Here is a 72089-nt window from a genome sequence, read left to right as displayed (position 1 = left end):
GATTTACATCCAAATGTAAATGAGCTCCAAAGCAGTCAATAAGATCTCCTTGTTGATGAAAACACACTGATAATTTTCAGAAAAATTACATGTAGCCATTGGGATCATTGTGCCTTATAACCAATACAGGGAAATTATACTAATGATCCCATTTGAATGTATTAATCTCTGGGTTTTTTTTTTTTTAAATAACAGCTTCATAATGTGGGTAAGGTGCAATCAGGGAGATTGCTAGACTCTTCAGGGAGACGGCGAAACTGCTGCTATTTCAGGGAGTCTCCCTGACAATGAGGGAGAGTTTGCAAGTATGGTCCAGCCAGGACCCCTTATATGCGTCCAACCAGCCCTTCTGTGTCCATCCAGCCCTCCTTCTGTGTATGTCCAGCAAGCCCCCCTTATGCTCCATGTAGCGTCTCAAGTCTTTTTTTAAAAAAATTGCCAAAAATGTGAGGCAACTAGGATGCACCAAGAGACTGTACTGATTAATTTGACACTGAAAGTGGCACTTGTTTATCTATGTGAGACTGAATCTGTATACAAAGCTCAAAAGAACTTGACATGGAAAAAAGCAACAGTCACTGCATTATAGCACAGTGTACAGATTCAGAGACTCGGTCCCACACAGCTTTACAAATCAAAATGATCAGCGCAGTCTCCTGGTGCATCTTAGTCAAAATTCATTGTGACTAAGGTGCTTTTTTTGGCAAAAAAGACACCCAGTGCTAGAAGAGTTGCACTGGACCTGGAATGCCAAGAAGGGCTGTTTGGTGAAACTGCTTCAATGATGTTTGAGGACACATCTGTACATCACTTGTAGCTAGGATGAACCTAGAATGTAAGTATATTTCCATTTAAATTAACTAATAATTTGTAGAATTTGCATGGTGCTTTTCAGTCTATAGAAGAATAGAAGCATCCCAGTACTAGTGCTGGCAGTCATGTTATAGATGTGTCCACATACATTTTACTTCCTTGCACATTAAACAGCACTTCTAGTTGTGACACTATAAATAGTATTTCACATGCAGATACACCTGCAGTTGCACACAGAATATAGACATGGTGCGACTCATTAATATCAGTAGAAGCTTTTTGTAAATCCTATGTACATACTATGCATTTGACAGTAAAAAGTCACATGAAAATACACTTGGCGCTACCAAGTCGCACAGTGCTCACGCATTATGTTTAAAGTGACTTGTAGTACACAGAGGTAAGATGTATGTGGACATATCTGGGCATCCACATCTACTTTTTTAAAGAAGGACAAAGGGTAAGAAAAAAGGTTTAAGAAAGGGTATTTCAGATCAACACAATCTTTAAGAAAACATCAAATCTAAAGCACACTATACAATTATTGGGCCAATTTGTGAATAATCGGTTGATCGGCCTGATTTATTGTATAGTGTGCACAAATGGTCGTTTCAGTGTTTCACTGATAAATTGGTAAGAAAACATCCACAAACACATTTCTTTGATTATCTACTCTGTCGGTGAAGAATAAAAATATCGGCCTCAAATTCCCAATATTGAGCAGTATGTGCGCATTCTCAATAATCTGCCCATGTTTCCTATGTTCTCCTGTCACTATGTCATCATCCTTGTGAGTGGACATATGCATATGTGTGGTGTCGTGAAAAATCGCTAGCTTCTATGGAAAAATCATATTTGTAGCACAGATATTGGGGCAGGCAATTTGCTGAACAATTGCCCCATTTCTCATCCAGATCAAAAAAATCTGACAGTGTGTAGCTAGATTAACTATAAAGGGGAAAGTTGCTGCCAAAAAAATATTAAATTGCCAACATGTTATACCCCACATACAGTGGCAAAGAATGACTGAGACCATGGTCTTTATTTGCAAGTGGTGGTCCTGCTAGTTCTCTTTCATGCACTAAATTTCCTATTTCAAAAGAGGAGAGTCTAAGGGTCCACACGAGTGGTATGTCTGAGTCTCACTTATTTGTTTTTGACACTGTCATCCTACAGATGCCTCCTTCCACCATTTATGAATTTTCTGCAAATATTAGAATGAGTAGTAGTAAACATAACGAAGATGATGGTTGAGACATAGAAATTTAGGATACTACTTTGGAAATGCAACAAGATGAGGGAGGTGCTTGTGTATGTGACACTAATGAAAATTGTGATGATAAATGTTATGGACAAGAACAAGTTGATAAAACACAGGAGGGGGATGTTGCTTGTGTAAAAGTAAGTCTGCCACCAGTGCAGCAGTTCTTGCCAGTGATAAGAAATGTATTGTGACGCCTGGGAAAAAAATATAAAAAATCCACCTTTTCCATTTAATTTTTCCCAACTCTTGAAATTATTTGACAAGGCATCTGTAGCATTTTAGTGCCAAAAAAAGTAGAGGTAGGGAAATTACCCATCTAGGTACCTCCTCCCTGTTACATCAATTGCAACAAGTTCATTCAAATTATCAAAATATGGAAAATCATAAAAAAATACAAAGCAGCCCAGCATCAGCTGCATGGATAGATAGTAGACCATGCAATCTTCATCACCAACACATTCATGTGTTTTGCTGTTTTGAAAAATCTGTGAATAAATTATTTACTAATTCATTATCAATTTCTACTTTCTACAGTTAAAAAAACTATTATTTTTTTCCTGAGACCTGTGTTGCTGGTTAGAGAATTCTGTGATTAACTTATTTATTAATGGATGATCAATTTTTACTTCTTACTTTCTACAATTATCAATGTATTTTTCTATTGCTGTCCTCAGGCCTGTGACTTGCTGATTTAATTTAGTATGTGAAAACTCACATTTGGATTCTTGATTTTTAATGTTTTTGCATGTTTGCAAATTACTACAAATTAATGTTATTTACTGTAAATTACATACAGTAAACATCTGTTTTTAGTAAATTTTGAAAGAAATTCAAAACCAGAACATTTGAGGGTGTTTTTGCCAAATCCAAAACACGACAATGATTTAAGTATCAAAACGAGGGGTCTGTGCACATCTCTACTTTTAATGCATGCATTCTGGCAGAGAAGCACATTTGGACGATAGATAATTCAATGTACAACAAATAAATAATTTAAATTTGTTTCCTTTCTACAAATAGTCATACATTACTAATTTGAGGTCAAGAAAAACTAAAATGATATCTGAATGTCTTTACTAGTTCTATTTTTTGAGCTACTCTACTTGCACTATACTGTATGTACATTAGTAATATAGTCATAGTGAAAATCTATTTTAAAATAATCTGTAATTTTCTTGATTGAATTAAATCAACTGTTATTTATTTTCTATCAATCACAAATAAGAACACAAAACGAAACAAACATACAGCATATGAAACAAACATACAGGATATAAAAATACTATGTAATATAGTGGCCTATTCATGGGGTGCTTTCTATTTGCTTGTAGCTTGTACTCCTCTTCTGGGGTATCTCTTGTCACTGTCCAACAGTAGTGATCACCTACCCTGATATCTTTGTTCCATTGCTGAAATGTCTTGGTGGAATCGCTCACTATGCTGTGCACCACAGTTATCTTGTGGGGGTAATCCCGTGAATCGCATATATTTGAATAGGGGAGGGGACAAATAACTGATTCATTTAATTAGGTCATTAGGCTCCGCCCCCTCTGCGCAGAACACAGATTGCTGGTAAGATTCTCTCCATTCTGCCCACTTCACTAGGAATACCCATACATCGTCATAATGGGCTATATCTCGGAACTCAGAGCTAGCTGAGAGTTTTGAATGTCATATTCATTCTTTGCATGCTGAAATCAATTAGAAGTAACTATTTTCACATCGGAAACATTTTCATTGTTGTGCAGTGTAATCTGTGAGCAATCTAATCAAAAGCTTCACATGCACAATATTTGTAATATAGACAAACACTTAAAATATTTTATATATTTTATTCAGCTCTGTAACACAGTGTTTGACATAGAGAAATATATGTAAATGCTAACTTGGCATCTTACTTGTTTTCTTATTTACTACTAAAAGTGAACTATAGCAAACTCTCATTTTATTGTTATACTTATTACATTATATTTTTTGTGCAATTCTTCAGCAGATTTTTTCACATTTATTTTTATAAATATCTTATTTCAATGATTATCCTAACTTTAGGACAAGTTGATACAATATGATTAATTTAGTAATGAATTTCTTACTTAAGAGCAAACAAACAACATTAAAACAGGATTGATGTAAACACATCTCTATCTCTATCTAATCTATTCAGCTAATTGAATCACTTTTCATAAATAATAAATTGAACACGTGCTGGTGTTGGATGCTGATATAAAGCTGGATTATGAACACTGAGAACACAATAAAGCTGGAATTGTTAAGAAGATAGAAGTTCTCAACAACTATATAATACTGGTAATATCTGATTTTATTATTATTATTATTATTATTATTATTATTATTATTATTATTATTATTACTATTTTCCTTAGAATGTAAGTATTAGCTAGCATTTACTTGGTAACTACAGTATCTAATTGACTGCAATTAAATATACTTCTCTGTATTTGTGTGTGTTTGTTTTGTATTCCTTACTTGAAACAGCTGATTTTCACTGGAACAAAATCTCATTACATCTACACTATCAAATATACTTGAACAGAAGTTGTGAAATGTCCATTCTAATGTGATAAATCAAGGAGAATACAAAAAGACATGATCAAAAGAAAATATTAGTACAGTATGTATCATTGGTAATGTAGTAAATTGTGCACATAAACTTAAATACAGTGATCTGAAAGTACAATAGCATGAATATATTAAATCACAGCCATTTACAATAAATTAATCTAATTAGAAAAAACAGTGTCAGCGGTTAATAAATTCTGCATATACAATAATGTATGGATTTCAATTTAATCTATTGTGCTATTAAATAAATGAATGTAATATTAATGAGTATAGAAAAGGAATACATTTTTAAAATTGTATTTAAAACTAACAAAAATAATATAATGTTTTGCAATCACTGCCAAAAATGGAAGGAAAATAAATGTTATCTTGTTTATTTAACTTTCTGCATTTGTAAATTATATTGTGTGGAAATTATGTATTATAATCCTACCATTTATTACTGTTTTTCTGGATTTAATGGGGTTCTACCACTGTTAATTATGGCATTATCTACTACAAACAAAGAAAATAATCAGTTATCTAATAGCAGTTCACATGGATATCACAACATTTTTTTTTAAATTACAGTCTTTATTGTATTTGAAGTAACGAGGTGAATGCAGTTATGATTAAAATAGTGAAATATTAAAATGTTAAAAGAATTGAGTATTTTAAAATAAAAATAGTGAATGAAAAATTTAGAGATGGTATTGGTTGTTCTACCCTTTATTTTGTATACCTCAGATCTCCTTAGTCTTTATTTATTTATTATCTTGGTATATTGTATTAAACATTTAGGATTTTATATATAAGAAATAAAGTTGAAATTATTTTTGATGCTGCCATGTGCACTGCTAATGGATAATATGTAGTAGGTAGGTAAATGTAATGTAGAAATGAGGTACTAAATACTGTATTCAGATATTCCTAGTAGCTAATACTTAGAATAAAGTCATTCTAATACATTGCAATATTTGAATCAGCTGTTTCTTGAACCATGTGGTAAAGTTATAACTTCTAAAGATTGCAATTACCATAACCTGAGCATTAGGAAAGTACAGTATATAGTTAATTAGCAACATTTAAGGAGCCTCTAAAGTGGGCTACACACGGTACGATGTGTAGTTGGCGATGCGACGGCAGATCTGACAGCCGACATATTTGGCGGTCCCCAGCTACCTGACTGCTCGATATGCTGGCTCCCCCCTCTGCATAGCGCTGCATGGTATCGCACATCGCTTCTCCAGATCTCTTGTGCAACATGAAAGATCTGGAGGAGCAATGAATGATCCCATGGGAGTGCGCACTAGCTGATATCATACCTACACACAGAATGATATAGCAGCGATATTGTTCCAATCCATTGGATCGGCAATTATATTGCTCTGTGTGTGGGGCCCTTAAGTGTCTAGGTACCCATTTGAGACATTTTGTGTCTTCCAATATCTTAAACCTCCTGGGCTAGTCTGGGTATTTTGCTTAGTAGAGTATATCGTGGTGCAGTATTTGAGTGCTCAAATAAGGGTCACCATACAGCTTTTTTGAGTTTTGTAAACAATGCTTTAATGTTGCCAGTATAAAGTAACATAAAATAATCAACAGCTTAGCCCTCTTCTAGGGCAATAACTCCCTTCATCAGCTCTAGCTAACAAGGGGCAGTTAATCTGCAAACATTTCACAAATGTCTTAAACTCCTGTCTGCTTCTTGCAGGTATGGACACTGGCCTTCTGGTCTGGCTGCTTCAGCCCCACCTGGGCTCTGTCCTCAGATCAGCCCAAAGGTGTTGTTACACCCCTTTTTAAAAATGTGTTTGGCCCATGAGATCATACTTGTAAAGTACTGTACCATATACAGTATGTACCCCAAAACACTGAATCCTCCATAGAATCACTGTGGTACCATATGCTTCACCCATGACCGCTATGGATGACTGGAAGAACACAGTAAGCAATCAATATTTTTTCAAGTGCAGGCAGGTGGAAAGGTGCCACTTTCACCTTCTGAGTCCCTCTTCTACATGTTCCTGCATTTGAATGGACAAAAACATTGAAAAGAAGGGAGTGATAGATCAGCAGAGGTGCCTCTCCTATAAATGTTTGGTGAGCTTCACAATAGGGATTCATGGCATATGTTCTGACATCAGTAATGATGGTGCTAAAGAACTTTGATTGTAATTTTTTTTCTACAGTATTTCATGTATTTTTATCATGTACTGAACTTGTATTTATTGGATTTTTATTTTGATGTTTTATTTTCCTCACTTATATACAGCTTTTATGAAGTAGTATACACGGTGTAAATAGTTTTTATAGTTTTTTAAAGTACTGATTTTGTAATTCCCTGCTTGTGGTTTGGAGGACTGAATACTAAAATTAGTTTTCTATAACAAAACTTGTTTAAAAGAAATACTGTCATTATTAAACCTAATGATATTTTATGAAGTAGAAAACAGTGCGAGATCCTCTTGAATAACATCACATGCCTTGATTTTCACTGATTACCAAAACACATTAATGTTACTCTTGTGTTAATGACATATGCCAAGGGTCAAAAGTTTGTACAGGCCTACAGGAGGCATTGTAATGAGGACTTTTCTTGCTATGTATATTGTAGGTGTGCCTTAAAAAACTACAGTACAGTAGGTTTGTGGAGTAGTTTAAAAAAAAGTAAAAAAATTATATTTTATTTTATGGTACTAAATTATTAAATTGAGAAATAGAGGTGGAGATAGTTGGGTTTTAGGGATCACTTCTTGATTTGTTATTTTCAAACAACTTCAGTTAGGAGTTGGTGAATATCAAGTATTTTCCATTACTATTAATGGGGCTAATTTTTCATGTTTCACATTCCTAAATGCACTTTCTATTATTTTAAAGAAGTACAGTGCATCCGGAAAGTATTCACAACGCTTCACTTTTTCCACATTTTGTTATGTTACAGCCATATTCCAAAATGGAATAAATTCATTTTTGTCCTCAAAATTCTACACACAATACCCCATAATGACAATGTGCAAAAAGTTTTTTTTAGATTTTTGCAAATTTAATTAAAAAAAAAACTAAGAAATGACATATACATAAGTATTCACAACATTTGCTCAATACTTTGTTGATGCACCTTTGGCAGTAATTACAGCCTCAAGTCTTTTTGAATATGATGCCACAAGCTTGGCACACCTATCTTTGGGCAGTTTTGCCCATTCCTCTTTGCACCACCTCTCAAGCTCCATTAGGTTGGATGGGAAGCTTCGGTGCACAGCCATTTTCAGATATCTCCAGAGATGTTCAATCAGATTCAAGTCTGGGCTTTGGCTGGGTCACTCAAGGACATTCACAGAGTTGTCCTGAAGCCACTCAATCACCATCAACAGCTCGCCCCCTTTGGTGCGAGACCCGGAGCAACAGAGCGGCCATCGCTAGCCGGGTCTCATGCATGCACACGTCAGAGCCGGCTCCGACGTGCACATGCCCAGTAGGCAAACATTGACCCAGTTGCGAGCACTCAGCGCTTGCGACCGGGTCTGAATGAGGCCCATTGTGTGTAGAATTTTGAGGATAAAATGAATTTATTCCATTTTGGAATAAGGCTGTAACATAACAAAATGTGGAAAAAGTGAAGCATTGTGAATACTTTCCAGATGCACTGTATTAAGAACACAATGTTTTACTTTGAACTGAATTTGGGGTTTTCAAGTGGAATCGAGTCCCAGCTCTGGTCCTCCCACTGAATTTGGTTCTCAAAATGAGGCAAAATGTAAGTTACTTGGAAATCTTTTTTCTTGATTGTTTTGGATTACTTATAAGAAACTCCTTTTTTTATGTTAGGCACCATTTTAAACAGTACATGGAGACAGTTGTGGATTGTAGCTTTGCTGCAATAGTTGCAATTAGTAAGCGTTATAGGTGGTTGGAGTGTGTGGAAAAAGGATATAAAAGATGGCACCTGTAACCTGTGTGCCTTTTAGGGTCAGACACTAGTAAGCAATCTGCAATACAGGCTCATGTGTCCTGTTTATGTTTGCAGAAATGAGCTACACTTATTGTACAATTATTTTTCACAAAGGTATCTCTACACTGTATGTATATATATATATACATATATATATATATATATATATATATATATGCACAGTATATATTGTGTATGAGGGCATAGACAGTACTGTGATAAGATTTAAAGATTAGCTGACCAAAGATCTATAGTAATTTGTTCAATGTTTTATATTGATGGACATAAAAGCACAGTCTTTAAACTGTACAAGGGAGATACAGGTTCAGACACTAGAGCTAGCAAACTGTAAAGGATTCTGCTTCTATGTGAAAGTCTGAGCTGCACTTATTGTGTACACATTTAATGACATATATATAATATATATATATATATATATATATATATATATATATATATATGTATATGTATACAAAAAAGTTTGCACTCACATCAAACATAGTCCAAAGCAGTTACTGGGGTGTCCACCACACAGAGGGCCTGATTCTGAGCTGGACGCTCTTAACGAGCGCCTGCTCTAAATCAGGGCATTTTTTTTTTGGTGTGTCCTCCTGGACGCTCGCATAGCTGTGGGTTACCACCCACAACTTATGCGAGCGTCCATGATGATGGTCGCGATGGTCAAGACCATTGCGACCATCGGGCTTGCGACGAGACCCTGCGGTAGGGTCTCGCTGCCGCAAGCCCTGGAGTGATTTTGGCTCTATCAGAGCCAAAATCACTCCCACTGACTCCCACTGACTCCCACTCCCACGGACCCAGACTGTAGGCGTTCCCATGGGAACGCCTCCGTCTGGGCAGCCATGCCCCGGCACGCCCACCTTTGGTGCCAGACCACAAGCGACGGCTTCCTCATCGCTCGCCGGGTCTCGCGCATGCGCACGACGGAGCAGCCTCCATCGTGCGCTTGTGCAGTTGGGTACCCTCGACCCACTCGCGAGCGTCCTGCGCTCGCGAGCGGGTCTGAATGAGACCCAGAGTCCAAAAACTCCTCCAAATGACTAGTACAAAAAAAGAGGGGCACACACCAGGCTTAAAAAGATAAATTAATCCACCTTTATTCAAGTGATGACACAGTGCGAGACCTTCCTCAAGAGTCACAACATAACACAAGTAAGTAGAATAACCACAACCACCCTGTAGGATACAGGCTATATATATATACCCCATGGCAGGGGAAATTATTGTGCAGTCTGACTGCACAATAAATTCCCCTGCCATGGTGTTCTTTGCTTGAATTTTAAAAAGTCTCAGAGTGCCATCCATGCTTGTTACATGACTGTATTGTAGGGGTGCCGACCCTCGGGGAGGGTGGGATATCGCAGTGGATCAGAGTGGGATATTGCAGTGGAGGACTGGAGTGCCGGGGCATATGCTGTACAAATATATATATATATATATATATATATATATATATAGATAGATAGATAGATAGATAGATAGATAGATATATAATCTGAAAAACATAATACAATTGGTGAGTTGCACCCCACAGAAGGCATCTTTTTTTTCAATAAAAAATCTTTTATAATTCATATTAGATATGTCAGGGGAAGATTGTGTGCTTTTGGTTGGTGGCATATGGCATATGTTACTGTACTTGCTGGGTATTGTGTCCCCATAAGCTGCACCCAAAAAAAATAAAAGTTGAAGAATTTTTTTTTCTGGTTTAAAAAAAACAATCACATTTATTTTAAATCAAGTTAGATATGTCAAGGAAGGTTTGTGTGTTTTGAGAGGTAGCATATAATACTGTACCAGCTGAGTGTTGTCTCCCCATCATACACTTCAAAATAATGAAAGTTGAATAAAGATTTTATTTTTCGCTTTTAAATTTTTTTTTTAAATTCAATATAGATATTTCAAGGGAAGATTATGTGTATTTGAGAGGCAGCAAATATTACCCTACTTATTTGGTGTTGTGTACCCATCACCTGTACTATAAAATATTAGTAGCTGGAAAAATATTTTTTTCTGATTTAAAAAACTCTCTAACGTCTTTTAATAAAACTGCATGGTAAAGGTAACTGCATGGTAAAAGTAACATTTCACTACTTCATTGTACAGTAGTGAAGTTGTGGCAGTTACATGTTCAACTACAGTATCTTATGTTAATGATTGTCCTAGCTTTAGGACAAGTTGATCCAATTTTATTAATTTAAAAAGCAAACAAACTGCATTAAGGAAGGAGTGATGTAAACACATCTCTACCTTTATCTAGTCTATTTGGCTAATTGAACCACTTTTCATAAATAATAAATAGAGCACGTGAGCTGGTTGATGATACTGATATAAAGCAGGATTATGACCATTGAGAACACAATAAATCTGGAATTATTAAGAAGACAGAAGCTCTCAACAACTTTATGATTCTGGTAATATCTGATTTAAGTATTAGCTAGCAATTACTTGGTAACTACAGTATTTAACAAACGGCAATTTAACATATATTTCTGTATGTGTGTGTTTTGTTTTCCTTTCCTTGCAGTGCTCGGGAACCACTAATAAATACCTCTAAACTAACAAAGATATTTAAACAGAAGTTGTGGAATTTTCATTATAAGGCGAAATATCAAGAAAAATAAAGAGGACCCAATCAAGGAAAATAATAAGTATGCACTCTTGGTAATGTAGTGTTGTATGCAGATGGAATTAAATACACTGAATGTGGTCTAACAGGAGCAAAAATATATAAAATGACAACCATTTTCATAATTTACAATAATTTTATCTATCTTGAAAAAAATACAGTACTGTATCTGTTGTTAAGAAATGGTGCATATACAATAATGTCTCAATGTCAATTTAATCTATGCAGCTATTAACCACTTAACCACTTGCCTAGTGTGGTCACATAATTTATGTCATGCAAGGCTGTGCTTTAACTGACATGGACACAAATGATGTGACCCCTTTTCATCCCTGCACCCTCACCCAGTGACTGACATGCTGTTGATCACTGCTGAAATGTAAATTAACACACAATGGTTACTTTGGATGTTATGCTCTGATCAACAACAGTATGATATATTGATGAATGATATAATACAAATTGATGTTAATGTTATGTGTTTCAAAAATATATATTTTTTTCAATAAAATCATGTTAGATAAGTTATAAATAGATGTTTTTGACCTAATTCGACAATACAAAAAAATCTCACAATTTGAGTGTTTTTAAAAAAAAATAAAAATTGTCATTTAAGTGGTTAAAACAATCACTGTAATATTAATGAGTACCAAAAAAATGTAATACATTTTCATAATTTAAATCTAACCAAAATAATATAGTATTTTCTGATCACAGCCAAATACTAAAGGAAAGGAAATATTAGCTTGTTTATTTCACTTTCTACATATGTATATTATATTGTGTATAAATAATATATTATAATCTTACCATTTATTATTGGTTTCCTGATTTATCAGATGTGCTACCACTGATAATTATGACATTATCTACTACAGAAAAATGTATTAATTAGTTTTGTTACAACAGTTTACATGGAAACCACTAAAATATTTTTAAATGATAGTCTATTTTATTTAAAATAATGATGTGATTGCAGTTATGATTAAAATAGTTAAATATAAAAATATTCGAAGATTCATGTCATTGAAAATAAAAATAGTAAATTAAAAATGAATAAAGTTAGGGAGGGATGTTATTTGTTCTTGTACTTATTTTGTAATGCCTATTTATTTTTATTTTCTTTATTTAGCTGTGCTTAATATTTATCTTGGTAAAATTTTAAGGAGAGATTATATTTGAATTTTTCATATATAAAAATGTATCCAGGTATTTCTAGTAGCTAATACTTAAATTAAATTGATTGTTAACCAATAATAAAGTGTACAATTTATTAAACTTATTTTTAAGATTCATCTATTTCTAACATTTTCACTTTCTATATTTAATATTTTGCTTTATTGCATATTGCATTAAGTATATCTGAATGTTTTATTTATAATAAATAAAAGTTATATTTTAATTACTGTATATTATAGGAAACAATTCCCCCTATCCAGAAACATAAATTATATTATTTAAAATAATTTTAATAAGGGTTCTTGTGCACTGAGTAAGTTTTCATCCTTCTTTTAGTGTCCTTTCAAAAGCAGTCAATGTACCTGTCCCTTTAATTATATTTTCAAAAGTTATCTTGCTCTGAACCACACCCAACTCTGATGAGACAATTTGGAGCACTTGTTTTCTTCAGCAGAAATATTGTACACTTGTGTTCTATTCTATTAACCCCATTTACGACTGCACACTGCTGCTTCACTTCACAAGCCCTTGCTGTAAAGCACACTTTGCATCACCTTTTTGCATTTTCACAAAATAATCCTCTATAGATTCCCTGTGGTACCACATGCTATGCTTTAACTCCATGACCACTAATGGTGATTGCCAAAACACAGACAGCAATACATATTTTCTCCAGTGCAGGCAGGTGGGAAGGTGAGACCTTGTCGATATATGTGTACTATTTGTGGTGTACCTAAGATGGTTAATTTAATAGTAGACTACAGTGGAATCAGCAAATGAAGAGGGTCACTCAGTGAGACTTAACCAGAGTTGCTGTTTTTTTGTAGTCTAACAGTTGTATAACCATACTAATAGTATTAATAATAATAGCGGAGGTAGTGGAAGATCAACTGGACATGTACTGCAGGGTATTGGTATGGGTAATTAGTCTTTCTCTGGAGCTAAGTACCATGCAGCCATGCAGTACTGTGATGCTTAACACAGTAAACAAAGTGGTGCTTGGGTTAAACAAATAATAAACACATCAATATGTCAAGTATTCCAGGCTACATTTCCCTAGAAAGAAGACTAGTAACTGTGATGTACAGTAAGAACCTTTTTGAGCACCTCTGCAGGATTCTTCTCACTTGCTACAAAGGTCACACCAATAGATCCACTCTCCACATGCTCACAGATAAAGTGGTGTCTTATTGCAATGTGCTTGGATATTCCATGGTTCTTGGTGCTATAAGACATGTCAATTGCACGTTTGTTGTCACACTCCTTGTTGATGATGTCATCCTTACTTAAAACACTTAGGGGGTCATTCAGACCCGGTTGCAAGCACCGATGTGCTCGCAACCGGGTCGATGGGTAGCCCTGCGCACGCACAGCGGGAGTGCAAGCCCTGTAGCGAGAGAGAAACTCTCTCGCTCCAGAGCTCGCTACAAAAGGGGCGGCTGTCGATGTTGATCGACAGCTCGCCCCTTTTTGTAGGAAGGCCGGGGGGTGGTTTCCAAAATGGAGGCGTTCCTTAAGGAACGCCTACCATTTTGTGGGCAGACACACTGACATCATCAATGATGTCAGTGGGGAGCTTCCTGCTCCATCAGAGCAGAAAGCTCCCTGGGGCTTGCAAGTGCCCAGACCCATCCTTACGGTCTGGTTGCAAGCCCCAATGGTCGCGATGGTGATCACTATCACGACCATCACCCTGGTCGCTAGCTAAGCTGTGGGTGGTAACCCACAGCTTTGCTTGCGAAGAGAAGGCTGCACCAAAAAAAAAGAAGTGCTCGCCCTCATTCAGAGAGAGTGATCGCTTCTTGCAACCACCTCTGAATGAGGTCCTTAGTTTGTACAAAGTATCTTAGAGGTGTAATGTTTCTTTGGCTGATTTTGTTAGTGCCACATATTGCACCTTGGTGGTGCATAGGAATACAATGTGTTGCTTCCTACATTACCACTTACAGCTGCGCATGCCAATAGAAATACTTATCCTCTATACAAATTACGTTTGTCCTCATCTGTTTTCTAGTCTGCATCATAGAATGATTTCAGTGTGGAATTTCCAAAATTGGTAAATTCCAACTTCAAGGAAGATGAACCTTTCAGATAGCTGAGGATTCCTGCAAAATAGGTTTGCTGATCAATAAATATGACTCCTTTCTCTAGATCGTGTTAGATTTTTAGGCCTAACAGGTAGATTCTGTGCAACTCTGCTAACATCTGGCATCTTTTTTGCCAAACCAGGACACACCAGGAGACTGTGTTGATTCATTTTATATGTAACACTTGTATATCTGTGTGTGACTGAGACTGAAAATAGAACTTGGTGTGGAAAAAAGCTGCGGCCATTGCATACTAGCACTTCATATGTTGATTGAGAGACTTAGTCACAGACAGATATGCAAGTGTCACTTAACAAATTAATCAGCACAGTTTCCTGGTGCGTTCTAGGCACATTGCATAGTGACTTAAGCTGCATACACACGTAAAGATTTTCTGTCCAACCATCCAACTAATTGATTGGTTGGAATGAAAATCTGGTAATGTATGGGAGTAGCTGATGATCAGCAATTTGCTCCTAAATGCCAGAAAACAGATGAAAATGGTCGTCAGACAAGTTTGTTAAAAGTTTGATCTAAACAATTTGTTCAAACAACAGTTTTTGTCCATTTTCCGGCATTTGGGAGCAAATTGCTTATTGTCATTTGCTTTCATACCTTACAAGATTTTCATTACAACAAATCAACTAGTTGTATGGTTGACAGAAAATCTTTGTGTGTATGCAACTTTAGACACATTTTCATCAAAAATAAATGCAAAAAGATGCCCAGCTCTAGAGTTTCATGGGACCTGGAGTGCCAAGAGGGGCTATTTGGCCTGACTGTATCAAAGATGAGTGAGGACCCATCTGTATCTCAGAAACACCTCTAACTGCTGGCATAACCAAATGTAACATAATTTCTCTGCAATTCCTGTTCCAGCTATATTTTAAGTGGTGCTATTTCTTGAAATATAACATGTCTTGACATGCTTTAGGATACTTATGGTGATGAGGTTTGTCCCCCATATCTGATCCAAATAACACATTTTGGATTTCTTTGACATTTGTTCTACCTCTTATTCTCAGGGGAGCTGTTACTGTCCCAACTTTTGTGGCAGTAAGTAATTTGTCTCCTAATCCAGTTACTGTTACAGGATCGCACTAGTTTACCATGGTGAACCATTCGTGATTGCAACTGAAATGTCTGTACCTGTAATCTCTCTTGTGACTGTCTGTGATGCTTAAAGCTGACTCATATTTACTGTTACACTTCTTTTTCTGTGCAGCATTAACATTTCTAAGTTTGCATTCAGACAATGTGTGCCCTACATTATGACATATGAAGCACTTATTCTTGAACTTTCTAGGCTTTGCATCTTTAGTGTTTAATGCAGTATTCTCAGCATTTAATTCAACTGGTACACATTCTTGGAACTGCAGAATGTTTGTTCTCACTATATCTGTTGATACCTTGGCTGTATTAGCTTCTAAAGCTACTACTAGGAAATCTAATTCAGAAGTTAAATTCTGTAGCATTGCTATAGTGATCTTCTTGTCATTGACTTAAACTTCTACACACATTAAATGCTGAGATATGGATATCATCTTATCAATATAGTCATTCACTCAACTTAATATTATACAATATTCACCTTAGATTAAGCCTGCTCATCTCATGAGAACTTTATCATCATACACCACCAGGGCTGTTAACATGTCATGTGCTGACATGTTCCTGTATATTACCCTTAAACCTATGTTTCCCATAGCTTTATCTATATCATAGGGATTAGGACTGTCACCTGGATTGATAGGTACTATCCATTGTCTCTCATGTCTAAGTGGCATTTATATTGCATACTTCCATGTGGCATAGTTCTCTGAACCTCTAAGTTTAATGAAGCTCATTATGTATACAGCTACTATGTATATTCTGTATGCTGAGTCACTTTATATGCCCTTACTATGGCACTGGTACTGTCTGGAACCATAACCTGTTGATATATATGTGTACTATTTGTGGTATACACAAGATGGTTAATAGTAGACACCTGTGGAATCAGCATATGAACTGGTTCACTTAATGAGACTTAACCAGAGTTGCAGATTTATTTCAATGTAACAGTTGTATGACCATACTTACCATATTAACAATAGTAGCGGAGGAAGAGAAGTTTGTACAGAGGACCAGCCAATCATGTACTGCAGCATTTTCAGGTATTGATATCGGCAATAGGTCTCTCTCTCCAGAGTTAAATGCCACACAGCCATTCAGTACTGCATCACTTAACATGATAAACAAGTTGGCAAAGTGCATGGGAATAGCTTTGTCAGTGGCCATTTCAGTAAAGGGTTTAATGCATCACTTAGGTAATATGGAGAAATAACACTATCACCACTTTCTAAGTCTTGTTCATACATATTCCTGCATTTGCATTGACCAAAGCATAGGGAAGAAGGGAGTGGTGCAAATGTGCAGTGGTGCCTCTCCCACAAATGTATAGTGAGTCTCAGAATAGGGATTTATGATGCATGCACTGTACAAGCATCAGGAATTTTGGTGCTAGAGGACTTCAAGTTCAAGATTCAAGTGGTGTACAGAAGAAGCATGATAAAAGAAACAAAGCAATAATAGACAGTCATAGAAAGGATTACTGGTACATGGACTCAGGAACCAAAAGGCATTTCTGATGCAGTCAAGAATGGTTTACACCACTGGGTATTTTTGATCCCATAACCATCAAAAAAATCAGAGAAAAGCTCTTACAGCCATAAAAGTGTGGACACTTACACTATGCAAGGAAGTTGTCACTGACATGGAAAATGTACTGTTTGTGTCTGACCTAGGGACTAACCTATTTGTTGTAAGTTTTATTTTAGTGATGGTTATAATCTGACTCACTTTAGCCAATACCTTCAGCTCACAGTCCCTTTCAATTAGCAGTTACAAAGTGCTTCTGTGTGATTGAAGCACTTTTTCCAGAGGGTCTCTGATCCTGCTCACAGTATCTGCAGTCATCATTTCCAAAGTGTCTCTGATCCTGCTGGTAAATGTATTGCCTCATCTGAAGCTACATACTTCTACTAGTAAATGGATTTTAGCTTCCCCAGCCACAGACCTCTGCTGGTAAAAAGATTGCCTCATTTCCAGTCACATACCCCTTCTGGCAAAACAGATTATCTCATTTTCAGTCATATAGACCTATTGGTAAAACTTATTGTCTCAACTGAAGCCATCCTTCTGCAGGTAAAATGGATAGACATTTCTCCAGCTACAGACCCTCTGCTGATAAACAAATTGCCTCATCTCCAGCCATGTACCCCTGCTGGTAAAATGTATTGTCTCCTTCCTGCTGCTGACCTCAGCTGGTCTAATGAGCCTGTGACAGTATGTCATTTATGCTTTCTGCAGCAGCAAGTCAGTGATCATATTTCTCCTTTACTTATGCCATTAAAGGCCATTAGTTTTGAAGTTCTTATTTCACCATAAAACCCACAAGAATCTTGTGTCAATCAGCAGCAGATTTCAAACACTGCACAGATCCAAAAGATCCCACAGATCCCAGAATTAGGCAATAGAGGAAAAAGGCAGTGCTAGCAAAATCATGGACATTGTTTAACATAGATTATTCAAACAATGACCATACTTAAAGATAAAATCAATCATGTTACATGATACTTGTCTACTTTTTTATCTCCTCTAATGGAGAAGCCCAGCTACTTCGGGGGGGGGGGGGTCCTGGGCTTTCATGTCATTAGGCCCTGTCCCCTCCTTACAGACCTGCAATTCCTGACAATTATCTCCCATTCATGCCCACTTCACTAGGAAGTGGGTGGGATGTGGGAGATCTAGCCACACTTCCAGGGATGCAGGGCACTGGGTGAAAAATTAGGAATCTCCCATAACTCCCAAGAGTGTCATCAAGAAAGTAATACATTTATTGATAGTAGGTAATGACAAGATTTTTTAATATGCTAATATTAGAGTATAAATTAAAGTTAGCAGTATCCAGACTCACTACCCTTAGCACTGCAAATACTATAAATATAGATCTCTTAAAATCATTTGTGTTCACCAAAAAAGAGTCTGTAATATTGATAATAAATTATGAAAGTCTAAATTTAATTTTGATGTGAATACAAATAACTGTCCTACCATAATCCTAAACATATTCATAGTATTTTATGCTTTTCTCTGGTTGTTACAAAGCTGGTTATTCCCTAGTTCTTGACTAAGGTTAATTTAATTGCAGTAAGGCCTTTAGCTGTTTGTCATTCTAGCACTCTTTTATTTACAGAAGGCTTATATTTCCCTATAGCATGGCACAAAGTTGTCTGTAGTGGTCTAGAGCACTTTAGGCTGAATACATACTTTAAATTGTGGTTTAATTACCTTTCCCGCATGAGTAGTCAACCATTACATGGATCCACTGTAGGCCTCAGTTGCCTGTTTATCAATATTCTTCTCACTAACATAGCACTGGGTCTGAGATATGCCACTTAGTTTATGCAATTTGCTGAAGCAAGTTGTCTAATTTTGGAAACAATTGTGTGGATAATGAACTGTATGTACTTACATATTTGGATCATTGGTACTTAGTTATTTTACTCTGGAATTTATCTCTTTATGCATTAGAGCTAGACATTTTGAATGTTCCCCTGCCATGGTACAGATACTGCTCTACCCAGAAGGATAAAGCATAATGTGGTTTATGGGTCTCTGTTTTGATATATTTATTTATACTGTATGTACAATATATCTGACATTGTAATCCTAGAATATCTTTCTTCCACAATTTCTTAACCCACTGCAATTGGAAGGATGAGTAGTAGTAAAATTAATGATAGTTTAGACATAGAAATTGAGGGTGCTACTTTGGACACTGTAACAGTGCAACAGGAAGATAATGGGAAGAATTGTGTATCTGACAATGATGAGGATGATGAGGAATTATGTTGGACAAGAACATGTTGATAAAATTTAGGAGGATGATGTTGTTTATGTCAAAGTTATTATCTACCAGTGGAAGCACTTCATAAAAGTGATAAGTGGTACATTATCATGCCTGGGCAAAGGACCAAAACAGCCACCTCTTCAATGTGAAAATATTTTTTCCTAAATTATAAAATTTGTCAAAGCATCTGTGTGCTACAGTATGTAGAGGTAGAGTCTTTAACCATCTAGGCACCTCTTCCCTATTTCATCATTTGCAGTGAGTTCATATAAGTTGTTTATCAAAATCTGAAAAATGAAATATATCAAGCAGTCTAGCATCAGGTACCAGCAGCATGGATATATACAAGCACATGCAATCTCCACCTCCGAATCACCTGAACTGGCCATGAGTCTTTGGTTTGCTGTTTGGAGTAAGTTTGATGGTGATCAAGTTTTTTACTACATGATACTTACTCCAAAAATCAGCTGTACTGGCCTGAGGAGAAGTGTTTTGGTAATATATTATATTTTTTTCTATTAGGCTTTTACTTTTAGGCTATTAGTTCTTGATTAATGAAAACATTCTATAGGGTTGCTGTGCAACTACAGATGTAGTCATGTACATCATTGCCATGAAGTATGCGCACAGGCACATGAATCGTGGCATAGTGCAGCTTTTGCCAGGCTGTGACTAGGTGCGGCCGGTCTTCTTCCCATTGAAATCTATGGCATGCGTGTGCATAAGCTTGTGCATGCCATAGACGTGGGCACACTAGTCGCTCCATACAAGCTGCAATAGCAGGATAAATGAGCACAGCTACATCTGTATGTTTCATAGATGCGCTATATTCTATTAGACTGCCATGTATTTATGCTGCTCCTCTAGCTTTTGGTTTAGCCAGCAAGTTATTTTCCTGGCATTGTAGTTTTTAAGTTACATCTTAAGTTACAAACTGAATGCACTGAGTAATTATTAATAAAACTCTTTTGCTCAAACTGCTTTCATTTTAGGTGTCTAATCACCATGAAGTATAATACTGTGGACAATCAGACCTACTCCAATAGGACTATCACGTATGACAATAATTTGCTCTCATATTTTACAATGTTTCGAATGCTGTCTAACATTTTCTACAGTATCACCTTTATTTTGGGAATTCCAGGGAATGGCTTAGTCATCTGGATTGCTGGATTCAAGAAGAAGACAGTCAGTGCTGTATGGATCCTCAACCTGGCCATAGCTGATTTCATCTGCTGTGCATCTCTCCCTTTTAAAATTGGAGAATGGGCTTTGTATTTAAATGTTTATGTATTCCGGACATTATGCAAAGTCAGTACTGGTATACTGTATATAACCATGTGTGCTAGTGTCAATTTTTTAGCCACCATGAGCATTGATCGCTGTATATCTATAATGTGGCCATTTTGGTCTAAGATTCAAAGAACCCCAAAATGTGTCCGCACCACATCGGTAATAATCTGGGTTTTGAGTCTGATTTTAAGTGCTCCTCATGTGATTTTAAATATTGTGTATACAGATATTTCTGAGTGCCAAGGAAAATTTATTATTTTAACTGCTCATGAAAATAATATGAAAATCATCAGATTTGTCACAATGTTTTTGATTCCTTTCGCCATAATTCTATTATGTTATTGTGTCATTCTTTATAAACTTAGAGAAGTTAAAAGACCAAAGAAGTCTCAGCGGCCATACAGGATTATCACTGCAGTTGTGACATGTTTCTTTATCTGTTGGTTTCCATATTACACTTGGCCATTAATACCAATGAATGAAACATCTTGGCTGATAGATAATACAGTAAATGTAATGTGTGTCTGTCTGGCTTACTTCAACAGTTGTATTAATCCCATCCTCTATGTCTTCATAGGCCAAGACTTTAAAGAGTCTTTAATAAAATCGATACCTTCTAGGATTGAAAGAGCTCTAAATAAAATCTCTACTTAGACTTCTAAATAAAGATAGTTTAAGACGAGTCCATCTCTATTTAATGTTTTCCATCCAGAAGTACAAATTAACCTGAAATTAATAAATAATGTGTTATAGTGTACAAAAGGGTGAACTACATGAAAATGTTAAAGCCAAACAATGTGTTTAGGATATAATGCAAGAGGAGGGTTGGGTATGAAATCCCAGCTGTCGGGATGCTGCTGGACAGAATACAGACAGCAGCATCCCAACAGCCAGAATTCCGACACCCATAGGAAGTTACGGTATGTGTTTTTCTAAACCCTACCCTAACTTCTACCCTAACCTTAATGCACCCTCCCCAGTGCCTAACCTCCCCCCTAGTGCCTAAACCTAACCTCACCCTCCCTGCACTGTAATCCTAACACTCCCTACCCATTGCCTAACCCTAACCTTCCCCTTAATCAGGGTTGTCTTACCAGCAGTGTGGGCCCTGGGCAAATCAATGCACTTGGGCTCCTACCCACCCATTCACGGGAAAAAAATGTAAATGGTCAATAAAATTAAACACTCCTGCATGCCCATCAGACCTCCCACACATGCAGAGAGACTCTGTCTGACTAGTCTGAAGCCAATGGATGAAGTGAAACTGGGACTGAGGTGAGTACTCATGGCTGTAGGAGGACAGGTTGGTGGGCCCCTACCAGCTTTGGGCCCTTGGGCAACTGCCCAACAAGCCCAATGGAAGAGATGGCCCTGCCCTTAATGCCTAACTCTAATCCTGCTACCTAACCCTAACCTCTCCCTAACACCCCGATTTTTACCTTCTGGATTCCGGTGGTCAGGATACTGGTGCCGGGACCCCGACCTGTCAGGATTTCGACACTGATATTTTGACCGTCGGCAATCCACATGCCAGGATGCCAACTACATTCCCAAGAAGAAATGCACAAGTCTATAAATTAAAGTCATCTGAAGGTGAAAAATCCTTGAAATTGTAAAGACAGGATACAAATTAGATACTTGTTACAATGTATATCCAGAACTTATTGTTATTTTTAATTGTTGACACTATTTAAATATAAATGTGTATATATATATATATATATATATATATATATATTCTAGTTAGTCTTCACTTGTTTTCATGATTAAAATGATCAAGTTCAATAGTTAAAATTATGCAGTTTACTAAACCTATGGACGGATTGAGGTGTACACTTGTCCATTTTTCAAATGGATATCGCAAGTTTATGCATTGTGCATACTCCATAGCCAAGCCAGGGGCTTAACTAGGGATTTAAAGGCCCCATAGCAAAAGTTTGTTAGGGTCCCTATGTACCACCCAATGGTGCAAAATGTATGTAACAAATGTAACTTTGACAAGTTAGATTGCCCCCCCCCCTCTGCTATAGGCCCCATAGCAGCTGTATCCCCTTGCACCAATGGTAGTTAAGCCCATGACCCAAGCATAAGCAATACTGAGCAACTACAGGTAACAGAGAGTTGCATTCAGTCATATCCATCCCAGTTGCATATTCACTAATAGAAAAGTCTGTGTAACTTTCCGGGCACTAGTGTTTGCACATAGGCTAAGTGTGCTGCGGGCATGTGGCTGAAATTGTAGGCAATTCATGCTAATAGTGAAAAAGGCTAGTATCATAAGCCGATGGATAGGGGAAATGCATCCAGCTCTGAATATAGTTGGAAATACACATTAATTTACAAGCATGTAATGTGGCTGTATCTTCGACCAATTACATGTGACTGAATCAGCTGCATAATCTTTTACTTGACCGACTGTACCATGAGTATACTTGTCAAGTTTCACTAGTTAATATAATGTACAGTGTACTGCAAACAAGCTTATAACTGTCATGTTTCACTGTCATGTTATGCACATACTATATTTGATGTACAAATGATTTTTAACTCGTGTAATGGCCAATGTCAAAACATTTTAATCATACATCTATTTTATAAATGGTGTATACTCTATCTAGTACAAGCCAAGTAGAGAGCTGGAGGGAGGCCACTCCCCCTCCCCTCACAACCCTCACTGGATGCCGGACCCACTTCTCCACCAGATGAAAAAGGTCCCATACCAGACATGCAACACTGTATCCCACCATAAAAGAGGTCTCCAACTTTCCGCGCAGCTCTCCTGACCCAAAGGCAGAGTATGTGAAACCAGCAGACCTAATTATATTCATGCATTAAGAGATGAAACAGCATGTTTAGAGGGGAAAACATCAGGTTAACCAGGTGGAGCCAGGCACTTCTTGCAACCCTTCCCTTTAGAGGTCTCATGAGTCAGTACCCCAAGCACAAACATCTCTTCAGAGGTTCCATAAATAAAAACTACATGAACAACCTCTCTCGCCAGAGGTCCCACAAATCTTCACTCCCTCCACTGAAGTTCCCATGAATTGCTGGAGCAGAAGTTTACACAGATTGATACCTCATGCACCATAAAAAGAATTATGTTAGCAGTGATATACACAAGACAGCTACACAATATTTTAAAATCCCAAAGTCACTTTATTTTATTTGTAGTAAAAGTATTGGATGATTGGGGGGATTATTCAATATTTTATACTGCAAAAATGATTGATTCTTCAGTTTTGGAATCCAGTATAGATTAATATGGAGTAAAATGACAGTCAGGTTTGATAAGAGGAACTTTGGGTCCAAAAAGTCACATTATTTTTGGTTTAGTGAAAAGCACTGGTTATTGTGCTGTATTGCTCATATACACCAAGAACATACACACAAAAATGCATCTGCACTCTTTAGTCTGGAGCAAAGATAATACAGTCTTCAGTAAAGTCTAATATATAGTGTAAATGTGTTGGTGTAAAGTTACGACAGTTACCTTCATCAAATTCATCCTGGGTAAAAACTCTCTGATTTTCCTAAGATAGAAGTTGAGAGGGTTGAATTGTTTCTACTATTTTTAAAATACTTACAAAAGGTGATGCTCCCTTCCCCTATATCTGAAAGCAGTCGGGAAGCCGATGGATGGCATCCCGACCGTCGGCTTCCCGGCTGTCTAATCCTGGCAAGGGTTAAATGACAGGTGTCGAAATCCTGATGCCTGTCATTTTCCCTATGCCGGGAGCCCGACACCCGGCTTACCGATCGAAGGTAAGCCAGGCGCGGACAGCCGCGATGGGGGGTGGGTTAGGTTTAGGGTTACCGGGGGGGACTTAGGGTTAGGCAACCCTCCAGGAAGGTTAGGTTTAGGCTAGGGGAAGGGAGGGTTAGGGTTAGGCACCCCAGAGGGGAGGTTAGGGTTAGGCACCTCCCTGGGGAACTTAGGTGTAGGCAGTGAAGGGGGGGGTTAGGGTTAGGCACTTGGAGGGAGGTTAGGGTTAGGCACCCCTAAGGGAGGGTTAGGGGGGAATTAGGTTAGTGAATACTTACCAATGACAATTGGGTTTTTCATCCTTGTTGTTCTGCCACTGTCGGCCAGCGGTAAATCATACTGAATCACCTATATCAAATATTACCACCAGTGCTATGGCACGAGACTGGTTTTCACTAATGCGGATGGACAATACATGTTGGGTTGTCCTGCTAACATTGTAACCAGAACAAGGTTACAGACTTGCCTGCAAACCAGTAAAAAAGGGACACACAGTTTCATATTGTCAACTTTAGCTCCAGCCAGTTCAGTATGGGACTCAAGCCTCCAGAGTTGAGGTGAGGTGTCAATAAAAAGTGAGTTGCTTATTATCAATGATTGTTGTAGCAGTATATTAATAAATATAATATGTATTTAAATTGACATGAAATGTGTTCTAAGTATGAGCTGTAATACTAGCCTGTTTGGTGAAGCTATGCTAATGACTATTACTAGAGTAAGCTACTGTAGACCAAGCTGTATGGATATAAGCTCTAGTGATTGCAGGACACACATGTCAGTATGCATGCGGTCTGTTGTGATGTATATCTACAGGTTTGATCAGCAGATGTGAAGAAATACACTGTAAAAGTTATAAGAAATGTATTTGAAAAAATATATTTGTTTTTTTATTTTAAGGAGTGTCCAGTTTCTGTGTATATTCTGAATTAGCCTATTTTTTAATTGAAGCAATGTGTCATTTAGTGTATATTGTTTGTTACCCCTAAAATGTATGATTCAATAATATTAAAGCTGCACACAAATACAATGATTTGCTAGTTTCATACTATAAAATAATCATAATCACTATTATCATCCTCATCACTTTCATCCTAATCACCATGTTTATTATCCTCATCACCATTATCACCATCACCACCATCATTTTCCTCCTCATCTTCATCACCATAATCATCATCATGAACACTATCATCACCATATTAATCATCATCAACACTATCATCATCATCATCAGCAGCATCATCACCATCATTGTCAACCACATAATCATTACCATCACATATTTATCACCACCACCATTATTATAATCTGCCAAATCACCAGCATTATCATCACCATGATCATCGTCATCATCACCATCATTATCATTCTCATCACTTTCAACATCATAATCACGGTTGTAATCATCATCATCATCATCATCATCATCATCACATCACCATCATTATCATCCTCTTCATCACCATCATTATCATCTTCTTCATCACCATCATTATCACCATCATCACTATCATCATCATTATCACCATCATTATCCTCATCATCATCATCATCATCATCATTATCATCCACCACCACCATCATTAACATCCTCATGACCTTCATCCTCATCATTATCAACACCATCATTATCACATCATCATCACCATCATTTTCATCCTCTTCATCACCATCATCATTCTCATTGCCATCATCCTCATCACCACTATGAGCATCATAGTCATCCTGATCACCATCATAATCCTCATCATCACTACCATCATCATCTTCTTCCTGGGTCCATATCTGTCCCAGGAAATACAATCTGTAAATTGGGATTCTTTTTTTCTGATGTTCAGTCATTACCTTGGTGGTGAAAAATAACTTGTACTACCCCTTCCATCAATAAAATAAAGTCAGTTTTCTCTTAAAATACTGCTTAGTTTATGGACTAAATAATAATTACAGTGGGGGTCAGGAGTATTGTGTAGAATTTGTTTTTACATTGTGAAATCTCCTAAATAGGCAATTGTCCCCAAAAGCCTACACGTTCAATGTAGTCCATTTACAGTATCAGAAAAGTACATATGTACTAGTGACCTGTAAAAAAAGAACAGTGAACAGTGTTTACAAATATAAGTATGTTTTTGTATATAATTTACAATTAAAACTAATTATAAAATGATGAGTCATTACATTATTTATATAATTCTGATCACTATAATAATATAAAAGATAAATAACTAATTGACTTTAAAAAGATAGACAGCATTGCTCCTACACCAAATTCTTAATTAGCATCAGTAATAGGCATCCCTGGATGGCTTCCTAAAAAGCACTGATAACACAAGTATGGGATGCCCAAGCTATATTGAAAACCATATCCAAAATTGATCAGAGCAGTACTGGTGCCTTTGTGAGGTAACCCCAAAAAAACTGCCGCTCCCCTCCAATTGGCAATAAGACCTTGCCGATTATCTCAAAAGAGTAAAGAAAAATATAGACACATAGGGGCATATTCAATTGATTGTGAGGTTTAGCATGGATATCGGTATGCGTGCTCCCAATACCCACGGTATCCAATTTTTAAAAAGTGGTTGCAATGTTTTCAGCTCTGAAAATGCAGCGCAGCGTAAAAAAACAAAAAATACACTTAACTTCCCCAGGGTCTCTGGTGGTTTCTGTGGCTACGCCTCCCCTCCATCTTCTCACTGGGGAGGGGGCTTCTGGGAGTCCCGGGGGGTGCTGATAGGCTCCAGGGGATGCATGGAGGCACAAGGGCTGCTGGGAGAGGTAGTCCTCCCAGCGCCCATTACGGGGGGCATACATACACTTGTGGGGGGCACACCAGGGGTCACACACAATGTCACTCACTCACACATACACACACTCACCCATACACACTTACAAACACTAACAAACACTGACACACACACACACTACATACTCACCGCTGCTGCAGACCCGACGCTGGATGCAGAATACAGCCCTGCAGAAGGTGAGTAATTAAGGACTAATTAAGCTAATTGAAAACTTCCAATTGCTTAATTAGTCCTCAGGGGTTCCTGAGCAAGTCCCACTGATCTTTCCTAAAATTAACGATTTTAGAGGAAAAATCAGACTTGCTCTGGAGGTGCGAGAAAAAAACCTCCCGGCGCTCAAAATAAATAAAAGCATGCACCGAATTGAATAGCAAAAATCCTCCACCTGCAGGAAAAACCTTGCAGGTGCTGGATTTTTGCTTTTGTCGCCCCCAATTGAATATTCCCCAAAATGTGTCACTTTTGTGTGTTTGGTAACAAAGCCAGAGAAATAAAATGTTTAGTTACAAAGGATACTTGAACAAATAAAGGGTATTTTGGGGTTGCTGAATTAAAAAATGAAAGTAGTTTTTTGAGTTGGCTTTAGTTACCCTCAAATAGTAAGGAACTTAAGCCCTGATTCAGACCCGCTCGCTGCCGCTGGCAGCTCCCTGGGTTTGTGGGCATTTTTTTTTTTTTGTCTGGCCGCTCACAGGTGTGGAGACCACCCACAGCTTGTGTGAGCGGCAAGCAGACCATCACGATAATTGCGACCATCAGTCTTGCTACGAGACCCTATGGTAGGGTCTAGGCTGCCGCAATGCTGAGTGGACTTCCTGCTCTAATAGAGCAGGAAGTCCACTACTGACATCAGTAGTGCTGTCAGTAATACCTCCCAACAAACGCCAGGCATGCCTAAGGGAATGCCTGCATTTGTTCTGCCACCCCCCCCTATCCGCCCACAAAACGGGGTGAGTTGTCACTCACCATTGACAGCCGCCCTGTCATGTTGCAAGCCCCGTAGCAACTGAACTTCAGCCGCTCAGCGGGGCTCGCACACACCGGACACGGTGCATGCGCAGTCAATAATCATCGGGCCGCTTGTAAGCGCTGTGCGCTCACGAGTGGCTCTGAATCAGGGCCTTAGCCATAAGACAGGTATGTGGGAATGTATAAGACAATCCAGAAAAATAGACGTGAATATTCTCAGTTCTCACATGATCATTCTAGAACAGGGGTGTCTAACATGCAGCACTCCAGCTGCAGTGGAACTACACATCCCAGCATGCACTGCCACAGTTTTGCTATTAGGGCATGTTAAAACTGTGGCAAGGCATTATGGGACATGTAGTTTCACAGTAACTAGAGGGCCACATGTTTGACACCCCTGTTTCTAGAACATTCTCCCTCTGTACACAAGTGATCGGCCACCCAACCAGCAGTCAGTTAGTTGTGTATTTCTAGTTTCTCATCTGTGTATCTCGAAAATTAGAGACAATCTAGCAAAATTGATATCATATTCGGAACTAGCACCAAAAAGATACCTCAAAAATTCCTCTATTATGTTTGCCAATAAAATGAGTGTAAATCAATGTAATTGGCTGAAAAAAATAGGCAAAGTGCAACTAGAAATTCACTTTGCTGCTGAAGTGTAACTTGATGATGCAACAGGTCACACAATAAGGTCAGAACTGGTTCAAAGATCAACTCATTGTGAAGAGTGAAAAACATCTCAGAGCAAGAATTCTTCATACAATATTGTGAGATTTAATCTTTGCACGGCTCTGCAAAACTAGGCTTATTGGTGATATTATATAAATAATTGAGGTTTCTCAATTATTTATATATATCATTTGGTGTTGAAGGAGGTGTGAGGATACCTCCCAATTTTTTGAGTTACCTCCTATCTGCAGCTTTTGTCAGTCAGCGCACCGGTTCACCTATCATTTTCTTCTGTACATATTGGTGATATTAACCTGTATTCAGCTCCTTTGCAACAGGCAGGTGAAAACTGATGAGTCTCTGCATGCTCCACTCTCTTCGTAACAAACTCATGCTCTTTGTTCTAAAGTTATGGGCACCAGCACAATCAGAAGAGCATGGTAATACCAAAGAGGACATTGTGCTGTGTCTCGACCAGTTTGTGCTCCATACTTGATGCACAGTGCATACAAAATTAAGGCTTGGGAAAACTGCATGAGATGAGTGTAATTAGCTAAATAATGGGATATGTTCCTATATTAACCGCCCTTGATTTTAAGTTAGTTTTTGCTTCTAACTCTCACTGAAATGAGTGTGATATTGTGGAACAGAGAGTACATTTGATGTCTCCTATCTAGACAGATACACATCTACAGTACTAATCTTCAATAACAACAGAAACTGTGTGATAAACTGTAATATCCATATGTAACGAAGTTGCTGTAAAATCTTTGAACAAAATCTATTTGGTGAACCAGACAGTTATAACTGTTTCATTAAAATACAGTCACTGCTTTGCTGCTCTAAGAGAAGAATACTATGAATATTAAGAATCTCAATTGGTAACAGAGAGGTAAGTTAAATTTAGAGTAAGTTGTGTATATATAACACAGCACATATACAGATGAGCTTTTCCTTAGACATAGGAGTAAACCCAGCTAAAAGGAGCAAATTTGCTCAATGACGATCCATGTTACAATACAGAGTGAAGCTATTTTCTTTATAGATATATAATAAACAAGGCTGTTAAAGTGATTCATGTATCATTATTATTTTAAATCTATAAAAAAATTTAAATATTCACCAACAACTTAGGTTAGTATAGCATAATTATGTAACTGTATTTAAATGTATAAGTATTTCTGTTTGTCTGTTTATTTTGTTTTCCTTTTATTCAGTGCTCTGGGAAAGCTAATTATTTGTGGAGACAAAAATGTTTTACTGAGACAATATTTTTATAAAAATGATTCAAACATAAACATCCACAATCTTGATTTTGGTCTATAACAACAATATCTGCGCAATTGCCATACTAAGGTAAGAGATCATTAATAATAAAAATGAAAATAATAAAAAATGAGTAAAAAACAATGTACAATTTTGATTGTAGCTTTGCCAGGCGAAAACTTGAGAAATTTTGTTTAAATTTAGCAAACAGAACAGTATATGACCAACTCTTGAAGAAAGTAAATGTACTGTACCAAAATCTCTGTTTATTTCTAGTAGGTAATATTCAGAAGGCTAACCTAATCTATTATTATTATTATTATTATTATTATTATTATTATTATTATTATTATTATTATTATTATTACTACTATCATTAACCTTATATCTATTGATATATTGTAGATGATGGACACAGTTTTACATGATTACACTTTTCAAAATTGTATAACTGTTGTTCCTTAAAAAATAATATTTACATTGTAAAGGAACAATAAATTGTTGTACATAAAAAATATAAGGAGCATTTGGCATAAAACTACAGTAGGTAGTGGGAAGAAAGTATAGGCAAAACACATGAATAGCAACATAACTCTAAAAAGAGTTCCACAAAAATTAAAGATATCAACAGAAGCAGATGAGTTTGGACAGGTCTTTTTGGTTGGCTGGAGAAAAAATAGACATTTAAGCTGAAAGTCAAGAAGGATTCGGCTGCAGCAATAAAACCAGGCAAATAATTAGAGGGGAAATTGAAATATTCCATCAATGTTTTTAAGATGCAATTTAGAGTTCAGTTGTCCATGATTTTAGCTGGGAACTAACGTACTGATTACTGAGGGATGGATAGTACTTGACATTTACTCCTCAATTCTACAATGGTTTGATTTAGGTCCTCCAGCACCTGCTACTACAATACTTTAGTCATGTAAATGCTGTGGCTCCAGCTTAGCCAATATAATTTTTTTAATATGGTATCCTGTTAAAGATTTTAAAAAGAAGTTTATTTTAACAAAAAGTTTTCCTGGGCAACATATCTCACATAGGGCTTGATTTAGAGTTGGATGCAAAACCTGTCATGACTGTGATTCCATATGCAGCGATTCTGTAAAAATATGGAAATCCTGCCGCTGTTGTGATTTGTACAGAGTCACCACTAGTGGTGTCTCTGATCTGCCGCTTGCATACAAAGACACATCATCAGTCAAAACATCGATCTACTGATCTACCAGAGCTTTTGCAACTGCATAGACAGATGTAGACACAGGCAGAGATGTGGCACTGAAATGATAGCAACATGCCTGCATTTGACTTGAAATACCACCCCCCCCCCCCATTAACTTCCACATATGGTCATTATCAATCACTGTACTTCTGTATTCTTAATGCGTCCAGTGTAGTATTCAATCTTGGCACATTTGCCAGTGTGACTCATACACATGTGCTGTATAAAAAGAAATTGCTCAACTAGGAAAGTATCAGCACTGCTTCCAGGTGGAATCAGATGTGGCCCATTATTATTTAAACATATACATGTAACTAGATTTTAGGTGCTATTTTTCTATTATTGTTATCCAGTCTTTAGTTAATCTATGCACTCTTATCAAATGCTTACTGAAGTGTTCCTGTAGTAAAAATATATTTTAAAAAAAGTAGATGGATTCAAACATTGCACTTAGGACCTGATTCAGAGCCGCTCACTAGATGCGATCGCTCGCATCCAGCGTATGCAAATTTTTCAAGGTGACAACATGGGAAGCGATTGCTTGCCAAGGCATAAGCACACTCACTTTGGCTGTGCGAGCGATCGCTCTGTGTATGCAGACACCCATAAGCATATGTTGAGACATCCGCTAGCACACGTCATCTCCAGGAAGTGCATTAAAACATTGGTACATCAAGCACCATCGGTTGCAAACGCAGCGCTTGTGGTTGCCTTACCCTGCCGCAAGCCATGCTAGGACTTCAGTGTAAAAAACAGGCATGTGACATGTACTATGACGCTGCCTGTTAATTATGCACGCCTTAAAAACGGCATTGAAACACTGAGGCACGCCTGCGTTCGCACCTCCACACACCCGTTATTAGTGTCCTGCTCCTGTTACCACCCACAAACGGCCTCTCTTGTCACTCATTTCACTGGGCTGTCTTTGCTGGGCGAGCAAGCGCACGTGCAGAACGAAGCATGTGCATGTGTGTACGCAAACCATTGGGCCACTTGTGAGCGTACAGTGCTAGTGAGCGGGTCTGAATGAGGTCCTTAGTGTATACAACTAAGAGCAGGATCATACTCTTAGCATATTGCATTTATAGTATTCACTGCTTTTGATTTTTTTTTTACTTTATGGGCCATATTCAATTAGTTTTGCACCCGCAATACTTTTTCGCATGCCGGACTTTTCGCCGACATCGCGGATTTTGCATGCGAAAAAGTATCAGGCCCAGCTCCCACTATTCCCCATATTCAAGTAGAAAGGATGTGGAAAGTCAACCCGGCGATACTTGAATAGACGTAGAGCCCTGTCAAAAATGTGGAATTCAGCCAGACACCCCCTAAAACATGCACTAATATTGTGGATCAGTATAGAAGTCCCCGATTAGCCCTGATGGACATATTTGGGGTACTTAATTGCTGTCAATAGCTTGTAAATTGCATCTTTGCACAAGTGGTGAAGAAAAGCTTTTAGCAATTTTTGGGGGAGAAAATAAGTAGTCCTGTCAAATTTGGGGTTCTTGAAAATGGGTGCAAGCATATTTTTAAGCACCCCAAAACCCCAATTCTGCACTTTTATCCGCCTGCTATTCATAGGCGAAACTTTTCCGCCGGGTACATTGCATAGACTTTCTGCACCAGCCGAAAATCTTCCGGAATTGAATACGGGGATAACTTTTCGCATGGTGAAATGATGTCACCAGCAATACTTTTTCGCAGATCCGGAGTTTTTGTACCTAATTGAATACAGCCATAAATCTCTTAGTTAAAGTGAATGACTTATACTACTAATTTCAAAAGAGTATGTAAATAAACAGTAGCGATTATTTTTTTTTTATGTCTAGCTAACATTTACTAAATTATTTCTATATATGTATTGATGTGTTTGTAGGTTTTCAGCCAACATGAAGATTTCTGATTCAAATCACAGCTTATTTGATGAGACACAGGATTCTGGATTTCAGTAAGTTTATTTATATACATGATTACCTATCTATCTTATAAATAAAATGTAATGGTCTGCTTGTTTGTTTGTCCAGTTATGTATTCGAACAACTCTACACTGATTGGGATGAAACCAATGCAAGGTGGTCTATTTGGATGATGGCCATGTTTTAGAGGGGTAAAGGTATTGGTCGGACCTCCTGTTGGTGTGTGCTTGGCAGAAATTTGACCAAGGGAGCCTTTTCTAATACTTCAAGACATACTAGGGGGTTGAAGTCCGGGGCAAACCTACCATTGGTGTATTGTATGCTGGACAGAACATTGACCCAGGGAACTGTTCTGGGTCTTTCACTGGATGGATTTAGACAACATCACATAATTTGGACGAAACCATCACAGAGTGGTAACATTGGATCACAGACATACTAGGGAAAGAGGGAAGATTAGATCCTAAAAAACATACTAGGGGGCTGAAGTCCCAGTCAGACCTCCTGTTTGTGCACTTTGGAAAGAACTTTGACCCGGGAACCCTGATCTAAGCCTTCCACTGGATGGATTTGGATGAACATTGGATCCCAGAAGACATACTATAGGGTTGTGTCCCAGTATGACCTGCCATTGGTGTATGCTTGGCAGAACTTTGACCCGGGGATGCCAGCCAGAACTTTGACTTGGGAAGCCTATTCTGGGCCTTCCACTGAAAGTATTTGGATGAAAACTTTACAGAGTTGTGACAATTGGTCTGGGATGCCTAATGGAGTGGTTGAGATCCCAGTCAGATCCCAAGCTGAGTGCGCTGGGCAGAACTTTGACCCAAGAATCCTGTTCTGGACTTGTATGGGTTTGGATGACATCACATAATTTGAATGAAAACTTTACAGAGTGGTAACATTGGCTCCTAGAAGACATACTAGGGGGATGTGATCCAGGTCAGACCTCCTGTTGGTGTATGCTGGGCAGAACTTTGAACTATGGTGCCTGTTCCGGGCCTTCCACTGGATCGATTTGGATGAAACCTTCAAAGAGGGGTGGCAATTGGTCTGGGATGCCTAATGGAGTGGTAGGGGTCCCAGTCAGACCTCATGGTGACCCAGATAGCCCGTTCTGGACATTCCATTGGATGGATTTGGACAACATCACATAATAAAACTTAATAACTGAAGATTTAAACCTAGGCAATACTGGGTACTATAGCTAGTATTCTATAAATATACATAGTTAGATATAGTTTACCAAAATGTTTTTAAATAGAGGAGAATACTTGCTAAAAGTAAGACAGGTATGTTGGGCATTGACCTAGCAATGTAAATAATGATACAAATACTGTACATACAGTGCATCCAGAAAGTAGTCACAACGCTTAACTTTTTCTGCATTTTGTTATGTTACAGCCATATTCAAAAAAGGAATAAATTCATTTTTGTCCTCAAAATTCTACACAAAAAATCCCATAATGACAATGTGTAAAAAGTTTTTTTGAGATTTTTGCAAATTTATTTAAACAAAAAAAAAACTACGAAATCACACGTACATACATATTCACAACCTTTGCTCAATACTTTGTTGATGCACCTTTGTCAGCAATTACAGCCTCAAATCCTCAAGTCCTCTTTGCAGCACCTCTCAAGTTCCATCAGGTTGGATGGGAATCGTCAGTGCACAGCCATTTTCAGATCTCTCCAAAGATGTTCAATTGGATTCAAGTCTGGGCTCTGGCTGGACCACTCAAGAACATTCACAGAATTGTCCTGAAGCCACTTCTTTGATATCTTGTGGGCATAGGGTCTTTTTCCTGCTGAAATATGAACCATTGCCCCAGTCTGAGGTCAAGAGTGCTTTGGAGTAGGTTTTCATCCAGGATGTCTCTGTACATTGCTGCATTGATCTTTCCCTCTATCCTAACTAGTCTCCCAGTTCCTGGCACTGAAAAGCATCCCCACAGCAAGATGCTGCTACCACGATGCTTCACGGTAGGGATGGTATTGGCCTGGTGATGAGTGGTGCCTGGTTTCCTCCAGACATAATACCTGGCATTCATGCCAAAGAGTTCAATATTTGTCTCATCATGGTCTTAGAGTCAATCAGGTGCATTTTGGCAAACTCCAGGTGGGCTGCCATGTGATTTTTACTATGGAGTGGCTTCCGTCTGGCCACTCTATCATACAGACCTGATTGGTGGATTATTGCAGAGATGGCTGTCCTTCTAGAAGGTTCTCCTCTCTCCACAGATGAATACTGTAGCTCTGACAGAGTGACCATTGGGTTCTTGGTCACCTCCATGACTAGTGCTCTTCTCTCCCAATTGCTCAGTTTAGACGGCCGCACAACTCTAGGAAGAGTCCTGATGGTTCCGAATTTCTTCCACGGATAATGTAGGCAACTGTACTCATTGGGACCTTCAAAGCAGCAGATATTTTTCTGTACCTTTCCCCAGATTTGTGCCTTGAGACAATCCTGTCTCAGAGGTCTACAGATAATTCCTTGGACTTCATGCTTGGTCTGTGCTCTGACATGCACTGTCAAGTGTGGGACCTAATATAGACAGGTGCATGCCCTTAAAAATCATGTCCAATCAACTAAATTTACCACAGGTGGACTCCAATTAAGCTGTAGGAACATCTCAAGGATGATCAGTGGAAACAGGATGCACCTGAGCTTCATTTTGAGCTTCATGGCCAAGGCCATGAATACTTATGTATATGTGATTTCTTAGTGGTTTTTTTTTTATAATTAAATTTGCAAAAATCTCAACAAAACCTTTTTACACGTTGTCATTATGGGGTATTGTGTGTAGAATTTTGAGGATTAAATTAATTTATTCCATTTTGGAATAAGGCTGTAACATAACAAAATGTGGAAAAAGTGAAGCTTTGTGAATAATTTCCAGATGCACTGCATTAAGAACACAACGTTTTACTTTGAACTGAATTTGGGGTTTTCAAGTGGAATCAAGTCCCAGCTCTGGTCCTCCCACTGAATTTGGTTCTCAAAATGAGGCAAAATGTAAGTTTTTTGGAAATCTTGGTTCTTGCGTGTTTTGGATTGCATATAAGACACTCCTTTTTATGTCAGGCACCATTTTACACAGAAGAGTACATGGAGACAGTTGTGGATTGTAGCTGTTTTTTTTTTAGGAAAAAAATGTATTTATTCCATTTTGGAATAAGGCTGTAACATAACAAAATGTGGAAAAAATTAAGCATTGTGAATACTTTACGGATGCACTGTATGGCCGATAATAATGAAATAATGATATAAATGAATACTGTGTAAGTGCATGATATAACATATGTATTAAAATGGGGCTCAATCCATCAATTGTGGGTTATTGTAAACACATATATCTGAATATTCCTATGTATCTATTTTTTAACATTTTTTACATATTTAAAAACTATTGATTTTAACATATTTTCCTACCATAACATTTTCAAAAGAGTTTGTAAGTATGAAAGATTAAATGCCAATCTGTCGAGACTATTTAACATGGTGATCAAATTTGTGATATTTTATGAATAGTTCTATAAAGCCCAAAAGGCCTCCTTAATTAATACTTAAATACTTACAAAGACTAAACTGATCATCTATTTCCTAATGTAACTTGTATATTTTAATTATAACACTGGAACTTTAAAACATAACTTTAAATAGTTAACGGTTTCAAAAATATACCTTTTTCAGCAAATCTGTCACTTTACTTAAAATACACATGGCTCACGTTATTTACCTCCAATCGCCTTGATTTACTTTCTAGTAGTAGATTTGTAACTTCAAAATTGGCCACAGGTTAGGCTAAACCACAATAGCTTAGGCAAAACCACAAAGAATACCATAGACAGATCTGGAAAATCTATAAATAGGAAGTGAGAAGTATATACTTATTAATTATAAGGGCAATAACTTTTTATTGATTAAGGGGGCAAAAAAGACTGATGTTTGTATTATGAGGTAAAATATTTGCTGAATATATTAGGTGAATAAATTATAGTTTGATTATATTAAGAGGGCAATTATTTTTGAAGGGAGCAACATTATTTAACAATTATAACATAGAGTAGATAATTATTTATGACAGGAACAACACATTATTTCTTGATTGGCACCCTTTAAATTGCCATTAAATAATAAATGTTGCTCCAACATACTGGTAATAATTATTGCACTCATAAAATTAGTATTAAATATTGGTGAACCATTAATATAGTGTTAAGATAATATTGCCCTTAATATAATTAGAATATAATTAGAATTATATATTCATGCCTCCCCAATATATTTAGGAAATAATTGTGTCTATAAGATAATTAATTGTCTTGGCCCCTTAGTCAATAAATAACAATTCTTCTCATAATTAATAATTGTATTTTTCTTTCTGAAACACATATTTTGTGTGTAATTTTGCACAAACAGGTTTTACAGTGTTTTTTATGGAAATTTGCCAAATTTTAACTTCATAAACTGTTAGTATTCTTACAATATAAAAAAAAACTGTGATGGTAAATTCTAATATGGTGCTTCATAGCTTTAAAGCTGTTTGCCCTTTAGTAAACCTGCCCCGGTTTTACAAAACCAACTTTTAGTAAATTTTACTTGAAATGAAGCAAACTTTTGGTTCAGACTATCTTGACATTGGGAGAAGCTTTGTCTTCTCTTTCAGCTCAACCTAGATTCTTATAATTATCCAATGTATTAATATTTAATACAGACCTCAGAAATATATTCAAGACATACTGTATCCTCCCAGCTATGTATGATTTTATTCCAATTAATCAATAGGTAGCAAAAATCTTTAATATTATGCTACTATACAAATAATTTTGATTATTTGATTATCATCAATGAATTCATATTGTTTCTGTTGTTAGAATGTTAAAAAATATTTCCTTACTCAATAATCATCTTTCCTGTTTTAAATTTTATGAAAATTCATACACCTGGTTTTTCTTTTTCAAATAATATACACAGGACAAATGTTATTAAAATTGGTGAGCACCATTACATTATTAAAAAGTAAACAAAAAGAAATCCCATATTGGCCACTATCCACTCCATATATTATGGTAATAAGTAGAGATTTCATTGTTTCAAAATTCATTGTTGCAAGTATTGTAGTATGTGTCAGACATGATAGATGGCCATCACAAAAATTCCCAATTCAGCTTTTATTAACTTGCAAGTGCTTGTGTGAGTTTATTAAATAGTACATTTTATGGTTTACTATTGTGTTTCATAGAGATCTGCACAGGCCCCTGTGTTTGGTTTTGGTTCTAAATTCATCTTTGAGTTTTGGTTTTGGTTTTGCCAAACCACTCTCAAGCGTTTTGGGTTCAGATTGGGTTTTAATTCTGTAGTTTTGGTTTTGGATTCCTCATAAAATCAATACAAATAGTTAAAACCATGTAATTTTTACCTGTTTACATGCAATCCAATACTCAAGTTTGGTTTTTAATAGCTGGCTGGTGAACCGAGTTGGGACCTGATTGGAGTTGGAGCTCCAAAATATAACTGAGATGGGACTCAATTCGACTCAGTAGCTCTAATTTCAGTTGTTGTCTGTTTTCTGGAAACCAGACTGGCAAATTTCTAGCATTGCACAATTCTGGATTAAACCTTTGGAGATTTTTTAAATATTTATTTAATAATATTAACATTTACTTATAAGTGCCAGCTTATTTTGTTACTGCATATAATATAAAATATTATCAGTAATTTGTTTGTACAGCATATGATATTACAATAAATGAAATTTTTAAAATAAATTTAATTAATTTTCCTAAAGCTACAGATGTGCCCTCATACACCCAGTGTCTATATGCCAGGGGCTGGCTAGCAACTTTTAGCCTGGGGGCAAACACAAGTAAGTGGCCCTGGCTTTTCCACCAGCACATTGTGGAGCTTGGCCCCAACAGGGTTACGCCATCTCCAGATGGCGTTACCCAATAGTAGCCTATGGGCTACTATTTTGAAAATTCTTCCAGAGAGGGGTGCTCCGAATTCTTCTCTGTTGGCCCCTGAGAGCTGCGCATACACAGTGTACACTGAGGACCCGAGCCAGAAAGCAGTGTGATAGCTGTGACAGCATAGCTCTTCCCCAGGGCAGGCTCTTATCGGAACCAGTCTCCACGCAAGAGGATTTTAGTAAATTTGCATCAAATTATTAATTTGCAAATTGCAAATTTGGGTGTAAAATATTTATCACATCCACATTTAAATTGCAGATTGTGATAAATAAGTCCATTAGTAACAGACAGTTGTGATTACCTGTCATCCTTAGGTTCAGTTTTATGGCATGAATGCAATTGGTCCTCTGTCCAGCCACCTGATTGCAGCCACCAGCCATGTGGTAATAGGGCAGAGGCAAACATGCTGGGTGGGGACATAGGCACAGATGGGGAGGGGGCACAGGTACAGATGGAAAGGGGGAAGAGGTGCAGATGGGGAGGGAGCACAGGCATACTGTATATGGATAGGGGGATGAAGCTCAAACTTTTCAGACAGTAAAAAAGACTGCAGTGGAAAGTGACAGTGGAGGAGACTGCAGGAGAAAAGGAAATAGTGGGAGAGACTGCAGGAGAAAAGAAAATAGTGGGAGAGACTGCAGGAGATAAGGAAATAGTGGGAGAGACTGCAGGAGAAAAGGAAATAGTGGGAGAGACTGCAGGAGAAAAGGAAATAGTGGGAGAGATGGAAACAGTGAGGGAAACTACAGTGCAGGGGATAAGGGGACCGTGGGAGAGACTGCAGGAGAAAGGGGAAAATGGGAGAGACTGCAGGGCACAATGGACAGTGAGAGATACTGCAGGGGATAAGGGGACAGTCGGAGGGATTGCAAAGAAAGGGGTCCTTGGGAGAGACTGCAGTGGAGAAGGGGACAGTGGGAGAGACTCCAGGGGAGAAGGGGACAGTGGGAGAGACCTCTGTGGTGTGCACTGCAGTTACAGTAGGGTCAGCCTTCTTCTGTGTCGTGCCAGTAGAATCAGGGAGCAAAGAGAAGCAAGGAAGTGAAGAGAGCTGGAGGTGGGGCTACTGCAGAGCCAAGGAAGCTAAGATGTTCTAGTGGAGAAGCTTGAGGGGCAAACTGTGTTAGTATGCCGGCCACTTCTCATGCTAGCTGCACTGTGCCATAGCCTGACACTGAAAGCCAGGAAGCAGGCCGAAGAACCTTCCCGGCTGTCACTGCTAACATCGGCCCCTCACGCACAATTATAGTAGTTCTGACCTTACTCAGATATTGCAAGTCTCATCACACACAGTAAGTATTCAAGCTGCGTATGCTGCTGCAATGGCTCATTTATGCATGCCTATGTAAGTGTTCAAACGGGCAGGCAAGCCTGCATCTCTCTGACCACCTCCCCCGTCACCACCCCCAAATGCTGACCTGACATCACTCACTCTAGGATGGCTTTCCGTAGTCTGTGTTATCGCAATGCGAGCGCAATGCTGCTGTCATGTATGTGCAGTACGCAACAATCAGCCATCTGCATACGATGTTGCAGTTGCGATCCATGCTGAATTAGGCCCTAAATTCAGCATTCTGCCAGAGGTGGTTTGTGTATGGGTGCCAGACAACTATAAAACACATGCTACTCTTCAAATGATGGCACTACCGAGACATTTCATCAAACCCATTTCTTCACAGACCAAGGAAACAATTAACTTAGTGCAACACCAATCACCCTCTGTGCAGCCATTTAACATCAGACACGCCAAACACACTTCAGGGCTGTCTGATAGAGTGCAGGAAGTCTATTTTCAAGAAGGATTAGAAATAAGACAAAGCTTCAGCTAACTACATTTCCCCTACTGCGGGAGAACTACAAGTCCCAGAAAGCCCTGCCAGTCACCAAATACATGCTTCTGGGGCTCTTTATGGTACAAAAATTTGCATAACCACAAGATGCTTGCTCGTCTGTATGCATTACAGTCACTCTGCTGCATGTGCAAGGTGAATGATTGACAGCTTTACTGCAAGATGTTTACAGCAGGTCTCTTTAGAGTATGAGAGCTGAGGAGCCAGGGGTCACTGCATGCAGCCAGTTATTAACTGTACCTTTCGGTCCAGGAGGCGGAAGTCCAGGTCTCCAGGATCCCCACCTGGGCTGTAGTTTGTAGAAAAACAGCCCGGCATCCATCTTCTCTGCTAATTGGCCGGGGTTTGCGGCTCTCACAGTGTCGGTGCAGTGCGGAGTTAGATCGCATCTGGGTGAGACCTTCTCGGCTCACAGGGCATGTATTGATTTCTGGCGCCTGTCTCAGCTGCTTCCTCATCAGGTGGTGCGGTGACGGGGAGGGTGAGTGAGTGAAGCAGCTGACTCCGGGAAGGAGCTTAAGGCCTGTGGCCCTAGTGCCACACAATTGTACCGGCCCGGGGGGCATCTGGCACCCTGCCCCCTGGCCCAGCCCGCCACTGCTATACGCCATACAATGAGAGATGCCCAGTGCTACTGAGATGCTCAGAAAGGAGTAGTGAAATGTCGTTTTCTTCAAGTTTTGCATCTTATTTGCATCCCAGACACAGCAAAATACCACACACAGTGTAATAGAATTGCTGGTCTGTGACTTTAACTACTCAGAAATTAGTTTTAAACAGGTACAAAGTTGCAGATGAAGCGCATTGGAAGTTGGTGTGAGAAAAAGCCGCTACCACTGCATTAGAGTCCTTCTTATGCAGATTCAGACTCATGTGCACACAGATATACAAATGTTGTACTACAGTGTTGTTTTATTAATGCAACTAAAATGTAAGTTGCCCAGGACCTGGTTTGCCAAGAGAAACTGTATAGCTTCTTCTCTCTATTTGTAAATAACACTGAATTTGAAGGAATAGTATCAAAAAATATATATTTAATAAATACAGTTGATTATAGGGAAGGACAAGTAATTTGTGTGTGGTATAATGAATAGACAAGTATAAGATAGACAATGTCTAGATAGACAGCAGGTCAACAGAGAAACAAGTTTAATGGGGACAAAAGGTCGACACAGAAAAAGTCAACATGGATGAATGCCAACATGGTCAAAATTTCATCACGAAAATTACTAACCCCCCTTCTGGTGCCTAACCATCTGGGTAAGTGCCTAATCCTAACCATCCCTTCTGGTGCCTAACCCTAAAACAAAAAGTGTCAACAATTTTGTGTCAACCATTTTTGTTTCTACATTTTGACCCTGTCTAACATCTGTTGTCTATCTAGACATTGTCTACCTTTCTAATGTCTATCTATTGATTGGAACCAAAGTAATTCTGTGGTTGTGGATGATTATCCTTTAATAACTTATAACAAGACTTTCTAAAATAGATGGCGTACTACAAGCGTGGTGACTTTAGACATTTTAACTTGTTTACCTGTGTGCCAAGTTAAATATAAAACTGCAATATTGTTTATTTTGACTGGGGGAAATGTGTCTGAAAAAATCTGTACTGTGATGGGTAAAACATGCAACATGCAAATAATGGAAAATAATCATTTTACGTTATTGTGATAGCATTATACTTTTAAATTTAATTTAAACACAGAACAAAATTAATAATACCACTGTTTATACTCTAATCTGCTTTCAGGACAACATCAGCTGTGCACAATAATCTCTCGGACAATCAGACGTTCTCTAATTGGACAGTATCAAATAATCACTCCAGATATTTCCGAATATATCCAATACTGACAATCATTTTCTACAGTATAATTTTTGTTTTGGGAATTGTGGGGAACAGCTTGGTTATCTGGGTTGCTGGGTTTAAGTTAAAGACAGTCAGTGCTGTTTGGTTCCTTAATCTTGCCATAGCCGACCTCATATGTTGTATCTCTATCCCATTTACACTCACAATACTTAACTATATTGTTAGTTTTGTCTTCATTGCATCATGGTTTATGAACACGTGCGCTAGTGTATATTTTTTAACCGCCATGAGTATTGACCGCTGTGTCTCCATAATGTGGCCATTTTGGTCCAAAACTTATAGAACACCCAAATTAGTCTGGAACATTTCAGCAATACTTTGGGTGGTGACATTCATCCTAACTGTGCCTCAAGTATTTATAATTTTTATACATTATAATTATCTTACTATAATGTTCATCACCAGATTTGTCACCATGTTTATTGTCCCTTTTTCTGTCATCTTAATGTGTTATTGCCTAATTTGTTTTAAACTTAGAAGAGTTAAAATACCAAAGAAGAAACAGCGACCCTATAAGATCATCACTGCAGTCATACTGTGTTTCTTTATCTGTACATTTCCATTTCACTTTTGTCCATTGCTGGAAACAACTAATTATTGTATGAATGATATAACATATAACATTTCTGTATGGCTGCTTTACTTCAACAGTTGCATCAACCCCATCCTCTATGTCTTCATAGGCCAAAATGCTAAAGGCATTTTAAAGAATTCTATACCATCCAGACTGGAAAAAGCATTATCTGAATGATTTAATCAGGCTTGTAGGGATAACATGATACTTAGGGGTTTTAGAAATGGAGATGTTGCCCATAGAAACCAATAAGCTTCTACTTAACATTTATCTAGCACCTTCTAGAAGATAATCGCTAGAATCTGATTGGTTGCTATTGGCAACATCTCCACTTCTAAAACCCCACACTTTAGTAAATATACCCCTTATACTTTAATTAAAGATACCACATTATCTTGTTCAAGTTTTGTCTTATATTTGTGCTGCCTAGCTTTATAAATGTAAGTTGTTGCATGTTATCAACAGAAGAAAAATTTGCATTTATGCAAATAACACATATACGTGTGCTCCTGTTTCTGGAAGTGGAGATTCAAGACTTTGACCTACTTGGAGGTAGCCTTGTACATAATTTAAATTCAAATTAGCGTAATATTCACAATAATTTATATCTCTTGGTACTGATATGGAAATCTCAATTAATCCAACAATAATCAGGTCCACAAAAGTGCAAGAGTAAGGTATTTTACTAGCAGATATCCAACTGATCCATCATGTGGCATGAGGACAGTTCTAGAATGAAGAACTGACCCCCCCCAATATTATTTATACACTTGTACTCTATAAGTTATTAGGCAGATTTAGCTGAACCAATGAATCACATTACATAATATAGGATAAGCATTAATATACGTAATACAAGGAATATGTCCAAAAGCTTAAGGCCTGAGAAAGGAGAGGTGACCTATAGTCTGGGGCATTCTGACTCTATCAACAGGCAAAGCATATGATATTGTATTATTATAGAGCATTATTAAAACATTCTGTATAAACTGTATAGTCTAAAGGCTCTACAGCTAGATCAGCTCGGTATACAGGAAGGTTATTTATACATATTTTATATAATTTCTAATAAATTGCTACAATATTTCATGAACATGACTTAATTGATGCCATTTTACCAAAAATATACTCTTCCTTACATATGCCTTATCCACACCTTTGAACCTCTATTTTCCTTCCGCATCAGTCCTAACCTGTAACAACAACTAGTATATTGCATTGTGCATAGCTACAGACAATTAACATTTTATATATATACATATATATATATATATATATATATATATATAGAGAGAGAGAGAGAGAGAGAGAGAGAGAGAGAGAGAGAGGTCTTACATGGTCCGGCACTCACTCACAGCTGTCACAACATGCCAGGGCGCTCCTTCCAGAGAAGGCATAGACAAATGAAAAAGATGAATGGCAATCCTGGACTGGTATTATATATATATATATATATATATATATATATATATACAATAGGTTTTAATCCACTGCACTCAACTATCTGCAATGTCTGAGGAATGTGATCACACCATTTCAATAAAAAAATCATGCATGCACTCCAAACTTTATTTAATTTCAGGGAATGTTTAAACCAAATTACTGTATTACAAAAAATTCTTAAGTCATTCAACTCTAGAAAAGTCTTTCCTTCTAGCCAGTCCATACACCGACTCACAAAAACATGAGAACTGCTCCAAATCCTTTGCCACCAGGTATCACACAGATTTATACACAGACTATGCTGTTTTTATGGGTTGAGGTCTACTAATAAGCGTACAGAGACAGAACATCCCTCAATCATATAAATTAATGAACACCAGGGAGATTACTTAACAAAAATTGGAAAGGAGGTACAAGAGAAAATGTGACCACAAAACTTTTTATTATAAAAAAGTCTTTAATCCACATAAATCCACTATCTGCATTGCCTTAGATATGTGACCATACCACTTAAAATAAAACCATACATGCTCTGCACTCACCTAATTACTTTCTTAACTGTATTTGATTCAGTGAATATTTGTTCCAAAATAGTGCAATACATTTTAAAGCCAGCCAACTCCGTCAAAATCTCCTCTTCTGAGTGCGGAGCATGTATTATTTTATTTAAAGTGGTTGAGTTGAGCAGGCTTGTGGTGGACTCCACACTGATACAGTATTGCTACTGCATTTTCAATTGTAGTGTCATCCAATTCCATACACTTGCATCCTCCATGTCTGCTACTTCCAAATGCCTTCTACTTCTACGGTAAGTCTGCACCCAGAGTTGAATTAGTGCCCCAAGAGACAACAGATAACATACTGGCTTGCCTTGCCTCCATTCCCAATCACTACTTGTCAAGAAAATAAACACATAGAAATAAGTTTGATTAAGCTGTACACCTCCAGCCAACTAGGCAGTAGTTTTAACCCTAGGTTTCCTTTTGGTTGTTCTCAATATACTGTACATGTACTTAGTACTTTAGCCACCGAAGTTACAGTGCAAAGAGTGGTCCCAGCAGATAGTAATGATTGTACAAGGCCAGAGTAATTAGGGGTGAGCCAGTGATAAATATTCAGGTTAGTCTTAAGTATTGAGATGTCGTGCAATTGAAATGTGACATTCCACCAACAGCGAGAGATTTTATAAAATTTATGTGCTGGATCCCCCCAATCCCAGATATGAGATCTTTTCCACCTTACTGCAGACTCCCCATAGTACATGCTGGCACAAGATCTGAAAACTAAAACCTACACTAAAAACATTGAGGGTGCAAGAGGATATTGATGACAATAAAAATAATGGTGATTAACAAATGCAAATGGAGGATGATGTTGAGGAAACATCTAAAAGAATATCACAGAGTCAAGAGTACAATTTAATGTAATTTATTTGTAATAAAGGAAAATATTTGAAATCAGAGCAGGATGTCCATGTATTATATTGTTTATTACTTTCATCATGGAAACATTTCATTTAATGATGGTGTAATGAGCACAAATTTTATTTATAAACAGTTTCTTATATAGCACAGCATATTGCGTTGTGCTTTACAATTGGAATAACATTATTAGAACCAAACTGGGTAATAACAGACAGACATAGAGGTAGGAGGGTCCTGCTCACAAGCTTACAATCTATAGGATAGGGCCTCATAACGAATATGACGCAGGTACAAAAGAGTCTGCTTTTAGTGCATTTCAGATGTTTGTTGTCAAGTGGATGGCCATGGGGGAGACCAAGGAAAGAAAATCATAAACTAACCTACCCCTTAGTGCCTAATCCTAACCCCCCTCCAGTGGTTCCTAACCCTATCCCTACCTACTAGGGGTGATTAACCATAACCCCCCAAAACCTAATGCTAACCCCGCTAAGTACCTAAACCTAACCCTCCCCACCCCACACCCTAACCCTCCACATTAGTGCCTAAACCTAACCATCCCCATTAGTGCTTAGCCCTATCTCCCACCAGTGGTGCCTAACCCTATCTCTCCCCCTATGGGTGCATAACCCTAACCTCCTTCCCCAAAACCTAACGCTAACCTCACTACACTACCTAAACATAACCCTCCCCCCCTGCGGATAATACTAAGGATGCTCCGGACTAACCTCATTTTGGCAGCCGTCCTTCTGTGTTCCTGCATTGGGATTAAGAAAGGCATCGGTATTTCGAAGCCTATCTTAAGTCCTTTGCTGGGCTTCCCCTGTCGAGATTGAGACTGGTGGCCTCACACCTGCCAGTCTCATAACTACATCCCGTTTCTGAGTAATGACAGGGAGATATCTAAGCATACACATGGAGATGGTCAGTATTATGAGCATGTTATGGGAGTGTCATGGGCATGCCGGTGACAGTGGTTACATACATAGAAGCTCAACTGCTTACTTGAGAGACAAGACTTGGATGGAGAAACTGCATCAGCAACTGTTGACGGTGCGACTGATGGTGTATCTAAATACGGAACAATCGGTAAGACGGCATGTACGGATGCTGAAAATGGGTGTCTCAGTCCTTACACATTGAAACATGTTTATATTAGGGGTGTGCACTGGCCACTTTTCGTGTTTTGTGTTTTGGTTTTGGATCTGGATCTTTCTTCGTGTTTTGGATCTGGATTGGTTTTGCCAAAACCACCCTTCCGTGTTTTGGGTTCTGGGTTTTGTGTTTTGGATCTGTATTTTTTTGAAAAAAAGCTAAAATCACAGAATTTGTAGGTTTTTCTGCTCCTATGCTATTATTAACCTCAATAACCTTAATTTCCACTCATTTCCAGTCTATTCTGAACACCTCACACCTCACAATAGTGTTTTTATGTCCAAAAGGTTGCACCGAGGTAGCTGGATGACTATGCTTAGAGACACGAGTGGGCGGCACAAACACGTGACCCATCTAGGCGTGAAACTGCAGTGGCAGACAGGATGGCAGTTTGAAAAACTAGGCCTCAAACTGTACATAATGCAAAGAAAAAAAAGAGATGCAAGATGGAATTGTCCTTGGGCTCTCCCACCCACCCTTATGTTGTATAAACAGGACATGCACACTTTAACAAACCAATCATTTCAGCGCCAGGGTCTGCCACACAACTGTGGCTGAAATGATTGGTTCGTTTGGGCCCCCACAAAACAAGCTGGCAATTAATGTGTCCCTGCACAAACTGGCTCTACGGAGGCAAGATGTCATCCTCATCCTCCTCATCCACCGATTCCTCACCCTCTTCAGTGTGTACATCCTCATCCTCACAAAGTATTAACTCGTCCCCACTTGAATCCACCACCACAGGTCCCTCTGTACCTTCTGGAGGCTGGTCTCCCTGGAAGAGCTGATAATTCATTTTGATGAACATCATCTTCTCCACATTCTGTGGAAGCAACCTCCTATGCCTTTCGCTGACAAGGTTCCCGGCTGCACTAAACACTCTTTCGGAGTACACACTGGAGGGGGGGCAACTCAGGTAAAATAGAGCCAGTTTGTACAGGGGCCTCCAAATTGCCTCTTTTTCCTGCCAGTACAGGTATGGACTGTCTGACATGCCTACTTGGATGCTGTCACCGATGTAATCCTCCACCATTCTGTCAATGGTGACAGTATCATATGCAGTGACAGTAGACATGTCAGAAATTGTTGCCAGGTCCTTCAGTCCGGACCAGATATCCAAACTTGGTCCTGCCTGCCCTGCATCACCACCAGCGGGTTGCTTAGGATACCTAAGTTTTTTCCTGGCAGCCCCAGTTGCGGGAGAAAATGAAGAAGGAGCCGTTGACGTGTCACGTTCCGCTTCAGCTGACAGTGTGTTCACCAGCAGGTCTTTGCACCTCTGCAGGCTTGTGTTGGCCAGAAAGAGAGACACCACATAGGCTTTAAACCTAGGATCGAGCACGGTGGCCAAAATGTAGTGGTCTGATTTCAACAGATTGACCACCCTGGAATCCTGGCAAAGCGAATGAAGGGCTTCATCCACAAGTCCCACATGCCGAGCGGAATCGCTCCATCTTAGCTCCTCCTTCACTTTCTCCAGCTGCTTCTGCAAAAGCCTGATGAGGGGAATGACCTGACTCAAGCTGGCAGTGTCTGAACTGACTTCACGTGTGGCAAGTTCGAAGGGCTGGAGAACCTTGCACAACACGGAAATCATTCTCCACTGCGCTTGAGTCAGGTGCATACCCCCTCCTTTGCCTATGTCATAGGTGGATGTATAGGCTTGTATGGCCTTTTGCTGCTCCTCCATCCTCTGAAGCATATAGAGGGTGGAGTTCCACCGCGTCACAACCTCTTGCTTCAGGTGATAGCGGGGCAGGTTCAAGAGTGTTTGCTGGCGCTCCAGTCTTCGGCACGCAGTCGCTGAATGGCGAAAGTGGCCAGAAATTTTTTGGGCCACCCAAAGCGTCTCCTGCACGCCCCTGTCGCTTTTCAGAAAATTCTGCACCACCAAGTTTATTGTGTGAGCAAAACATGGGACGTGCTGGAATTTGCCCAGATGTAATGCCCGCACAATATTGGTGGCGTTGTCAGATATCACAAATCCCCAGGAGAGTCTAAGTGGGGTAAGCCACTGGGCGATGATTTCCCTCAGTTTCTCTAAGAGGTTGTCGGCGGTGTGCCTCTTACTGAAACCGGTGATACACAGCGTAGCCTGCCTTGTAACGAGCTGGCGTTTCTGAGATGCTGCTACTGGTGACGCTGCTGCTGTTGCTGCGTAAGGTGATACATCTACCCAGTGGGCTGTCACAGTCATATAGTCCTTAGTCTGCCCTGTTCCACTTGTCCACATGTCTGTGGTTAAGTGGACATTGTGTACAACGGCATTTTTCAGGACACTGAGGACACTTTTTCTGACGTTTCTGTACAGGATTTGGAACTGGGGACACACTACCTCCATCAATTGTCTAAATCCAACTGCACTAATGGCGGATACCGGACGCACGTCTAACACCAACATAGCAGTCAAGGCCTCAGTTATACGTTTTGCTTCAGGATGACTGCTGTCGTACTTCATCCTCCTCGCTAAGGACTGTTGGAGGGTCAGTTGTTTAGTAAAAGTAGTGGTGTTCCTACTTCCTCTCTGGGATGATGAACGACTCCCAGCAGCAGCAACAGCAGCAGCGGCAGCAGTAGGCGTAGCAATGCAGGATCCTCCGGAGGAATCCTGGATAGGAGAGTCAGTCATGCCAGTGACATGGCCTGCAGGACTACTTCCGATCCTGACTATGGAGGAAATTGACGAGGAGGGAGTTGACGGTGTGGTTTGCAGGTGCTTGGATACAACAGGACAACGGGATTTAGGTGTCCCTGGACTGCTTACGGTCTTAGCCAAAGTTTCTGAACTTGACAGTAACTTATTATGAGCGCACTGCAGGTGCCGTATAAGGGAGGATGTTCCTAGGTGGTTGACGTCCCTACCCCTACTTATTTCACCTTTACATATGGTACATATGGAAAGACAGTTGTTGTCCGGATTTGGATAGAAATATTGCCAGACCAAAGAGGTGGAATGTTTGGTCTTCTGCCCAGGCATGACCGTGATGGGCTTTTTCATCCCACGGACAACAACTGTCTCCCCCGGAGCCTGATTTAAACAAACCACATCACCATCAGAATCCTCCTCGCCAACTTCCTCCTCAGCGCCAGCTACACCAGTATCCTCATCCTGTTGTACTTCACTTGCTGATATGCAAATTGAAGATGTCACTGTTGGACTGTGGGTGCTCCTTTCAGCTGTTGCAGGGGGCGTGCAAATGGTGGAAAGAGCCACCTCTTCCCGTCCAGTGCTGGGAAGGTCAGGCATCGCAACCACCACCACACTTGGACTCTCCTTGGGGATTTGTGATATCTTCTTAGAAAGCACAGTTCTTCGCTGTGCTTTTGCCAGCTTAACTCTTTTGATTTTTTTAGTGGGAGGAGGGCTTCCATCGTCATGTGAAGCTGAACCACTAGTCATGAACATACTAGGGATCGACCTTAGCCGTTCCTTGCCACTCCGTGTCGTAAATGGCATATTGGCAAGTTTACGTTTCTCTTCAGCTGATTTAAATGTCTTTTTCAAGGTCATTTTCCTGAACTTTGCCATTTGGGATTGTATGTGCCCTCTACTATGACATTGGGCATCGGCCTTGGCAGACGACGTTGATGGCATGTTATCGTCTATGTCATGACTGGTGGCAGCAGCTTCAGCACTAGGAGGAAGTGGTTCTTGATCTTTCTCTATTTTATTTTTATCGGAGAAAGTTTGGTCCTCCATTAATGTTATATCGATTTGATATATACGTGCGGCTAAACACAGAAAATATTTTTTTTTGTGGTTTGGACTGGAGTGTACTTTGGGGGTTACAGCACCCTTTAATGGTCAAGCCAGCCGGCCCTTTACTTATGACACAGGCGCACGCTTGGCACTACTTTGTTGATGCACGTGCGGCTACTGCGCACACAATTCACAAACACAGAAAATAATTTTTTTTTTGGTTTGGACTGGAGTGTACTTTCGGGGGTTACAGCACCCTTTAACGGTCAAGCCAGCCGGCCCTTTACTTATGACACAGGCGCACGCTTGGCACTACTTTGTTGATGCACGTGCGGCTACTGCGCACACAATTCACAAACACAGAAAATAATATTTTTTTTGGTTTGGACTGGAGTGTACTTTCGGGGGTTACAGCACCCTTAACGGTCAAGCCAGCCGGCCCTTTACTTATGACACAGGCGCACGCTTGGCACTACTTTGTTGATGCACGTGCGGCTAATGCGCATACAATTCACAAACACAGAAAATATTTTTTTTTTTGGTTTGGACTGGAGTGTACTTTGGGGGTTACAGCACCCTTTAACGGTCAAGCCAGCCGGCCCTTTACTTATGACACAGGCGCACGCTTGGCACTACTTTGTTGATGCACGTGCGGCTACTGCGCACACAATTCACAAACACAGAAAATAATTTTTTTTTTTTGGTTTGGACTGGAGTGTACTTTCAGGGGATACAGCACCCTATAACAGTCAAGCCAGCCGGCCCTTTACTTATGACACAGGCGCACGCTTGGCACTACTTTGTTGATGCACGTGCGGCTACTGCGCACACAATTCACAAACACAGAAAATAATTATTTTTTTTGGTTTGGACTGGAGTGTACTTTGGGGTTACAGCACCGTTTAATGGTCAAGCCAGCCGGCCCTTTACTTATGACACAGGCGCACGCTTGGCACTACTTTGTTGATGCACGTGCGGCTACTGCGCACACAATTCACAAACACAGAAAATAATTTTTTTTTTGGTTTGGACTGGAGTGTTCTTTGGGGGTTACAGCACCCTTTAACGGTCAAGCCAGCCGGCCCTTTACTTAAGACACAGGCGCACGCTTGGCACTACTTTGTTGATGCACGTGCGGCTACTGCGCACACAATTCACAAACACAGAAAATAATAATTTTTTTGGTTTGGACTGGAGTGTACTTTCGGGGGTTACAGCACCCTTTAACGGTCAAGCCAGCCGGCCCTTTACTTATGACACAGGCGCACGCTTGGCACTACTTTGTTGATGCACGTGCGGCTACTGCGCACACAATTCACAAACACAGAAAATAATTTTTTTTTTGGTTTGGACTGGAGTGTACTTTGGGGGTTACAGCACCCTTTAACGGTCAAGCCAGCCGGCCCTTTACTTATGACACAGGCGCACGCTTGGCACTACTTTGTTGATGCACGTGCGGCTACTGCGCACACAATTCACAAAAACAGAAAATTTATTTTTTTTTGGTTTGGACTGGAGTGTACTTTGGGGGTTACAACACCCTTTAACGGTCAAGCCAGCCGGCCCTTTACTTATGACACAGGCGCACGCTTGGCACTACTTTGTTGATGCACGTGCGGCTACTGCGCACACAATTCACAAACACAGAAAATAATTTTTTTTTTGGTTTGGACTGGAGTGTACTTTCGGGGGTTACAGCACCATTAACGGTCAAGCCAGCCGGCCCTTTACTTATGACACAGGCGCACGCTTGGCACTACATTGTTGATGCATGTGCAGCTAGTGCGCACACAATTCACAAACACAGAAAATAATTTTTTTTTTGGTTTGGACTGGAGTGTACTTTGGGGGTTACAGCACCCTTTAACGGTCAAGCCAGCCAGCCCTTTACTTATGACACAGGCGCACGCTTGGCACTACTTTGCTGATGCACGTGCGGCTACTGCGCACACAATTCACAAACACAGAAAATAATTTTTTTTTTGATTTGGACTGGAGTGTACTTTTGGGGGTTACAAACACAGAAAATATATTATTTTTTTAGCACTTGGGGGGAGCACCCCTGATGGACAGAGCACCCCCTGGACAACACTACAGCACCCCTTTAGGACTGGGACACTGCACAGGACTTTGGTGTGGACACAGCCCCTATGGAGAACTGACTGCACAACACAGTCCAGCCAGCCCCTATGGACTTTGAAGTAGTGGACACAGCCCCTATTAACAACAGCAGCACAGCACAACACAGCCAGCCCCTATGGACTTTGAAGTAGTGGACAACAGCAGCACTACACTACACTACACTACACAGCCCTAACTCCCACCCTCCCTCTTCACTGTCCACAGCTGAGTGAGAAAATGGCGCCGACGCGGGTACCTTATATAGGATCCAAAACCCGCGAGACTCGGAAGGCGGGATGATGACGTTTTGCCTCGATTTCAGATCCAAGTCAGGCGGGAAAAGTCGAGCCTGACTCGGATCGGACTCGGATCGGGAGGGCTCGGGGGGGTTCGGATTTCAGAAATCCGAACCCGCTCACCCCTAGTTTATATACACAAGGGAAAGACAGATGGGCAACTGCCAAAAGATGATGCTGATCAAGCTTCTCCATCCACCTCTCCATTAGACCAAACAGCCTGATTCTGAGCTGGTAGTGAAGCAAATAAGTAACTGCGCATCTCGGCAAAACCACTTAGCACTGCAGGTGGGGGCAGTTGTATAATGTGCACATAGATTTGGGTGTGAAAGGCACGTGTACAAACTCAAATCTAAATTGCTGTGTAAAAATAAAGCTGTCCAGTGTTTATGGGCTACATGCAAAAGCACAAAGAAAAAATTTATTTGCACATTTAGCATTTCAAAGGAAGACACTGACCCTGGTCTTCACACAAAAGAAAATAATAAACTAGGCTCTTCAACTGATACTATATCAAACTAATTGCTGCTACCCGACAATGTGGTGCTGGTATCCTAAAATAATTTAGATCAAGAAAGAGACAGGAAGGGAGTGCTAATAGAATGATAATTGAATATTTCAAATGAAATGTATACATATGAACAATTGAATATACCATATCTCCTTCCCCTGATCAAACAGCCCTCTCCTAGTCCCTGCATTTTAACTCTGATCAACGGGCGGGTGCACAGAGAGACAGCGAGTCTCCCATGTCACTACCTTGGAGTCTCTTACAACAGACCTCCGGACTTTGGCTGCACCGCTGACAGTTCTACCGGTGAATACATACTGTACATTACAGCAGGTGAGCACACAAACAGGCCGACATTTCATGTACCTGCCTCCGAGTTGCCAAACAGTGACTCTGTGGCTGGTGTCTAGGACTCTTAACCAATTAACTAACGATTTTTTGCCGACAAACCAAGTCAGAAATTAGTCTGCAGAAGGGTTCGGGGAGTCAGAGGAGATCTGTTCTGCACATGTATAGAACAGATTTTCTCTTCAAATAAAGAGCAGGGTGGTGAAGTCGCACCTTGTCAGCTGAAGCACAGTTGGCTGCTCTCGCATCCCATGTGACTATATCAGTTAAGTGGTTAATATCAATAATTGAAGCAAATCATCTGGTTTTAACAAAACCTGCCAGCACTACTACTGAATTGCTACCAATCATTAGTGATATTAGGCTTATGCTGGACAAAATTTTTATGTTTGGAATACAGCTGCTATTAATTACTATCATGTTTACCACCTTTCAGAAGATTGGCTGCCACACACCACTATTAACATTTGTGTGCTCTCACTGACAGATCTGTTCAGAGTTGGACTGGCCCACAGGGCTACAAGGGAAATCCCCAGTGGGCCCCACTGCCTGAGAGCTCCTCCCCCTCCTCTTATGGATCAGTAACTTGGTGAAGCAGGATCATGGATGAACTTATGTGCTTGGCCTGTTTCTATGCAAACTACACCAAGAATAGCCCTCCTGCCAATCAAAGTATATGGTCCTGACACACCCCGGCCCCCTCCTTTAGAAAAAAAAACCCTGTTATTTGCATGTTCTGTCTAATGGTTAGCCAAGTCCCTCTGTAGTGGCTGGCCACAACCCTTAACCTCGGACCCTTACCATGTCATTCCCTGGTGGGCCCTTCATAGCCCAGTCCGACACTGGATCTGTTTGAAACATCTATACAAGTTGTATTTTAATTACCACACCATGGGTTATATTTACTAAAGTGCAGGTTTTATAAGCAGAGATGCCCACAGCAACCAATCAGATTTTACTTAACATTTATCTAGTATCTTCTACAAGATAATAGCTAGCATCTGATTGGTTGCTATGGGCAATATCTCCAGACACGCATAGTGTTTACTGTACAACACTTACTGTATATATGCCTAATTTATTTTGTCTTTAACTTAGATAAATCTTGTATCATTTTTGTATATATCACATATCTATTTAAATCTCTGAGAATAGCTTGCTGCTGGCTACGGTACCCCCACTGTGGAGAAAAAAATATATACCAAAACAATATACACACTGAATGTTATAATATTTGATTACACATTCACTCACTCACCCACACTCACACTTACCTGCACTCAAGTGCCATACTTACCTACTCTCTTGTGCTGGTCAGTTCTCTTCTGTAGTAGGCATCTGGTTTCAGAAAATAAAAACATTTCTTACCTGGACCAGAATTATATGTTATGCTGTATGTACAGTAAGTGCTAGCTGAGTGACAAAGAACCCACAAGGTTTCCTGCAGTTATTTTTAGCCAATCAGCAGCTGGTTACTATGATAAATGTTCCTAACTGTCTAAAAGCAGCGGGACACCATATGGGAACTATCATTCGGTTAGTAATATGCTGTATGTAGATACAGTATAGTGCTCGTTCTGGTATGTGATAGTCATTTATTTATACCATTACCCCTGCATGCACCACCATCAATGATGAAGGGAATAGCCCTGGACTTTTAGCCCAGGGCTGGTTAATGCTTGGGAGGGGTGTAGTGGTATAACTAGGGCAGGGCCACTGGTGCTAATTCCCCTGTGCGCCGTGGAAACAGCAGCACAGGGGGATGCGGCCAGCCATGGTACAGACCCACCCTAGTAAGCCAGTGTAATGCAGACTGCACTACACTGTTACACACACATTGCCGCTGGCACTGGGTAGTACTAAACGGCAGCGATGTGTGTGTTTCAGCAGCCAATGAGTGTCAGACAGATTCTCATTGGCTGCTGAGCCCACTGCCAGAGTCAGGCTGGAGCTCACTCATGAGCTCCACCTCCCCGCTCCTGCAGTGGGTGATGGAAGAGACATCATGATGTCTCTCCCATAGTACCGAGTGGGACCCAGGATGGAGGAGCAGACAGTGGCAGGAGCTGGGATTCAGGTAAGTCAAGTTAGTATTTTGTGTGTGTCTGTCAGTCTGTCTGTGTGTTCTATGCACTACTGGCTTTGGATACTACGGAAGGCCCTGCATAAGGAGCAACTCAGAGGGGGGGCACAACTGGGGGCCTTCATAAGGGGGACCACTACTGGGGGCACTGTATAAGGGGCACTGCATAGGGGGCACAGTATAAGGGGAACTGTATAATGGTGCACTACAGGGGCACGGTGTAAAGGGAACTGCTACTGGGGACATTGCATAAGGTGCACTACTACAGTGGGCATTGCAAGAGGGGTACTACTACTCAGGGTATTAAGGTGTATATGGAATGGTAAGGATTGTTCCCAGAGTGATGAGAAATCATGAGTTATGCTATAACATACCTTTGATAACACTTTTTCTTTGAGGTCCATAGGGTCCACAGGAATTACCTTGGGGTATATAGTTGGATCACATCCAATGCACTAAACAGCAAAGCTTTGGGTCTCCCAGAATGCACAGGTCCTGCTCTCTATATACCCCACCCTCAGTTTGTAAACAAGCCTAGAGATGGAAAAGTGGAGAAGGAAGTACACTGTACACAAAAACACTCAACATACGAAAAGGGAATCTTTGAAAAAAGGATAAAAAACAGATCCCAACTGAGGCCAGGTGCACCACGGTGGGAGCCCTGTGGTCTATGGACCTCAAAGGAAAAGAGTTATCAAAGGCATGTTTTACCATAACTCTTGATTTCTTCTTCTGGTTCCATAGGGTCCATAGGAATTATCTTGGGGATGTTCTAAAGCAGTTCCCTTATGGGTGGGGATGCTCCTGCGCAGAGAGGAGAATCCTTTGCCCAAAAGAAGCATCCTGGGAGGCAACATATCAAAGCATAGAATTGGATAAACTTATTAACGGAAGACCAAGTGGCTGCCTTGCACAGCTGTTCAGCCAAGGTGCCATTTCTTACCACCCACGATGGTCCAACAGACCGAGTGGAATGTGCTGTCACTTTGTTAGGAACAGGGAGATCAGCCTGTGTATAGACCTGAGAAATAGTCATACAAAGCCAGTGGCCCAAAGTTTGTTTGCTGGCCAACCTCATTTGTGAAATCCATATAACACAAATAGTGAATCTAATTTCCTGATGGAGCTGGTCCGATCCACGTAGATATGAAGAGCTCAAACCACATCCAGGGAAGGTTCACCTGTAGACAGGTCTGAAGACTTAAAGGCTGGGACTACAATTTCCTAATTTTTATGAAAACAGGAAACAACCTTTGGGAGGTAGCCCACCTTGGTATGGAGAACAGCTCTAGTTTGATGAAACATCAAATATGGAGAGCGACATGACAATGCTGCCAAGACAGAAACTCTGTAAGCTGAAGAGGTGGCGAGGAGAAAAAGTGTCTTTGCTTTCAGCCATCTCAAGTCCACCTTATCCAAGGGTTCAAAGGGATGCGCCAGCAGTGCCCTGAGAACCAAAGATAAATCCCATGGTTCCATTTGTTTTTGTGCACAGCTGATGTGCAAAATTTATGTATGAGTATTCCCCATCAAGCAGGCTTGTGGGCAATCAGACAGTTAATAAGTAACAATAAATATTACCAGGGAACTGATATTGATTATTAGAAATGACTAGAAAAAAAAATATATTTTGATGGGAGTTTCTTTTTACAAATTACAGGTTGTGCAATGGGCTCTGCTGTGGCTCCAGCACTAGCCAATTGCTATATGTCGGTGGTTGAAAGAAATATCTTTTAGTCTAAAACTGAAATTTTCACAAAATTATTCATCTATAAAAGATACATAGATGATTTGCTGATTGTATGGTCAGGACCGATTAATGTGCTGGTAGAATAGTTTGAACAACACAATTCCCAGACATATCCTATAAAATTTACCTGGGAAATCAGCAAAGAAACAATACATTTTCTAGACTTGTCCAAAAAGCTTCATGTATACGTATTTTCATTAGTTAGCATAAAGTTTTATTACACAATTAATTTGTTTATGTCATCTGACAATTTTTTCAAATAATGTATCCTAGCATTTACTTATAACAGAGCCCAGTCAATTAACCTCCAGGAACATTGTAACTGTCATGACCAGGGTTTCTCGGCATAGGGGATGACAGGTATTACCTGTGAGGGTGCTGTGGCATGGTCCCTCCAGGGGAGGGGCTGGTGTCTGGCAGCGGTAATTGGCTGTGCGAAGTATTCCGCAGGCACTATGTCATTCCGGCTGGGGTAGGCCTGGTGTTTTTCCATTCCGCTCGGGTATGGGCACCGCCATCCTGCCTCTGGTCATGTGACTTAGCAAGCTCCAGTCCTGGCATGTCACATGCTCTCTCTGACCTATCATGATTCTGCACTGGGTACTTAAGGGAGTTCAGAGCTTTCCATGGTTGCCAGTGCAATGTATTCTACAGCATATGCTGTGAAAGAGGTTCTGTGCTCCTGTAAACCTGCCTGTTTGAGTGCCCGCCTGTGCTCCTGCTGTATCCCAGCTTCCAAGTAGCCTGCACCACTCTGCCTGCTCCCAGTCTCCTGCTGGAACCATCCTGCACCTTCTATTTACCCTTTCCCTGCCAAAGGACCTGTGTGTACATTTTACCCTGAACCTACACTGCCTCCATTTACCTAGCTCTCTGTTTTCTACACTGAGCCATCTCAGTACAACTCACCACTTAATTCATCAGCTGCTGCTATTCTAATTACTCCATTACCTCTCCGGATTTCTCCTCACCAGTTTCAATCAGTACTGTTTTCCTGTCTGCAGCCTTGCAGTGACCATTTGGATCACAAAGACTTTTATTAGTTCTGCCACTACCTGGACATTGCCTATACATACTTCAGTACAGTTTCTAATCATCACCCTCCTCTTAATATTCTGGACTTTATTTTATTATCCGTGTACATGTCGGCAAGTTCACCCATTAAAAGACCTACTTTTCTTTTTAAATCTGTTCAGGTGTCTGCTCCTATTTCCACCCCGGGTCCACAACAAACTCAGATCCTAACAGTTACCTTAGGAGGAATTGCAATAGAGGTCTGTAATTTTTATTACTCGCAACTATAAATGTTGTATCTTATATAAATATAATTTGTATTAACATTTACGTATTTACAAAATCTTATTATAAGGTTATTATACCATTGTTACATTGTCATAGTGCATATGTCCTCCGCTAAGCAGTACAAAATAATATGCTTTTTTAATCCATTAGTTTTTGTAAGTGTGTTGAAGTGTTACATTGAAAAGTGCATTTTATGTGTGTATGTGTTTTTTTATATCATTGTATCCTGACAAAAGAACCTAAGAAAAGAGTTCTGAAATGTTGAATATTTGTGGGATCCAGAGTATTCCTTGAAAGTCACCAGAGTGCCACCTATCCAATAATTTATATGTTAGATTGTCTGTCTCTGCACAGGGTTGGTAATCGAGGAGGGCACAAAGGAGCATCTGAGTGCCATCTATCACAAATTCTTCATATACATGTATTTCTAAATATTTTTCCACAATCCGGCACTCAGCGTAATAAATCGTATACTTGCCCGGGTGCCCTCCTCAATGTAGCTGGAAGTCCAAGACACACTGTACAATATCGATCCCTCTGGCGGCACTCCGGAATAACACACTGGAAACACTTAGCTGTGAATAGCGACGTTTCAGCGCCTTTATTAAGCACTTTTATCAAGCTTATTCATAGAATCAAACAAATAAACTGACCTTAAATTACAAGTCTCACTCCATCAAGACGATCAGCCACGTGTGAGATGCCAGCCGGCTGACGCACAGGAAACTGCATCACACATACCCCCATCAGTTACCATAGTGACACATAGACAACAAACCTGAACGGATGTACAGGAATGTTGTGACAACAAATAGAGCAGCAGAGAGTGAATATGCATATAAACAACAATAGACACTCCAAAGTGTCTACTAAACATTCTATCAATTTGTACACAGAATTATTAAAAAAACACATAGCAATATGGACAAACCTGACAGACAAACATATAAACACACAGTCGCAGACAATGAAATATGACAGCTGAGGAACCAATGGCACTAGCATATATTCCAAAAAATTACTGTACTCCATAGCCAATACTAGGATAACAAAACAGTGCAATGGTGTACCAACGGCTAGCAGCTACATTTCACCAGAACACTGGTATACTCATAAATTGTACAGAGAGTAAAGAATTACTTTATTTACCCACAGCCTAGCCTATATTGACCAAACATATTAGACATCATAGCAGTATACTAATAATCAATGACAACTAGCCACAAAGAACGCTATCACCAAGGGGCCCTAAACATTGATGGTAACTACAGCTACATTAAACAAAACAATGAAGCCACAGACTCTCATTAAGCCCACGGGGAACCATGGTATCTAACCTGATAATCCAATCAGCTTCACATTGTAAAAGTTTTTTACCACGATTGCCACCTCTAGTCAAGGGGGCACGTGGTCAATGATGCGATAGCAAAGAGAGGCAATGCTATGTTTGAACTTGGCAAAATGCCTACCTAAAGGCTGCTCGCCTGTGCCTGATGCAATCGCCACTCTGATGGCGGACCGATGTTGTGCCATCTGAATTCTAAGGGTGCATTCAGTCTTCCCTACGTACATCTTGGAACAAGGGCAAGTGATTGCATAAATAATAAAAGTACTAGTACACGTTAAATGGTACAGAATTTTATATTTAACCCCTGTAAATGGGTGAAAGAATACTGAACCTGTCTGTAAAAAACTACAGGTTGTACAACTGGTACATTTGAAGCAGCCCAACTTGGGACTGCCCAAAAATGTCTGGGACCTATTCTTACCCAACTGTGTGATGTCATTACGTACCAGATAATCAAGGATGTTTTTGCCACTACGGTAACATGACATTAACCGTGAGTTCTTAAGAGGATGCAACTCTTTATCGGTACTAATGATAGGCCACAACTTTTTGGCTTGGCTGTTGATGGAGGTACTCATATGGTTAATCTTGTTAACCCAAATATGTCTCTCAGATCCACCCACAACAGCTCTAGAAGCTCCAACCAATAATCTATCAGGGGGAACCAACAGCGCTTTCTTTTTAGCACTTTCCAAATCTGACAATGCATAACCTCTTTTAGAGAATTTACTCAGCATATCATCAAGTTGTTTGATGCCTTGTTCATGATTCTCAGAAAATCTTAGTGCCCGCAAAAACTGTGAAAAAGGCAAAGCATTCTTTAATGGAACTGGATGGGCACTGCTAGCTAATAACAAGTTGTTTCTATCGGTAAATTTAACAAACAATGATGGTACCAGTCCCCCACCATGCTTAGTAATGGTCACATCAAGGAAACCTACACTAGTGAGGCTGGTGTTGTATGTAAATTTCACAGGTCTACCCTGACCATTGTAATTCTCAATGACACTTGCAAAAGCTGTCTCACTACCTCCCCACACTATGAATAAATCATCGATATATCGAAAGAAAGCGATAATATTGTTGGCAACAGCTGGATCACTGAAAAAAACATCATCTTCGATGGAGAACATATATGAATTTGCATATGATGGGGCCACATTGGACCCCATCGCGCAGCCGGATAGCTGAAGGTAATAGCTGCCATCAAACATGAAATAATTTCGGGTCAATGTTAACTCTAGAAGTTGCAAAAGGAACTCAACACTATGTCCTTTAAATAGAGGATTATCAATAATAAGCCTCCTAACAGCCTTCATCATGGGGAATACACGTGTAAAAACTACACACACCTACTGAACATAGTACACAATCATCAGGTAAGTATGACAAATTAACCAATACAACCAACAAACTGTTGGTGTCTTTTAGATATGTGGGTCTAGCTCGAACACATGGCTGGAGCAACACATCGAAATATGTGGATATAGGCTGAAATAAGGAACCCCGGGCAGCGACGATCAGCCAACCCGGAGGTTTGACAGGATCTTTGTGATCAAGTACAAGAGAGGTTTGATAGGAAAATCAACTACCAAAGCTTTTTTAACAGCACTCGTAATTGATCCTGTCAAACATGCAGACTCCAGCAATGAATCAAGATCCTTTTTAAACACCAGAGTCGGATCATGAGACAGTTTTTTATAAGTCAATAGATCACTAAGCTGCTTATAAGCTTCAACTCTATAATCAGCCAAATTCAAAACAACGATGCCTCCACCCTTGTCTGCCTGATGAAAAATAATGTCATCATAAGAGGCAAGTTGTTTAAGAGCCATACGTTCCTCTTTGTTTTAATTCCAAAACCTGGGCATCTTGCTATTAGGATCCTCACACACAGCTTTATCCAAAAGCCGCGTGAAGGTCTTGATAGACACATTATTGCTAACAGGATCGAAGACTTTTCTTGTAGTTTCAATAATTGTGGTGGCACATCAGAGGGACAAACGGCTTATCTGCAAAGAATTCTTTGATCTTTAAACTCCTATTGAGCATATACAGTTCTTTTTTCCACTGCATTTGACTAAACAGTGGGTACAAAGGATAAACCCTTCCCCAAAACTGATAACTCAGAGGGAGATAAGGTCCTATTAGAAAGATTAAAGATCAAGTCCTGCGGCCCTTGAGAGGTCTTCCTCTCCCTCTTGTTTTGTTGGCCTCTGCGGGTACGTTTGGACCCAACTCTAAAAAACGTGCTCTAGTGCGGTTACCAACAGGGGAAAGAAGGCGTTGCCTAGATTTAAATTTTGTAGAAGAGTCAGTTTCGCTTTCAGTAGTTACATTGTCATCAGATGTATCAAGCCGAGATCTATTGTAAGTGCGTCTAAATAATGTCCTTTTGTCAGTATTAGGATGGGCACCCGTCAGCCAATTGTATACCCGTTGCTGCTCATAGTCCAAATCCACCTTCCTCTTTTTCTCCGCTTTAAATTTAATAAGCTCATTTTTATGGGACTCCACTTGTGCTGTCAATTTAGACTCCCAATCACATTGTTTATCTGCTTGTAATGTCAAAAGATGTTTGGTCTCAAACGATTTGATTTTATCTTTAATAATCTGAATTTCTCTTTTAGACTCGTCAATAACTAATAACAATAAGTCAAAAGAACATTTGTTAGTATTGACGTCCATTTCTTGCAAAACTCGATGTTGTATCTACCAATCGTGCTTACATTCTTAATCCTGAACCCACGCGGGATTTTTTTATCTTTGTAGTAATTCGATAATGTGAGCCCATGGTAGAAAAAATCAGTTTCCTTTTTTCTCAAATGCAATAAATCATTGTACAGTTCCAAAGTAGAGGGTACAGAAACTTGATCAATCAAATCTTCCGTAAATAAAATAGCCTCTGTCTCTGATTCAGAGAAACTTAAAACTGCTCCCTGTTCAAGGATAATCCGCTGATGAACACCTTCTGCAGCCGCTGCTGCCATACTTAAGTGTACCACAGATAAAAAATAATCACTGTACTGCAAACCAAATAATAGCTTGCTGCTCAAACGGATAAAAGCAATACTAATGCTGGGTCCTCAGGTCACAATACATATAGCATCGCTGCAACTTGTAAGCAAGGCGTCATGCGACTGCCTAAACAAATTAAATACACAAGCTTGAAGAAAAAACTTGTTGTCCATCAACGGTGCCTTGATAAATGACAGTCAGTGTCTAATCATAAAGGACAAAAGCCCAAAAATAAGGCCCACTGTCACAAATATTTTTCCACAATCCGGCACTCAGCGTAATAAATCGTATACTTGCCCAGGTGCCCTCCTCAATGTAGCTGGAAGTCCCAGACACACTGTACAATATCGATCCCTCTGGCGGCACTCCAGAATAACACACTGGAAACACTTAGCTGTGAATAGTTTCAGCGCCTTTATTAAGCGCTTTTATCAAGCTTATTCATAGAATCAAACAAACAAACTGACCTTAAATTACAAGTCTCCCTCCAACAAGACGATCAGCCACGTGTGCAACGCCAGCCGGCTGATGCACAGGAAACTGCGTCACACATACCCCCATCAGTTACCATAGCGACACATAGACAACAAACCTGAACGGACATACAGGAATGTTGTGACAACAAATAGAGCAGCAGAGAGTAAATATGCATATAAACAACAATAGACACTCAAAAGTGTCTACTAAACATTCTATCAATTTGTACACAGAATTATTAAAAAACACATAGCAATATGGACAAACCTGACAGACGAACATATAAACACACATTTCTAAATATATATTTATTTATTAATATATATATATATATATATATATTCTAACTTGCACCTTACTTGTCTTCTTATTTACTACTAAAAGTGAACTACAGGAAACTCTCATTTTTGTGTTCTACATATTACATTAAATTTTTTGTGCAATTCTGCAGTATATTTTTTACATGTATTATTCAATTTATCTTATTTTAATGATGCTCCTAACTTTAGGACAAGTTGATACAATATGATTAATTAAGAAATTAATTTGTTACTTATGAGCAAACAAACATAATTAAGGCAGGATTGATGTAAACATCTCTACCTCTATCTAGTCTATTTAGCTAATTGAATCACTTTTCATAAATAATAAATTGAACACGTGTGCTAGTGGAGGATGCTGGTATAAAGCAGGATTATGAACACTGAGAACACAATAAAGATGGAAGTGGTAAGAAGATAAAACTCTCAACAACTTTACTGGTAATAGCTGATTTTTTAAATAATAATAATAATAATAATAATAATAATAATAATAATAACAATAGTATTAAAAAATTAGTATTATTACTATTTGTCATATAATGGAAGTATTAGCTAGCATTTACTTGGTAACTACAGTATCTAACTAACGGCAATTAAATATAATTCTCTGTGTATGTTTTTTGTATTCCTTTTTTTGCAGATATTTGGAACAGCTGATATTCACAAGAACAAAAATGAATTACATCTACACTAGCAAATATATTTGAACAGAACTTGTGAAATGTCCACTCTATGGGGGTAAATGAACGATAATAAAAAAAGACAAAATCAAAAGAAAATAATAGTATGTATCATTGGTAATGTAGTAATGTATGCACATAAACTTAAATACAATGAGAGAGATCTGAAAGTAGAACGAATACAGTATATTATTATTCTGCATATACAATATTGTATGGATTTCAATTTAATCTATTGTGCTATTAAATAAATGAATGTAATATTAATGAGTATCGAAAATTTTATATATTTAAAAATTGTATTTAAAGCTAACAAAAATAATTGAATGTTTTGCAATCACTGCCAAAAATAATATCTATCTTGGTATAATGTATTAAAGTGAGATCACATTTAAAATGTTATATATAAGAATCTAAGTTTTACTTATTTTTGTTGCTACCATGTGCACTGCTAATGGACAATATTGTAGTTAAGTAAATATACTGTAGAAATGAGGTTCAAAATACTGTATTCAGATATTTTCTAGTAGCTAATACTTAAACAAAAGTAATTCTAATACATTGTAATGTCTGAATCAGCTGTTTCTTGAAAAATGTGGTAAAGGTATAACTTCTGAAAATTGCTACTACCATTTCCTAAACATTAGAAAAATACCATATATAGTTCAAAATGTGACATTATTTGTTTATAGATATTAAAGGAAAAAATTCAACATGTATGGAGTCTTTAAGTGTCTGGGTACCCCTTTAAAACATTTTGTATCTTCCAATATCTGATACCTCCTGGGATATTCTGGGTATTTTGCTGGGTAGTAGAGTAGATAGTTGGCAGTAATTGGGTGCTCAAATAAGGGCCAACATACAGCTTTTCTGGGTGTTATAAATAAACAATGTTTTAATGTTGTCAGTGTAAATTAACAGAAAACAATTAATAGTCTAGCCCTCTTCCAGGTCAATGCCTCACTTCATCAGCCCTAACAGTTAGTCTGCAAACATTTCACAAATGTCTGAAACTCCTGCCTGCTTCTTGCATGCATGGCAACTGGCCCTCTGACCTGGCTGTTTCAGCCCCATCTGGGCTGTGACCTCAGGGTAGCCCATAGGTGTAACTTGTGTGGGACGATGCCAACCTCACAGCATAGAATTAGTGGCTCATTCTTGCCACATAGCCTCATTCTACTGCTCTCTATAGATTTTATTGTATAACAGATATTATTAAAATGGTGTTTGGCCCATGAGATCATACTTGTACAGTACTGTACTATATATGTGACCCCAAATCACTGAATCCTCAATAGAATCACTGTGGTATCATATGCTCTGATTTTCCCCTTGACCACTAAGGGTGATTGGCAGAACACAGTAAGCAATAAATATTTAATTCAAGTGCAGGCAAGTGGAAAGGTGCCCCCAAGTAGCTCTCTCACATGTTCCTGCATTTGCATGTACCAAAGCATTGGAAAGAAAGGAGTGGTGGATGAGCAGAGGTGCCTCTACTACAAATGTATAGTGCATTTCACAATAGGGGTTCATGGTGCATGTTCCGACATCAGGAATGAGGGTGCTAGAGAACTTTGATTGTTCATTTTTTTTATTTAATGTTTTTAATAATTTACTGAACTTGTAATTATTGCTTTTTATTTTTAATATTTTATTCTGCACACTTTTATACAGCTTTTATAAAATAGTATATGTATACAGTATCAATAGTACTTATAGTAATTTTTAAAGTACTAATTTTGTAATTCCCAGCTTGTGATTTGGAGGACTTAATACCAAAATAAGTTTTCTATAGCAAAACTCGTTTAATAGAAATACTGCCATCATTAAACCTATATGATATTTTATGAAGTACAAAACAGTGCAAGATCCTCTTGAATAACATTACCAAAACACATTAATGTTTCTTTTTGTGTTAATGACATACGCCAAGGGTCAAAAGTTTGTATAGGCCTACAGGAGGCATTGTAATGAGGAATTTTCTTGCTATGTATATTGTAGGTGTGCCTTTGTAACTACAATACAGTAGGTTTGAGGAGTAGTTAAAAAAAAGTTCAAAAATTATATTTTATTTTATGGAACAAAGTTATTAAATTGAGAAATAGCGGTGTAGATAATGTAGTTATTTTATAAGGATCACTTTTTGATTTGTTGAAGTTCAAACAACTTCAGTTAGGAGTTGGTGAATATCAGGTCCTTTCCTTTACTTTTAATGGGGCTCGTTTTCCATCTTTCATATTCCTAAATTCACTTTCTATAATTTTAAAGAAGTATTAAGAATAAAATGTTTTACTTTTAACTGAATTTGGGGTTTCCGAGTGGATTCGAGTCCCAGCTCCGGTCCTCCCGCTGAATTTGCTTTTCAAAGTGAGGCAAAATTTAATTTTCCTGGAAATCTTGGTTCTTGCGTGTTTTGGATTGCATATAAGTCCCTCCTTTTTTATGTCAGGCACCATATTAAACAAAAGAGTACATGGAGAGAGTTGTGGGTTGTGCTGTGCTGCAATAGTTGCAATTAGTAAAAGTTGTAGGTGGTTGTGGTGTGTGGAAAAAGGATATAAAAGAGGGCATCTTTAATCTGTGTGCCTGTGAGAGTCAGACAAAAGTAAGCAATGTGCAAAACAGGATCCTGTGTCCTGTGTATGTTTGTCGAGGTGAGCTGCACTTACTGTACAATTGTCTTTTACAATGGTATTTCTATCTACCCTGTATAGATAGAGATATATATATATATATTTTTTTTTTTTATGCAATCCAGCTTTTTCAAAACATCTCATTTTTTATACACGCTATATCGACGATTTACTGGTTTTCTGGTCGAGATCAGCTGATGAATTTAACAATTCTATGCAATTCCTACACCGTTCACCTGATTTGGATGTAATTACCCTCAAATTAAATCTGAAAGTCTGCAGTTAATGCACATCTTGTTTGTTTCATTTCAAAGCCATTGTGGTGGTGAATAGAGGCCAAAATATGAAAATTCTGTCAGTGTCCCAATATTTATGCACCTGACTGTATATATATATATATATATATATATATATATATATACCAGGAATAGAGTAGCACTCACTTGTATATTCTCATCCTTGCAGGGGTGCCACACTTTTAGTCCCGTAAAGGAACCAATATAAATCAATTTGGAAAAAAGAGTGCACTCACCAGGCTTTTTTTCAAATAGTGAAAGGTATATTCAGCGTTTTTATTCTGCTATGGATGTAGTATCCCTCTATACCACTGTACCACATGATGAAGGGATTGAGGCTGTTAGGGAAGCCTTTTTGTAGAGTCCTTATAACAGTCCACCAATTGAGTTTATGTGTGAACTTTTAGGCAAAGTACTGAAGTGGAATCATTTCATGTATCAGGGGGAGTACTAAATCCAGATCGCAGGTACTGTGATGGGATCGAATATTACACCTGCCTATGCTAATATTTACATGAATAGATTTGAACATAGATATATTTTGCAAGAATTTTCTGAAAATATACTTTATTTTCATAGATTCATAGATGACATATTTTTGATATGGATGAACAATGTCGAAACATTTAACACTATGGTAATTTTTTTAAATTACTTAAATAATTTGATAAAGTTTACAGCATCGATTGATGCAACAACTATGAACTTTTTTGATGTAACAGTACTAAAAAGGGGGTGCACACTTAATGCTATATAGTAAGCCTACTGACAGAAATATGCTACTGTGGGCCACGAGTTATGACCCAGATTCACTCAAATAGAATTTACCAATCTCCCAATTCTTAAGTATATTGAGAAACAATTCTGACAAATCTAGAGCAGAAATACAGTTGAAGGAATGTAAACAGCGATTTATCGAAAGGGGCTATCATCAAAATGTGGTAAAAAGTTGCCTCACCAGAGCTAAAAGGATATTTCACACCAGACCCAAGGAAGGTGGTTCTGTGAAGAACATTCCAAATAGAATGATCCTTATAACACGCTGTGATACCAGCCTGTATACATAGAACTGTGAACAACATGGGCCATTGGTAACCAGAAACTCTGCATTTAAGAAATTACAAGGTCAATGAACATTATTAAGTGTGAAAAGGGGACCCAATCTAAAGGATGCCCTATTGAGACAAAATATGCATCCCACAGCATGCAGAGAGGATAACTGGTTATGTCAACAAAAAGGTTGTTACAGATGCCTTGGCTGTACAACCTGCCAAGCGATGATATTGGGCACATTTTTTAGTCACCCACATACTGGGAGAAAGATCTATCTCTGGTACCACCTAACTTGTCTTATGGACAATGTGATATAACTTTTGATGTGCCCTTGCTGCCTCATTTATATCGGGAAGACAATATGGACTTTCCGTGATTGAATGAACCAGCACAGGTCTTCAATCCGCTTGGCTTATAACAATGGTTCTTCAGATAAGCCTGTAGAGATACATTTCCTAAAAGAAAACCACCAACTGGCAACACTACATTGCATGATGATAGATTGGATACCACCACTTCAAAGAGGTGGTGACCGTGGCTTGAAGTTATTGAAGAAGGAATCATGGTGGATTCACTATCTAGGACCAGTGGCCCCTAAAGGTCTAAATGAGATGACCTCTCTTTCTATTTTTGTCTAAGGCCTTACCGCTCAAATTAGTACCTTAAGTGTTAAGGTTTGGCATTACAATAGTAATATTCTTTGTTTCTAAACAGTTGGTGATCGGGTTAATTACTTACTTATTTTTTAGATATTTTTGATGTTTTTAATATCTTTGCATGTTTTTTTTATATATGTAATATATACTTGTACTGTAGAGGTACTAAGTGACACTATTTTGTGGCACTACTCTGGTGCTATTACTGACACTTGTGTGCTCTAGCCTTTAGATGCACTGAAGGTAACCAATAGACCACCTATATTGGAGGGTGACATAAAGTTAGGTTTATGGTGGTGGAAAGCAAGCTAGCGCTTCAAAGTCTCCTTGGTAATTGTGATCTGCCTTCTAGTTTGCTATTTCCGGTTGCATGCCACAATGGATCTTGTAACATGTAGCCTTATTTAACCTAGATAGATTATACCTTGTGCTGACTGCACAAGGTATGTTGATATGTTTAATGTTTATATTAAATTATAATGTTAGGAGTATTACATTGGGATATTTATGAGCTCACTTCCGTCGTGGACCATGTGACTGATGTGCTCTATTGAATCTAATGTTGGTTTGAATGCAAACTAGTGCTGTGTTGCTAGGTTAGGCATTCCAAACCCCCATGGTAATCAGGACTGGACTTCCTGATCGCTAGTTTTGGGTGAGGCTGTTGTGTTATGCCGTGATGACCCATGCAGTGTTTTGTCCTATCCAACCCTGATGGTTTATACCTGAGCTGATGCATAAGGTATGATGTTTATATTAATCTATAATGCTGGTGAAATAACATTGGGGCTTTCATGAGGTCACTTCCAGTTGTGGACCATGTGGCGGAAGTGCTTTATTGATATGGGTATATATGAGCAAACAGGTGTTAGTACAGAGCTTCATTTCCATTATGCGTGGTTGCTGTTCAGGTTGTTGGTCTTGAGAAAGGTCCCTGTGAGGACTGAAACGTTGACCATTCATGATTGACTGTCTGATGCAAGAATAAAAACGCTTAGTATACCTTTCACTATTTAAAATTTTTTTTATATATATATATATATATATATATATACAAAAATGTCCAACACAAAAGGGCACTCACCAGAACAGTGATATAGTCACAAAGCATTTATTGCTTACATCACCAGTCAGTCGATGTTTCGGTCATCCATGACCTTTCTCAAGACAATCAACTGTAGCAACACAGTATCAACACAGCAAATTTGTCCAGAAGTAGCAACATGGTTGACCGAAACATCGACTGACTGGTGATGTAAGCAATAAACTCTTTGTGACAATATCGCTGCTCTGGTGAGTACCCCTTTGTCTTGGACATTTTTGTATGTTGAAGATGTGAGTGCGGATTTTTTTGCTTATATATATATATATATATATATATACAAACAAAGTGCAGAGTCACTAAATGTGACGAACACGCAGTTTCACCCCTGGATTTCAGAAGAAAATTTTTTACTGCAAAATCATCAAAAATTTTCTTCTACAATCCTGGAGTGATGCTGCGTGTTTGTCACGCTTAGTGACTCTGCAGTTTGTTTGTGTATAAACCATATTTCTGCGAGCACCCAGGTCTGTTATTTTGTACGAGAAGTGAGTGCCAAGCCATCTGGACTGTATATATATATATATATATATATATATATATATATAACTGACCAACAATACAATCTGTAAGCTGCACTCCAAAGAAGACATCTGTTTCAGGTTTTAAAAAAAATCATGTCTTTTATAATTCACTTTAGATATGTCAAGGGAAGATTGTGTGCTTTTGATTGGTGGCGTTTGGCATATGTTACTATGCTCCATGGATATTGTGTCCCCGTAAGCTGCACCCAAAAAAACAATACAAGTTGAAGAAATGCGTTTTTCTTGTTTAAAAAATAAAATCTAATTTCTTTTA

General features: G+C 39.0%; 2 protein-coding genes across 2 annotated transcripts; both read left to right on the top strand.

Moving 5' to 3' along the window:
- The first annotated feature begins 20406 nt into the window (after nt 1-20406).
- Nucleotides 20407-21348, top strand: LOC148525447 (C3a anaphylatoxin chemotactic receptor-like). The gene has a single exon (XM_088470933.1). The coding sequence runs from the start codon at nt 20407-20409 to the stop codon at nt 21346-21348; it is 942 nt and encodes a 313-aa protein (XP_088327059.1).
- An 8881-nt stretch (nt 21349-30229) lies between these two features.
- Nucleotides 30230-43752, top strand: LOC148525446 (formyl peptide receptor 2-like). Its single transcript, XM_088470967.1, has 3 exons — nt 30230-30255; nt 33267-33338; nt 42882-43752. Exons 2-3 carry the CDS (start codon nt 33280-33282, stop codon nt 43750-43752), a joined length of 930 nt encoding a protein of 309 aa, XP_088327093.1. The 5' UTR covers nt 30230-30255; nt 33267-33279.
- The last annotated feature ends 28337 nt before the right edge of the window (nt 43753-72089 follow it).

Source organism: Taudactylus pleione, unplaced genomic scaffold (genome assembly GCF_031769625.1).
Source record: "Taudactylus pleione unplaced genomic scaffold, aTauple2 ptg000108l, whole genome shotgun sequence".
NCBI lineage: Eukaryota > Metazoa > Chordata > Amphibia > Anura > Myobatrachidae > Taudactylus > Taudactylus pleione.
This window is presented reverse-complemented; position numbering and strand designations above follow the sequence as displayed.

Excerpts from the sequence above, each read along its gene's own strand:
- LOC148525446 (XM_088470967.1), top strand. The coding sequence starts at position 33,280 with ATGAAGATTTCTGATTCAAATCACAGCTTATTTGATGAGACACAGGAT. Across the intron at positions 33,339-42,881 it reads ACACAGGATTCTGGATTTCA|GACAACATCAGCTGTGCACA; the intron begins GTAAGTTTATTT and ends ATCTGCTTTCAG.
- LOC148525447 (XM_088470933.1), top strand. The coding sequence starts at position 20,407 with ATGAAGTATAATACTGTGGACAATCAGACCTACTCCAATAGGACTATC.